The 70,101-nt window shown below is 45.4% G+C and overlaps 5 protein-coding genes and 1 long non-coding RNA gene across 12 annotated transcripts in view; 5 read left to right on the top strand and 1 right to left on the bottom strand.

Moving 5' to 3' along the window:
- Positions 1-5,404, top strand: part of Iru (E3 ubiquitin-protein ligase Iruka) — a 5,416-nt gene extending 12 nt beyond the window's left edge. Inside the window, exons 1-9 of one of the 4 annotated variants that reach the window (XM_012285180.2) lie at positions 1-338; positions 535-739; positions 1,314-1,442; positions 1,503-1,666; positions 1,910-2,020; positions 3,168-3,340; positions 3,448-3,563; positions 3,660-3,757; positions 3,910-5,404. In XM_012285180.2, coding sequence (XP_012140570.2) covers positions 656-739; positions 1,314-1,442; positions 1,503-1,666; positions 1,910-2,020; positions 3,168-3,340; positions 3,448-3,563; positions 3,660-3,757; positions 3,910-4,000 — 966 coding nt within the window. In that variant the 5' untranslated portion in view covers positions 1-338; positions 535-655 and the 3' untranslated portion in view covers positions 4,001-5,404. Of the gene's footprint in view, positions 740-1,313; positions 1,443-1,502; positions 1,667-1,909; positions 2,021-3,167; positions 3,341-3,447; positions 3,564-3,659; positions 3,842-3,909 lie in introns of all 4 variants that reach the window. The other 3 variants (XM_012285181.2, XR_001096010.2, XM_012285182.2) reach the window with 3 other exon arrangements.
- A 308-nt stretch (positions 5,405-5,712) lies between these two features.
- On the top strand, positions 5,713-8,767 carry abo (de-etiolated protein 1 abo). 2 transcript variants are annotated; one of them, XM_012285184.2, is made up of 8 exons: positions 5,713-6,601; positions 6,676-6,813; positions 6,876-7,020; positions 7,113-7,239; positions 7,319-7,511; positions 7,775-8,058; positions 8,147-8,353; positions 8,490-8,767. In XM_012285184.2, the coding sequence occupies exons 1-8, from the start codon at positions 6,194-6,196 to the stop codon at positions 8,671-8,673; spliced, it is 1,686 nt and encodes a 561-aa protein (XP_012140574.1). In that variant the 5' UTR covers positions 5,713-6,193; the 3' UTR covers positions 8,674-8,767. The 2 variants fall into 2 exon arrangements, with proteins under 2 accessions (XP_012140574.1, XP_003703420.1); XM_003703372.3 differs by having other exon boundaries at positions 5,715-6,601; positions 7,113-7,221.
- A 724-nt stretch (positions 8,768-9,491) lies between these two features.
- On the top strand, positions 9,492-15,084 carry LOC100877396 (uncharacterized). 3 transcript variants are annotated; one of them, XM_003703296.3, is made up of 3 exons: positions 9,492-10,019; positions 10,838-11,930; positions 12,018-15,084. In XM_003703296.3, exons 2-3 carry the CDS (start codon positions 11,046-11,048, stop codon positions 13,944-13,946), a joined length of 2,814 nt encoding a protein of 937 aa, XP_003703344.2. In that variant the 5' UTR covers positions 9,492-10,019; positions 10,838-11,045; the 3' UTR covers positions 13,947-15,084. The 3 variants fall into 3 exon arrangements, with proteins under 3 accessions (XP_003703344.2, XP_076387598.1, XP_012140573.2); XM_076531483.1 differs by lacking the exon at positions 9,492-10,019 and adding an exon at positions 10,104-10,446; XM_012285183.2 differs by lacking the exon at positions 9,492-10,019 and adding an exon at positions 10,104-10,470.
- Positions 15,085-16,468: 1,384 nt separating this feature from the next.
- RIOK2 (RIO kinase 2) lies at positions 16,469-18,561 on the top strand. The gene is given in 6 exon segments (XM_012285186.2): positions 16,469-16,668; positions 16,885-17,026; positions 17,096-17,474; positions 17,547-17,831; positions 17,913-18,202; positions 18,205-18,561. Coding segments are annotated over 6 exon segments (1,455 nt in total). The 5' UTR covers positions 16,469-16,602; the 3' UTR covers positions 18,498-18,561.
- A 1,172-nt stretch (positions 18,562-19,733) lies between these two features.
- On the top strand, positions 19,734-23,373 carry LOC100876801 (sorbitol dehydrogenase). The gene is made up of 8 exons (XM_003703373.3): positions 19,734-19,934; positions 20,921-20,954; positions 21,156-21,316; positions 21,402-21,565; positions 21,644-21,828; positions 21,900-22,081; positions 22,187-22,308; positions 22,379-23,373. Exons 1-8 carry the CDS (start codon positions 19,881-19,883, stop codon positions 22,527-22,529), a joined length of 1,053 nt encoding a protein of 350 aa, XP_003703421.1. The 5' UTR covers positions 19,734-19,880; the 3' UTR covers positions 22,530-23,373.
- Positions 23,374-37,014: 13,641 nt separating this feature from the next.
- Positions 37,015-69,744, bottom strand: LOC105662488 (uncharacterized). The gene is made up of 3 exons (XR_001096011.2): positions 63,547-69,744; positions 39,707-39,943; positions 37,015-39,640 (listed from the first exon to the last, which is right to left on the bottom strand). It is a non-coding gene; the product is annotated as an uncharacterized LOC105662488 (long non-coding RNA).
- Between the last annotated feature and the right edge of the window lie 357 nt (positions 69,745-70,101).

The raw sequence follows: 70,101 nt of genomic DNA, 5'->3' as shown, positions 1-70,101 counted from the left end.
AAGAAATACAAATGGTTTCTAATGATTCTAAGGCATCCATATGAAGTACGTGCACGCCGCACGCGTATGCGCTTGTTAACCTAACCTATAGAACGTATCTTTTTGGGGAGATATATTTGGAGTTTGCGAACGATACGCGCACGTTTTACGATCGATAAGTAATCGGTTTCGTAGATTCAATATTTTTCGTACTACGAAAAATAATAAACGTTGAAGTTGGATGTGAACAAGTGTTACTCGCTTATATCGCTTTAAAGTTGATAATTCAAAGTTCTTTATTTGGAAGACCTTACATACATACTTCGAATGGAAGTATGTACAAAAATAAAATCACAAAGGTAATGTATGATTGATTGCTGTGAAACAAAATCAAAGTACATACATATTAATAAAAGGAAAATATGGAAAAATGAGATTAAAATTAAAGACCGTAACCTCTTCTAACTAAATGCAACGATGATACATTGATACGCAATCGCTAATATAATCGGACGCCATCTCGTGCTATGCAAAGGTATCAACTAAAATCAGTAGTTTTCCAGTTCTGATTCGGCATTCGCTTAAAACGCAATCAACTAGACCAAGAATTGTGACGGATTACGATCCATTACGGCAGTCAGAAATAAGTAAGAGGAGCAAAGAGGACACGTAAAAGATGGCGGATGCCGTTGTAGACGGGACTCCAATGTCCCGATTTTTTTGTCATAAATGCAGTATTGAAATTGAACGCTTATTACCTGTAAGTATATTTATTACCCTTTTTCTACACTAACAAGTGTAAATTAATTACAATTCTTTTTTCTAAGTCTAAAATTTCTTGTTTTGATCTGTCATCCGATATCGCGCGTGAAAACTCCTTTCCCCTTACGTTTCATTTCATGCATCATAATTACTCTCGTACACTACTTTCAAATTATTTTGTTAACAACTGCTGTGTCGTTCTATTATTAAATTCAATTTATAGTATGCATTATGTAAATTACGCAGTTTTCAAATTTATACGATATGTCGCAAACATAAAATTTTTACTTTACATTTTTTAATTACATTATTTTTAGATTTTTTTTTTTATCGTGTTTCCAATTTATGATTAATTTCAGTCACATTGTATCATATTATTATCGTTCAAAATTAATGACACATAACGAGTACTATTTATTGAAATATTCCATGAACTTTTAAGCACTTATTATTAAGAACTAATATAAAATTATATTATGCATTTAAGAAAAAACAAGTAATATGCGATGATACCTGATTATTTGTAATGTTAATTATGGTTTAATATATTGCTTAACTATTGTATTTTCTAGGATTATACGTGTCCAAGATGTGCCAGTGGCTTTATCGAAGAATTAGAAAGTAGTAGCAATGACAGTGGTTCTGGAATAGATATTAGTAGTGAAGACTTAAGTGACATCAATGATGATCCGCCATATGATGTAAGTAATGGTTTTAGATGTATGTTATGTTCAAATTTTAATTAAATACTTTCTATACAGTTCTCACAAGGTTATGATGCAGAGCGTGATTTCATAGAGATGGTATTAGGGATTTCAAATCGAGGACAAAGATCTACTACTTCAAACAGGAATACTGGTCCTACTAATAGGAGAACATGGGTTCATTGGCCACGTAACGTTCATGACAGACGTCGTTCAAACAGGTATGTCATTCATGTCTATAATATCTGCAGTTTATATAGTTCGATTCAATTTGTCTATGAATATAAGTTTTATTTTTATCATTCTGTCAGATAATCTAAACTAATTCATTTTGTAGTTTATTTTTATTAATTAATTTTTATTTGTTATATACATTTTATTATATATTTATCATACAATATACAATATTTAATATAATTTTGGATTTGATAATAAAATATATTTATTTTTATATTTACTAATAGTTTTGGAAGACAAGAACCTGTGTCTGTAGAGAACTTCATACAAGAATTTATACTTAATCTCTCAGGAGTAGGTGTAGCTCAAACTGTAACGCAACCTGGACAGCTACCTGTGTATGTAAAACATTAATTTTTATTGTATGTTTATTGTTGCCTGTGAAAATCTGTATGTATATTTGAGTGAGTATAAATGTATGTTTGTATGAATGTGAGAATACACTTATTGTAAACAATACTAACATCCCAGCTTTGTCTTATATAATTCTCTTTGCTTTGTGCATATTATTTGTATACAATATTATCCTGAGTGAATTTAAGAATAATTTTCCATTTTTATTTTATTTGTACATGTAACTTTTATGTTCGACATACAAAACAGGATTTTGTGTTATTCATTTTATGAAATCTATACATGTAGAAAATGACTTCAATTAGATTATTATTGTTGTCTAATAGTTTTGTACCTCTTTAGGTTGATTATTTTGTTTCATAAAAAATTAATGTCATATATACATTGATGTATATAGACGAATTTATTTTTTGACATTATCGCAGAAAAGTTTTGTGCGAAATTTACAATTAGAATTTCTGTATATATACAATATTTTTAAAGTGGCATGTGAATAGAAATAACTATTAAGTCCTATATAGAAGGATGCTTGCGCGTGCGTGTGTGTGTCTACGTGTTTATGATGCATATAAATGGTTGTGTGCATGTGTATATTCATTTACTTATTTAAGAAAATATAGAATATAATTGATTATATATAAATATATTTACTGTTGTAGAGATTGAAAATAACTAAAGTTGTTTGATATGTTCAATATGTAGTAATGTTCTTTTTTATGTAAGTATTGCAAGTAAAAAAACAAGTATAAAGTAATCCTGGTTTGTTCTTGGTCGATTTTTCACTAAATTATAGTGAAGTCAAGTTATATGTCTACCAAGCTTTCAATTTGTTTTTTTTTTTTTTTTGCTTGATAGCTTGATAATTAACTAGACCTCACTAAATTTAGGTTTTATAAATTTTTAAGTACATAAAATATTTATTATATGAATATATAAATAAATTACAAATAATCTTAGAAACATAAGATCAACAATTACTGTTTTGTTTGCATTCTATTAATGTGGATGCATGTACAAAATGTAAAGCATATTAAAAGCAAAATGATTCAAAGGAACTTATTCACCCAGGATAAAAGTTGTTACTATTTTGCTTGATACTTAGTATTACTAAAATAAAGCACAATAATGTAGATTCAATATTAGACTGTTCTTGGGAAATCCCGGAGATTATGTTTGGGGTCAGGATGGTTTGGATGCAATCGTAACGCAGTTGTTAAACCAGCTGGATGGAACAGGACCACCCCCTTTACCGCGAAAGCAAATAGATGAAATACCAACAACAACGGTGACTCAGTCTCATGTCGGTAAGTGCAACCTATAAATTATAAATTGCAACACATACAATTATATCATATATTAAATTATAAATGTAAGCAATAAATTACTATGTAAATTGTATTGTATTTTATAGACAGCAAACTTCAGTGTTCTGTCTGTTGGGAGGACTTTAAATTATCTGAATCAGTGAAACAACTATCGTGTCAACATTTATATCATGGTCCATGCATTATACCATGGTTAGAATTGGTGAGTTACGGAAATCCTAGAAGAAGTCTGTATAATTGATATAGCTATATTTACTATGATCTTTCTCTTTCTGTGTTTTTCCCTTTTTTGTTTCAGCATGGTACTTGCCCTATTTGTAGGCAGAATTTGGGAGACCAAAATTCGGGGGAAGTTAATCAAGATACTGTAGGACCTAGCTTAGCGGCTCTTTTTAGGTATGTTATACAATGTGGGTGATATATTCGTATCTGAAGATAAAAATGACAAGAACATACATTGATGTTCTAGTTTTCAGGGATGTAAGTATTCCCTTTACGGAAAGCAGAAGAATCATATTAATTTATTTTTTTTTTTTCTTCTTTTTTAGGGCAGCCAATGTATCAAACAGTACTAGAACATCGTCGACATCATCTTCGGGTGGAAATAACTCCAGTAGTAATTCAACGAGTGAGATTTGAGATTGATTGTCCTGCATTTACACTTTCTCTACTTAGCAGGATACACAAATATACAAACAATATACATTTATTTTTCACATCTTCAGATTTATTTTTCGGCACTGTTCACTCGAGCAAGGCTTATATACTTCGTAAATATTGTATTCCGATGCTAACATAAATTTCAGCTTTATATTTTAATCAACAATGTAATGTAAATCATAAAAAATAATGCAATATCAAAGTTAAACATGCATATTTTGCTTCACGTGAATGATAATGAAGTACAGTCATAACAAGTCGAAAAAAAACATACGTATTTGAAGTTGAAGTAATCCTTGTTGCTATATATATACGCTGTCTCATAGTTTCTAAAAAAGCGCAGTTTATTAAGTTTCTTAAACAAATGTGTCTAAAATTAAAAAAAAAATGTACGTTTCTTTATAAAAGTTTAAATTTTGATGTTTAATAAATTTAATGTAGCAGAATAATATTTACAAAAGAAAAGATTGTAATATAACGCAAAGAGTGTATTGCATAGACAAATAACGCTACAAACGTTAATAATTTTAAGTAAGAGGTTTGTAAATCTCCTCACCAATTATGTGTGATAAATTAAACAGTTTTTCTTAATACTATTTGACTATATCATATATTTTTTCAAGTTTCAGCATTATTCAAAATCGAGTCTTAATTAGAATCATTAGTATTCTTTTGTCAATTATCGATAAATCTTATTTTCAATGTTATCATGTATGAATGAATATTAATTTCAATAACGAAAAATATGTAAAATGAAAGAGTACTAAAAATATGAAACATTTGTATCATCGTTTGAAATGATATTTTATATTTATTTAAATGTAATCGTACATTATTTTACACTAAATATGATTAATATCATTGTTCATTATCTGGGTTCATAAAGTGATGTAGAGATACATACATCGTTTAAAAAGGGATCGTGATATAGAATGAAAACGACTCCATTTTTAAATTATTATAAACATAGTATGTACAAATACAAATCCTTTTGTTTCGTAAGTCACAGTTAGTAATAAATTTAAACATCCTAATAGGTATATACATATATATAATTATAGTAGAGAACGTGAATAAGAGATGATTACATGCTATATGTTTATAGTTTCCAATGTATTGGTATTATGTTACCGAAGTTGCTATTTACAATACTAATAGAGGACACTTCCTTAATTTGCCATATTATATCAAACATGATAAGATGTAATATTATAATTTTAAGTTAATAAAATTTAATTTATTTTCAATTAGCTATACTGAATTGGGAAGGATGAGATTGTAATCAAAGGAGTTGGAATATCAGTTCTTATATGAGCATGTATCATTTACTTATCAGAAAATTGTAAACAATTTTAAAAATGAATAAATGGTTTTTGTTTAGAAGATCTGGGTTTAATATTAATTAAAAATGTATAAAAACATATTGTTTTTATTATTTGTTGGTAATGGCATTTTAATAAATACTTATCTATACAAATATTACCGCCTAAAATGAGCTATAGAGTTCTGTTTCATAATTACTGCGTCACAGTTTCTATCAATTTCTATTTTTGTGACAAAAATTTTGTCTAATATTTAATCTGAAACAGAACTAAAATTCCCTCGACTTTTACTAATTGCTATCTGCCCAATGGCCCAATCTAACTGCATTTTGCCGTCTTCTCCCACTATACCTCTGATTTCAGGTAGAGATCAGTGATATACATACATATATAAGTACATGAAAAATTTTTATTTTTAAATTACGTAGTTAAAAAATGAAAAAAAGTGATAGATGTAAAAATATAGCTAAATTGGAACAATATGTCATTTTGTATATATAAAAGAAAGAAAGAAGGATAGCATATATCCATGTATTTGTATTTACGTAGGCATTTAAAGATTTATTTACATTAATTGTTGAGTTTTTAATTAATGGAATGATATTGTTCTATTTCTGAATAATTGTGTTTAATTAGTAATATACATTAAGCAATGTATAGTTAACATAGATTTTTATATTAAGGAGAATTGTGTAGTGCATCAAACCTAACCAATGAAATGGCGTTTCAAGAAATTTATATAATTAAATTTCATTGATAAGAATAATACCGAGCACATTGTATCATTCAAGTGTACATACAAATTAAGTGAAATGCATATTCTGGTATATATTCTAAACATTCATAAAGAATGGCAGAGAAAGAGGCAAAAATTGAATACGTGACAGAACCATGTCCTATCAAGCCACGTAAAATAGGACCACAAAACATAGTGATACGTCTAAAGCGCCGGGAAACATTTGGTTGTCCTTATCCAGGAACACACGTTCATAATGCTAGACAGTTTTATCAAAATATTTTTCCAAATTTCACTGTCATGAACGTAGAGAAACCTCCATGTTTCCTCAGAAAGTTTAGTCCTGATGGTCGTTACTTAATTGCCTTTAGTGCAGATCAAACTTCCATAGAAGTTTATGAATATCGTGGTGCATCTGCAGCTGCTGATTTATTAGCAAATTGTGAAGGAGAATACATTGGTCATAAAAATGATGAATATAGTTTTCAAATTAGAAGTAACATTTTCAGTCGTTTTTTTAAAGTATGCAATTAATGCTTTTGAACTTTCATTTGTATGAAAAACAGGAAACAATGAATATCTAATATCATTTATAGGCCAAATGGATTGTGAATGTAGTTCAAAGTAATGAGCAGTTAAACAGAGAATGTAGTCTATTTACCGATGATGGTAGATATGTAATCGTTGGTTCAGCTGCCCATATTCCAGATGAATTGAGACCACATTTTTATCAGGTGTGTATCATTAATCAATCAATTTATTAATTATTTGATAACATTACATTCTATTTTTAAAGATTTATACCAACAACGAAGCATTGACTCCAAATCCTAGATCACCACTTGAAGATTATAGTTTACATCTTGTTGATTTACGTGGGGGCAAATTATGCGATACTAGACATTTTAAAGTGGACAAAATATATTTATCACACAATCAAGGTGCATGTTTGTAATTATATTTTATTTCAAGTTTAAAATTATTTTAATTATTTAATACAAAAACTGATCAGTGGATATTTCTATGTACATAGGTCTCTATTTGTACAAAGATATACTGGCAGTATTATCTGTACAACATCAAACTATTCATATATTTCAAATTCTTGATGGAATGTTTATCAATGTTAGGACAATAGGAAGGTACCATATATGTACTCAGTAAAATATATTTTCTCATTTCAAAATAATATTATTGGCTTTATTTCATAACAATAACTCTGATTTTACTTTGTAATAGGTTCTGTTTAGAGGATGATGCCTATTTAGTTACAAGTGCTTACCCAGGAGTAAATTGCCGCCCATTTAGGGATGTTACAATAAATAGTCTGAAGCACAAATTATTAGTATACCTATATAAAAGAGCAGCGTATATTAGTGATACAACAAAGGATCCATACGAATTAAGACGTTTCTATCAATATTTTGACCAAGTATGCCATAAAACTTCAATACGTATATAGTGAAACCTCTACCACTTTGGAAGAGATCTACTGAATTAAATGATAAATGGGGGAAAATCATGGATGAGAGAACGTAATCGAAATTAATTTTTCGGAATTAGATGAAGTAGACGACGCATATAAAAAAGAGATTACTTTGGAAGCGATCAATTGGGTTTCACTGTATTATAATAACCTTGAAAGTAATAATATGTATTTTGAACTTATGTAACTTTAACAAACTAATATTTCAGTTGAACGCATTACGAATGTGGAAGATGCAATTATTAGATACAAACCACATACTTGTAAGATATGCAAGTGAAGAAGTGGCAACGCTTCAAGCAAATGAACCTAATGCGCAACCCGCGCTTTTAGTAGTATATGACATGGTTACTGCCAAAATATTGGCTGCATACGATAATGCGTCTACACAATTATTAACACAATTTGAAAATTTCAGCGATTTCTTCAGAAATGCGAGAATGAGTACCGACTGTCAGTATATGTGTTCTCCGTCTAATAACATATATGCAAGGTATAGTATTAATGGAAAATGTAATATATAAATATGGAGATGCAGAATAGTAAATAGTTATAAAACGTTCATTGTATTGTTATCGCAGATTGTTACAACAAAGATTCAAACAAACAATTGTAAGTGCTAGATATGGAGGGGTTACAGAGGCTACAAAAAGATTACTTGCTCAATTGCCAATATGTGCGCAATCCTACTCTAGTTCTCCGTATCTAGATTTATCTCTATTTTGTTACGACGACAAATGGGTATCGATGATGGAGCGTCCCAAAGCATGCGGTGAACATCCTATACGGTATAATTTTAATCCTTAACGTTTATAACAAGTACCTGCTATGAAATTTGATTTTCACGTAACATACTTATTATGAATAATAATTGATTATTCAAGTATCCGATAATTGTACAATCTCCTGGTATGATTTTTATAGGTTTTATGCCCGAGATTCTGGTCTTTTAAAGTTTCGAATGTATGCGGGGATGTTAGGTCGTACGACACCTACAGCTGCGAGACGATTAGTCGCATTTACTTTCCATCCGACAGACCCATTTGCTATTTCAGTTCAACGAACCAATGCAGAATATATTGTCAGTTTTCACGTTAGACACGTTTAAACTTTCGTCGAAATGTCTTAAGAGTCATATTATTTTTATACTTTCCTTTTTAATAAAATTGATCTCATAATAAATTTTTAATATCAATAACTGACATTTTGGAAAATTTTTTAAGAAACATATTTACTATCATTTTTTAAAAGAATCATAATTGGTTTTCACAATTCATTACTATCTTTACAAGTTTCAATTCAAAACTGTTAACTGATCAAAAATATTATGACTAATTAGGTGCCAGAAATAAATGGTGTAAGAAATTAGTAAAAAAACATTTGTTACAGAGCTATTTTTAGCTCATAATGCCTTTCTAGTTAAACCATTCATTTGAATATCCTGCTTTAAAGTCCTGATATAAATTTCGATTATCATAATCACTGTAAGAAGAAAAAGAGAATAGACAGGGTGGTACATATGAACATTTAAGAAAAGGTGTAAAAACCTTAATTATATGTACAATATTTCACTTGATACCAAAATTTGAAACAAAATCTTTCTTTTGTATAACAAAATGTATATTTTTTGTATATTAATTATTCTGTGAATTCTTTTTAATGTTCTGTACATATCTATAAAATTGTTAAATAAAGTAATTTTGTAAAAAAAAAGAACAGTTTTGCACAAGTACTACAAAATTTCTTTATATGTAAATAATATTTTGAGTTAACTGAAATGATTATAATATATATTCATTTAGCTTTGACAAGTTTAATGCTCATAAATTATAATTATTATCATGCTATAGAAAATTATAGTTGTGATGTAACTTAGTTTATTTAGCGCATATTAACTCGACTATTTTGTAATAATGCCATTGACTACAGTTAACTCAGTCGCTGGTAACACCATAGACGGCTATAGGTAACATAGGTACATGTATATTATATATACATAGAGCTGATTGCTAATTACTATGGGAAAAGCCTTAGAAGTGGGTTTATATTGGCCAACTAGTCTAAGCCGGAAAGTGATACTCCTTTCGCTGTCTCTCTTACTCTTGAGTATTATGTACTAGTATTCTCTTTTTAATTTTAGCTATTCTCTTTTTAATTTTACTAATGTAAACGTGGTTTAAAGCGAGTTCGGCCATCTTTAATATATCCATGTATCATGTCGATTCGAAGAAGCGTGGTGTGAAACGCCTATGTATACATATACCAAAAGACGCGTGGACGTGTGGAGACATGCTATGTCGCGTGTTGAATTATAGTGCGTGATATTTGGAGTTAACAATTTTATTATAATACAAATGAAATTTGTTACTTTCTCGTTTATAAGTTAGTGCATGGACGAAAAGAGGGCGTGATAAAAGAGTTAAATTTTACATTTCAGTGTTATGTATGTCGACGGTAAGTTTATATCATTTTTAAAAGATAAATTACTCAGAACTAAAAGAAAATAATATTACAATTTATTTATTTCGTACTTTGTAGCATGCATTAAACAGAACATATACTTATTAAATAAAAAATTACGTGTTCGAAAGCATCTCTTGCTTGCATTGTATTGCTTCCTAAATACATGTTGCATTAGTAGATGAACGACATACTTAGGCACGTACTACATGCAACAAGCATGTATACGAAATACAGATAGGTGGAAATTATAAATTATTAAAAATAAATAAATCAATTAATTATGTTTATTTAAGCGCAACTCAAGCGACAGTACAAATGTATGTAATGTTTAATCGAATTTTACAAATTGTTGTCACGATAATCGAAGTATATACACAAATGTATACGTATAGTATATAGTACATGGTATATGTATAATGTACGTATATAAATGAAGTCATAAGTGAGTTCGTCCTATTTTTGAAATACGTATATAATTTCTATTAACTGTACTTATTCATATTATTTTATTACAATTGATTTTGTACCGTTTTTATGTATACTACAATATTTTTAGTTTAAAGTTGTTCTTACATATTTAGCTGTGCACTCGGTTAGGTTATGAATGTATTACAGTATTTTTTCACGTTTTTATTTACAGTAAGATAATATTTTTTAGAAATAGAAATTATTGTGGAGTCAATATTTTGAGCTATAATATTGTACAGATGTTATTCTATTAGGTTATGATATATGTTGCGTGTTGTGAGATATAGTGCTATCCATTACAATAATCATATTTTAATGTTTGTCTTCTTCTTTTGTTACAGTTATGGTACAGATACCAGATACATGCCAAAAGAACATTGTGATTAAGTATTAAGAAGCCTTATTATTACGCCAAAAATGCGTTGATAATTTGTGATTAATTTACTACTTTTACTTTCTTGCAAAGTTACATTTACGATTGTGTGGAATTATAAATGAAAAAGGATTGTATACATCCATCTAAATATTAATTCTTATGTTTAAAACATAATGAATAAAACTATATTTGATACTTGTACAGTACCTGCAAAAATGAATGATGATAAGTTAAAAGAGGATTATGCTAGTCGTAATAGAGAGCTGGATCAGAAATGTTTTATCGCTTGGAGTCCTCTAGAAGAAAATAAATATTTATTCAGACAAAAATATGTATCATGTAGCAATTCAGTTCCACGTAGAAACAAACGTTTCATTCGGTACAAGATAAGTCGATCATTGAATTTTGATACAAATATTCACAGCTCTAGCTCAGAGAGTAGTTCTTTCGAAGAAGACAAGCATCTATCTAGATCTGCTAAAATAATGAGAGCTTTAAATTTCAATAGCAGTCCCTCATATTATGGGAAAACAAAAATAAAGAAGTCGCTGAATTTTAACTTAACTCCTAGCCCAAAAAGATTTATGCCTTCAAAAAAGAGTATACGAAAGGCATTGAGTTTAAATTTTAATTCTCCATTGTCTGTGTCAAACAAATTTTTGAATTTTGATGACAATCCAAACCAATCTGTAAATAGCAGTTTAGTATATTCATCTTCTGAATCAATAGATGAAAATCAAAATGAAACACCATTGCAACAAAATACAAAAGAACGAGGAATATTACATTATTCTACACCTAATACAAAACTGAACAAAAAATCTGCATCATCTTTACGTAGTCAACTGAAGGAGACCATTGATAATATTATTTGCATTACTGCAACACCTAACTCACAATCTATGAAACGTATTAAAAACAGATTAGATGAAGCAAGTACTTCCAGAAATTTGTTTTATGAATTATATGATAATAGCAATGATAGACCAAGTACACCTGTAAATGTAATCAGTATAATTCCAGAAAGTACTAGTGCTATTAAAAGGAGTCATAAAAAGGTAAGTAAATGTAGTTTCAGATGCTTTATGTTAATTTTGGTACCATCATAGTATATTATATTATATTATATTCAATATGTTCTATAGGAAAGATTTTCAAGACGGAGCGAACGTGGTACGAAATTTTTAAATAATTTTTCAAACGACGTAAACATAGTTGAAAGTGATTCTAAATCTGCATTAAATCGATACTCAAAACACATAGATCCATTAGAAGAGTCTTTAGATCCATATTCCAGTGAAATTTTTGATTCGAAGGACGCATCATTGAATAATTCTGGAAATCAGTCAGATACAGGTTCAATTTTTGATTACGCAGAAGAAGAGAAAACTAGTTTTAAAGAACTTGTGGGTGCGAGTCCTGACAATGTTCTATCCGAAGTGCGGAAATTCGGTGGTGACAAAGTAAAATTAGAAGGAAATACAGAAGATTCTTTGGAAATAGAACATATAAATGAAAACGAATTGCCAGAAGAACACACTGATATTCCTCAAGATAATTTATCGGATCAGGATCCTGGTAATAAGACTGATGTTAGGTCGGTAACTCCAGAACCAGTGGCAGAAACGTTATCAGTTACACCCGAGAATCGTATAAATTTCTTACAAAATATTCTTAAAGACTCCATTAAAAAGTCTCATAAAAAGATTAAGGATGATAATAAGAAGAAATTGTTTACTCCAAAAGTTTTACGATGTAGGCCCGAAACCGTGGAACAGAAAAAAGATGCAACTTGTTGGCGAAGTTCCGAACAGAACGAAAATGTTGACGAGAACAAGGAAGCATCGACAGAAGACAAAAATTCTGACTCGTCTAAGGAAGAACGGGCATGCACCCCCGAGAGGGTGAATTCGAGTCGACTTTTATTGTCGCAATTCAGTTCTGTTAAAAAATCTCATAGAAAAGATAAACATAATAAAATATTGTCAGGGTTTTTGAAACGTCAGGAATATTTTAACAAAGAAATGGATCTTTGTCAAAGTAACGCGAATGATACATCCGATTGTAAAGACAGCGCGGAAAAAGTTTCCTCGAGTTTTGATACTACCGAAAATATTAAAGATCTTGATTCTTCAACGACGCAGATGGATGATACACCTTCGCTTAAATTATCCCCAAGTAAAAGAAGAAGATCGTTAAACATATCATTGGAGCACGAAGCAAACACGTCGTATGATTCCGAATTACAAGATACCGATACATCGAAAGAGGAATTTAAAATTTTCACCCCACTTAAAAGAAAGAGACCGTTAATTACCCCAAATGTTAAAGGATATTTGCATTTTTACGATTTACCGTCTGGTCAAGACGAAATTTCAGAAGATGTTATCGCAAATGTTGCTTCGTCAAGGTGCTTAACACCCATTCCAAATTTTCGGGACAATTATACAAGGGCGGAAGAAAACGATATCATGGCAATAAAATACGATAACGATGTTAGCGATGAGAATTGCAGCGAAGTAAACAAAAGTAATTCTAGCGATATTAATGGTAGGTCGACGCCCAGAGATATGCCCACTACAGAACTATATTTTAACGTAGATTCCATCAAAAGATCACATAAGAAAAATAAACGTGGAAATAGTTCATGGAAGAGTTTTAATTCGCACAAAAATGGGAGTTACACGGAAGCAAAAGAACAACCGTCGGTAAACAGTATCGAAGACGAAGCATCCGAACGTTCGCCCGGTTCGAACGAGTGCATCGCGGTATACGATCCAAATCAATCGGTCGATAGTGATTACCGCGTCGAAGCATCGAGTGATCACGAGCTTAACGATGAACCTGCGAACGTTACTGCAGAAAATGTTCCGTCGAACATCACGCCGCCCAATTGCTTGAAAATGAAAAATTATATGAGACTGATACAGGAGACTTCTATTAAGCGTTCGCATAAAAAAGTTCGGGATAAAAAGAAGACGGAAGGTTTAATCAACACAAGCGAATTATCCGATGACGGATCTATTTTCGGTGACGAAGAAAAGTTAACTTGTAACGAAGATCAGTCGATTTAACATTGATAATAATAGTAGTTGTCATATAAAAAATATTTTTGAGAAACTTTTAATACAGCAGCGTATTCGAAAATCACGGATTTCCACAGTAATTGACTGGTCTACGTTCGCGAAACATTCCATCGTTTCAACCGTACAAAGTATTCAAACACTTTCGTTATGTAACATGTTCTTTTACATTACGTACAGTTGGTTTTGTAATTCTTAAATTTGCGTGAGAAATACGATTTATCCGTACAATTTTGTAACAGCTATGTCGCGCAACATATAATATATAGAACTGAATGCTGTTACGTATGTATATTAAAGGCGATAATATTAGTTTTTTATTCAGTAAAGGAAAGAACTTGCAAAAGGATATTAAAAGATTTACGAATAAATGTGTTCGATGCATATTCCTCGATGAAATCTATATTTGAAGTGTACTAACAAACACGTGTTAAGTTTATAACCGTGCAGCAAATATTGCTTGCTTGCATAAAATAATAGAACAAAAAAAGAAAATAGAATCGTTTTTCTATAATATTTTTGTTAATCTTAGTTTCATTAAATAGTATTTTAGCGCGAGTTTATATCGATGCAAATAAGAGCAGGGCGTTATTTTGTATATCATACGAATCGAAAGATTTCGTTAAGAATTTAACATAGATTAAGTTAAGTATAATGGCTTTGATAACAATGTGTATCGGAATTAACCTTGATAGTATTTTTCTTCATTTAATATTTCCTCCGATTTCCTTTTTCTTGGCGTTTCAGTTATTTTAAGTACATTATCGCTAAATATAAGATTATTAATGTAGAAGCAATGAAATATGGCAATGCTTTGGAGCAGATAGCACTTAGAAGAGATTGAACATAGAGAGAACAATAATTACGTAAGTTTCAAGGATATCGCTATTTGAGTCTTAAAAAGTGTAGGAGGATATTTCTCAATGGTTTAAATGGTTCAACAGAAGATTGTTCTCTCTACGATAAAAAAGAAGAAATAGATCTTTGTGGCAATACGCGTGTGCATTATGACAATATCGTATGTAATATGCAACTGATGAACGGTACAGAAATTTACTAATAGGCGAAACTCTGTATAGTTTAGACGCATCCACTTTTCGTATTAAACGCAATCCTTCGATGCTATGTACTTCCAGTGTCTTCCTTTTACGTATCTAACGTTGACCGACTTGTTAGAATGATCGCTAAACGCGTTAACTCTCCAATGAATTGATTGCACATGCGACTTGTGTACGATAAAAGGTACATAAATGACGGCGTTTAACTTATTCGTACGAGGAAGTGTACGCGCATCGAATATGTGGTCAGTTTTGATTAACGCTATGTCGTATAAAATTCACGCGATCGAATAAAACTATTATTTTATCAACGATCGCGTTGTCAACTATCGTAAATAATTTGATCAAAATAAATACGTATATTATCAGATATAGAATTAACTTTCCAATGTGAAAATCTGCATGCAAGTCAATTTCGTGCGTACAAATCACAAACAACCGACGAACAAATTGTTAATTTATTTCTATGTTCGAATATTCTTTCGAGAGCATTCGAGATTTCTATAGTTTTTACAGTTACGTTTAATTTCTTTTATAATTGTAAGCTTTAATGATAGAGAAATATTTCTAGTGCAAAGATGAAAATCTCGCGAGTTGCGATTTTAACGTTATTCGTTTGGAATCGACTGTTTTTGATACATGCTTTACTGTAGACGAATGAATTAAAATAATTTTACATTTCTTCATGTATTTGTTCGTTATACTCGTTATGTTTAATATTCTTGGGAGTTCGGTTTACTATAGTTGAATATTAATCAAGTTATTTTCTGTAGTCATTTCTTACTTTTGGAACTTCGATTTGTTCATCGTTAAAAGATCGCTTAACATTCATAGACCCCTAAACGAATTACTACTTTTTTGTGTAAGATTAAGGTAGTCCCGTACGTTGCTTTTCTTCCTTTTATTTAGAAATTATTGCTAGAATTTTCCTGCGCTTTTGGGTGAAAATATTATTTATGTGATAGTTATGTGAATGTATTATAAGAATGCAAATCGTGATCGAGCATTTTGAAACAATTAATATGACATTTTTCGTTAATTAATTTATTAAACCATTAGTAACTTGTAACTAATAAATTAGGTTTTTAAAATAAGATTAGCTTTACGTTTATGTTATTCGAAGTTCAAATGCGTTGATATAATTTCCTATGCTTATTTGTTTCCTATATGCGTAACATATCTCATGTCATAAATACTTGAAATGAATTGTTTCGTTGCAGTAACGATAGTGGACAAATCGTACACTTTAAATAATTTGTTTGATAATCGGCGTATTATTGTTAGAAAAATTATACGTAATATGTTTTTTTAAAGACTCATAGATAATAACTACAAAATTGCATATTTCATACAATCAGTAATATGTATATATGGAATAAAAGTAATTGTTGGTTTAATAATAAATATTTTAAATTAGTTTCATATGTACGAACTTGTAAATTTAATTTGAATTAAATCTTCTGCACGCGTACGCATGCGTATGTCAGTAACAAAACATGTGTTTGATAATTTCATTTAAAAATATCACTATATGCATAGGAATGTCAAATGATGCATGTATAGTATATGTAATATAACCTGTAGCAAGCATGGGGAAATTAAATGTGACAATTTTGCGCTATTTATCACGGGATGATTTTCGTGTTTTAACAGCGGTAAGTGTCACCATTTTGTTACGTATATAAAATTAATATGACGTGCTTCATCAGACATATATTTTTCCTTCAAATACATTGTTTTGTACTGTTTGAGGTTATGTCAAAGTTTGATGCCATGCATCATTTTCATTATAATGTATCTCATAATGTATGCAACATAATATATAGTTAACGCTGTTAATTTTACGAAATAATTTCATGTTGTTATTGTAGATTGAGATGGGAATGAAAAATCATGAACTTGTTCCTGCTTCGCTTGCTGCCCAGATAGCAAACTTACGTTATGGTGGTGTTCACAAGCTAATGAAGGAATTATGCAAACATAGACTTCTCAGTTATGAACGAGGAAAACACTGTTAGTTGACATAAAAAGACTTCAGTCAGTAATGACAGAAGTGACAAAACATTTCTTGTATTCTTTTAGATGATGGTTATCGCTTGACGAATGCTGGATACGATTACTTAGCATTAAAGGTATTAGCTCAAAGAGGTACTGTCACTTCCTTTGGAAATCAAATTGGAGTGGGCAAGGAATCTAACATTTATATAGTTGCCGACGAAGAAGGAAATCCAGTATGCTTAAAATTGCACAGGCTAGGTAGGACATGCTTTAGAAATATCAAAGAGAAAAGAGATTATCATAAACACAGAAAATCGGCATCGTGGCTATACCTATCACGAATATCTGCAACCAGAGAATTTGCATACATGAAAGCTCTTTACGACAGAGGATTTCCAATACCGAAACCAATTGATCTCAATAGACATTGTGTCGTGATGGAGCTGGTTGAAGGTGGACCTCTGTGAGTAAAGTCGTTTTCTTTACCACATCATTTTGTAGGACAATAAAGTTGATATATATAAATTTGTTCCAGTTGCGGTGTGTACGAAATGGACGATGTCGAATCGCTTTACGATGAATTAATGAATTTGATCGTAAAGCTTGGTAATCACGGAGTTATCCATGGAGATTTCAATGAATTTAACATCATGATGACGACTGACGGAAAACCAATCCTTATCGATTTTCCGCAGATGGTTTCTACCGAACACGTGGATGCTAAAATATATTTCGAAAGAGACGTGAATTGTGTTCGCGACTTTTTCAAAAGACGTTTCGGTTACGAAAGCGAATTGTATCCAACGTTTGATAATATTTCGTAAGCGATGAAAATAAAAACATGAATGTTGTCGATATTGCATGTTTTTCGTTATATTTATAGAAGTTAATTTATCTTTAGGAGAGAAGATTGCATTGATGTGGAAATTAAAGCCAGTGGGCTTACAAAGCAGATGGAAAGAGATCTTTTAAAAGAAATGGGTATGGCCGAATTCGAAGATGAGGAGGTCGAAGAAGAATGCGAAGAAATTATTGACGAGGGAAAGGAAAGTATGGATAAAAATGAAATAGATTATTTGCAACTTCAAGTCGAAAACTCTGTAAGGTATGAATTCCCATGCACGTCAGAGGAAGTATCGGTTAACGCAGAGACACACGAAGGTAGGAATATAGTATCCGCACCTTGCCCACACCGATTTGTTCGATTCTGAGAATTGCTTTTATTGCAGCAACGTTCGGTTCGGAAGATGATCATGACCAAGCAGAAGAATTTGTTGATTCAAGAAGCGTGTACAGTACTACTACAGCAGCTACTATTGCTCCAGAAGTTATTAAGGAGAAGGTGAAGCAATCGTTGCAAAAACGAGAAAAGAGAGAAAAATCCAAAAGAGTTCTTGTCAAAGGAGAAGCAAATGCAGTAACCAGAGTAAGGAGAGAGAACAGAGACACGATTAAACAATCGACAGGATTATGGGGTTGGGAATGAACCGCGAGAGTACTTATAAATTATTTATAATAAAAAAAAAATAAATAAAAATAATAATATTTGATTCATCGTTGTATTAAATTCGTAGTTTTTCCAAGTATGTTTTTTCAGGTATTGTAAACAATCTCTTTTTTTAACAGTTTTAATTATCATGTAAGTAAAATATAGCTCGGATTTATGACTGTCGCATACGTAAATGTTAAAGGAACGAAACGTTAAAGTAACAGGTCGTGCATTTATTCGCTTGAATAATTCCACCAGAGGTGATAAACTTACGAAACTGTTTATGTCGCGCACGACTCGGTTATGTTAGCGGTTATCAATCGTCTTTACAAACGAGTTTAAATAAAATACTGGAAACGAAGAGAGAATGACAAAGGAGGGAAAGAAAATTAATCTAATCTTTGTTATCTGACAACCAAAAATATGCTTCTGTTTTCAACTTTCCTCGACCTGTACCGTAAATAAGTTGTAATTTTATAGGCTCATAACGATACGATAGCGATTACAGTGAAACGGTGGTAAATAGGTTTCGTTCCTTTATGTTACTGCAACGTAAAATATTTAATTACGATATGGAATGATAATCGACGATAATAATCTATTCCACATTCGCTTCTAAGTATCGTACTTTAAGAGCAAAGAAATTAGTATTAACCAGATAAGATAATATTCACATTGAAACTAGATACGAAGATTGAAAGTCACTTACGCGAAGGTAAATATGGATGTCATTTATGTCTGAAAATTGCAGCTTATTATTATTCGTACATCCGAGATATTTCGTTTAGTTGATGTATCGCTAAAAATGTCTGCGAACGTGTAGATCGGCCGATATAACGAGTCTCGTGATATAAGAAAGACGAAGTAAACGCGTGAGAACGCGAAATCGTGAAGACGTTATCAGGAAGAAGAGGTTGTTATTATGTCAAACCAGTATATCGTGTTTGAACAGCGAATTGTTTAGTTTCCATGAAAATAATGTTTCGCAACGGATCAATGGTCCTGAACTCTGAACCGAAATCGACATTGACGGAAAGTGATTGGAGATTTCGGTGCGAGCGGAACGTTCGACTCGAATGGTATCAAGAGCTTTATGTTCGACGATTAGCGGCTAAAGAAAGAAAACGGGGGAAGATCGCGCGAAGGAGAAGGGATGTTTTCCAGAGGAGAAAACGATTCCATAGGGTACGAATGATAAGGTAACTCGTTGTGGTGATCGCGAGAACTAAGCACACGACTGTTTATATATAGACGCGGTCTGCTCGTTCTTCTTTCCTAGTTCGAGTTTCGTTCCGTCGCTATTCTTTCATTAAACATTCAAGATACACCGGAGCATCGTGTCATTTTTACTTGCATTACTTACTTACGTTCTCGTTGATCATGGCCAAGGACAATCTTACCGCTATCCTCTACGGTATCAACGATATTCGACTGGTTAGTACAAATAGTCGCGATCACGACCAATCGTTTTGCGTACGAGCAACAAATCTTGTTTCTTTAAAACCATATTTTCAACGCGTTATTCGAAGTATCGCTATTAGAAGTCTCTCCGCGTTCCTGTCTTCGGTCATTCCACAATTTCGCGTTTTCTTCTTTTTTCTTTCTCGCGCGTCTGTGCATCTATAGTCTGTGCCTGCACTGTTTCTTTTTCTCGCCGAAGTGTCTCTTATTTCTACACTATTTTAATAAGAATTACAATATAGCATACCTTTCAGCATTCGAGCATAGTTTTTCAAGCGTACAAGGGATGATTGTTCGATCTCGAACTCGACGATCGTTCTTACGTTTAAAGGGATTGTCTCGAGTCGATTTAATTTCTTTGGCTGCTCTATTATTAATTGAAACTGTCTAGTCGGGGCCGTTCGAAACGGTCAATGTCAAAGACGAGACGAATCGTTTGCTCGCGTGCAAGGACAAGTTTCGCTAGTTTCATCATTACAACTTCGTTATTTGTAATCATCCGCGCGTTCAATTCCTTCCGCGTTTTACGAGCGTAGAACAGATTACGAGAGCGCGACATCGTTTCCGCGTTCGAAGCGCTTGATCAATTTAGATTTCAGATAAGATCGTCGACTTTTTTCAACTTTTTTACGTGTCTTCTTTGTATAAAAGCACGATGCGCTATTTCGATCGAATCAAACGATGCTTCTATCAACGCACCTATGTATACTTTACAAGTTCGCTGTCAGCGTTCGTTATCATTATCGATATCGAATCCTGTTCGATTCGTATCGCCTGACATTCATTTATATGTATATTCTGTTCCACTTCGGTGACCGCGTAAGGCTACGATTGTCGCATCAATGTCTCGCTAATTACGTATTTCGTGTTGCACTCGAGAGTATTAGTTCAGGATGTTTGAACGTCGAACAAATTTTTCGAAGTCGAAATTTACGTTGAACTTTTTTCTTCTATTTCAGGAACAAACTCCGATCGAAGAACCCGATCACGATGGTAAGAATTTTGATTTTATCAAGCAGTTTCGTTCGAATCGAATGTAATTTTCTGGTTTGGAAAGTACTACATTCGTCGAAACATAAAAGCAATAACTGAACAATCTGTTGTTTCAATCGTAACAATAGTGTACTAGTTTTTGTTTTTGAAGAGAACGAAGATACCTGTTACAGTTACGAATCGAGTAAATTGTTTTGTTAGAGGTACTCCTACAGATGGGTTGCGTTGGAATTTGTGGGTCCGACGTCCACTATTTGGTAAATGGAAGAATCGGTGACTTCGTGGTGAGCAAACCTATGATAATAGGCCACGAAGCTGCCGGCGTGGTCGTCAAGCTAGGAAAGAACGTGAAAAATTTGAAGGTTTGTAGAGCTTGAACTTTTTGTTGTTAAAACCATTTCTGTTACGACGTAGTCACGGTCTGTAAAATATAAACGTTTCTAACAGCTCGGTGATCGAGTGGCTATCGAGCCTGGTGTATCCTGTAGAACTTGTGCATTCTGTAAAACGGGCCGTTACAATTTGTGTAAGGAAATGGTGTTTTGCGCAACCCCACCTGTACACGGCAATTTGAGGCGTTTCTACAAACATGCGGCTGACTTTTGTTTCAAGTAAGCTACTACCGCGGACGTACGTACGAGTATATTTATCAGCTATACAAACATTACGATTTACGGTTTCGTTTTCAGATTACCAGAACACGTGAGTTTGGCCGAAGGAGCAATGTTGGAGCCTCTATCGGTGGGCGTTCATGCTTGTAAGCGCGCGGATATCGGCATCAGTTCGAAAGTTTTGATTCTGGGCGCTGGTCCGATCGGTTTGGTGACGATGCTGGCAGCCAAAGCTATGGGTGCAAATAAGATCGTCATTACCGGTACGTTTCTGTTAAAAAATTTCTATATATTCGCTCGAAAAGGCACGATTAAAATGCGACCATTCGCTTAGATTTGACGCAAAGCAAATTGGATGTCGCGAAGAAGCTAGGCGCTGACGCCACGCTTTTGGTGAAAAATAATATGACGGAGACTGAACTCGTAAAAAAGATTCATGAACTTTTCGACGGCGAAGAGCCCGACAAAACGATCGACGCGTGCGGAGCACAATCCACGATCCGTTTGGCAATTCTCGTAAGTTGTCTTTTTGTATTTTTTTATAATTTAACGGTATATCATTTTCGATTCGTTTTATCGGAATCGAACGAAAGAAGTTTAAGGAATCGGCGTATGTTTTAGGTAACGAAATCCGGCGGAGTTGCAGTGTTCGTAGGAATGGGTGCAGCGGAGGTTAAAATTCCATTGATCCACGCGCTCGTGAGGGAAGTCGATATCAGAGGCGTATTCCGATACGCGAACGAGTATGTATTTCAAGTCTTAAACGATACTTAATCCGAATTCGTATAATTATCCATTTCTTCGTTTCTGTAGTTACGCCGACGCGCTGGAACTCTTGGCGACCGGAAAAATAGACGTGAAACCGCTGATAACTCACAATTATAAAATAGAGGATACCGTAGAAGCGTTCGAAACTGCGAAATCGGGACAAGGTGTTATTAAGGTCATGATATATTGTAACTAGAGCATCGACGAACGAAAGTAATCTTCCATTCCTGTTTGGAACGCCGTGGACGAGATTCGGTAGCCATGTCGATCGTCGCTAAAATTTACGCTAACATCTCGATATGATCGATGTTACGTTTCACGCAGGTACTCATCTTGGACGAGACGAACGCACATTTTACACGAAATTTTTACTAGACTTACGTTCGAAACGGCGCGTTAAAACGTAAGGAAAATCCACGCTTTTAAATCTATTATGCTGTTTTAACACGTACAGTTCCTTTTAGAATATTTCCTATAGTTTATTTTATATTAAACGATAATGTTATACGCGTCCGGCACGCGTAGTGGAATTATGTATGCGTAATTTATACGTAGATGTATTTAAATAAGTTAGAAAGAGACAAAATACTCGTCGATCTTGCATGTAAATATATACGTATTCATATTGTGTAGGTACATATGTAAAGTACACCTTTTTTTTCTTGTACCGGTTAATACTCGTAAACCCCGATAACCGACTCATATTGGTAGTAACTCTACGCGATAAATGTTACGACGGAAAATTTTCGCTATATTGCAGTTATTCTTTTTATTCAACGAACGCTGTGTGGTTGCACTACAAGAATGTTACATAACGTCGATATCATAATCTTGTTGTCCTCGAGTTTTCGATTCGCCACGAAACGCAGATTATTTTTACTATTATCAAATTAAAGTTGAAGCGTTCGACTTGACGACAGAATCGTTCGATCTTTTAAGCCGCGATTTTATAACAAATGCCATAGAAAGACGATCGGGTATGTTACACTCGTATTCTCGAATTTTTCTTTCAATAAACGTTTTCATATACTTCAACCATACTTAGAAACTCGTTTCTTAGATACGAACAGTCCGACGGTTTAGACGAAGCATCCCATATCGTTTATGATTTCCGTTGAAATAAAGCGATTCGGAGATAGAGAACGAAAGGTGTATGGAGTGGTGCTTTTGAACGATTCAAAACGGATCGAGAGTATTCACGGGAAGAGACTTAACCATCTGCGATATTGTCTACTAACAATGACACCGCATGACTTCTTCTATTAGCCTTCTACGTTACTCGAGAGGTTGGTACTCGAAACGCACAGTCTGTTTTCGAGTCACTCTTGTGCTCGAGTTTTGTTCTTTTTATCAAGATTCGCCGATCGATCAACCTGAAATTGGTATTCGTGTTTTTTTCCACGTGGAATTTCATTTTGTAAAACGGAAACGATAATTACAACAGATTGTCTGTAGTCGGCATAAATAAATTTATAGATAATCTTGCTTGTATATTGTTTACGCGCGTTTGCCCGACGGCTATTGCGAGCGAAATGAATGATAATTTGTATCGCGAAAATGGATTACGAAAAGGGAAATAGCGTGGTTCGATGTCCGTTTGAAAGAGAATTTCGATTCGAAAGGAGAGAGTAAGAGAGAGGCGCTAGGTACTAGGCAGGTTTGAAAAGCATCGAGCGGTGCATTATCGGGGACGGTGGATAATTAATTAGAGTGGCAACGGTAATGTAAACAGAGATTCGGTCGAACGAGGCAGAGTGGTAAATTCGGTTCGGCCGACTGGAAGATTTCGGTGTATATACGGTTTGGTCTTTGGGGCAAACATAATCGACGTCGATGCGTTTCCCTCGAGAATCGACGTCGATTCGTCGCCGTCGTCGTCGTCAGTGTCGTTGACGTATTTGCGAATACCGACCGAGCGGATGCGAGATGAAACTTTCCTTATTCGTGCATCAACGGAATTGTCGTTGCTGTTTCGAAATGGTCTTTCCACTGATTTCTGAACTAGTATTTATGTATCGCTGACCATTTTCGAACGTACGCGTGACGCGCAATCGACGATGGAGAATAGTCCACAGAGAATTTTACGCAAACCGTAATTCATGAAAGGCAACGTGTTCGATACAAGATAGGAACAGTTCTATTAGGCGTATAGTACCTAATTCGATTCTCGACGTACATTTATCGACGCAATGTTTGTGTCGATCAAAATTTTCTTTCCGTGTTCTTTCAATGACGGTTCGAGCGATAACGTTACGGAACGGGAAGCGAATGAAATTTTATTTTCGACCATTTCATTCGATCGAATATTTAAACGAGCGCGGTAGCGTTACGTTTCATCTAATAGGAGTATCGTTGCTCGTACGAAACGAAACTGGACGATACACGTGCACGCGGATCGCGTGTAACTCGGTAAACCGCAAGTAGATTCGCTTTCGTCTTGCGGTTTTCCCGCGCGTGCTCCACCGCGCGAGACCACGATGTTTCATGGTAAGATACACCTACCTTGGTAGCGGAAGGATACGCAAGGGGCGAGTGGATGTCACGGAAGTGACGTGGAACGTCTTTCCGTTTCTGGTTTGCGGTCTTTCGATCGGTGACGCGAGTTTAAACAGTTTTCGAAGAACCACGAACACTTTTCAGAAAAAAAACGCACCTAATTCATATTTCCGAGGTCTCGGTACGACTTGGTCGACAATTTAATATCGCTGCACGTCGTATCGATAGATTCGCGGATATTCTCGGGGTTCGAATGGAGGTAAAGGACAGGGGGGATAGGGCGGGGATATAATTACGAACGAACGAGTTACGAAGAGGAAGTTACGGCAGAAGATAATCGTTTCGGCGATTCGTTCGATCGAGTCGCGGTACATCGAAATCACGTTAATGGAATCAGTTGGAAGGTAATCCATTTTCCCGCGACAAGAAGCAGGCCGCAGCGAGATGCTCGTAATCGCGTTAGAGTAATTACGTTATGCGCGTACAAATAGCACTTTCCCAAATAATAACAGCAAGTGGTACGGGGTAGAACCGCCAGTGTTGCGTCGGCTAAAATGTACGTAACCGATTTAATTTCGCATCTACATTTTTTTCACGAGACCTATGCGTAGGCGTAGATAACATCGAGTATCGTTTCCAGCATACTTTTACCGAAGAAACGAAAGAGAAGGTAGGTCGATCTTTGGACGACGCAGAGTGGATGACGAGAGAAATTCGGGAGGTGATTCGCGACGATACGAGGTGGTGCGACGAACGGATAGAGAGAAGGACGAGCGGGTAGTGGGGAGCGGGGAGCGAAATCGGAAAAGGTGGAAGGGTGGTAGTTATCTCGCGAGTTCGCGTGGGAGGTCACGTCGGATAGAGGGTAGGTGAGGCGACCCACGACCTTCGACCAATCACGATTCTAGCTTGAAACTGGGCTGCCAATGGGGACGCCGTCGGGGTGACCTCGTGCGCGATTCTCCTTGCACTTTATCACCGAGAAACCACCCCCACGATGTTAAAAGGTGAAACCTCACCTTTTCTCGGTCGCACGCGCACCGACCGTTTCGATACCAGCGGTTAAACGTCAACGTTTCTTTCTCTTTTTCTTTCTCCTCTTCGTTCGTAACAAGTTTTTTTTCACCAGATCGCTACCGAAGCTCTCGTGAAATTGCCAGCACAGTTTCGCTAGTTTCCGACATTTTTATTCAAGAAGAAAGAAGTAAGGTGCGATACGCATTCGACTTTCTTTACCATTCGATCAAATAGGAAGATGTTTCAAATTTAATTTTTTCCAGGTATTTTTTGTACCCGTTAGATTTTCTTCCTTCGTTCCTCTAATTTTCCGGATTACCTCGCGTACCATTCGCTTAAGGTTCGATTACACGGGTTACGAAACGAAAAAGAGCGTTGGACGTTGTAAGGTTTTTGAACCTCCTCTCAAAGACCCTCTCTCTTTCTTCCTCTCTCTCTCTCTCCCGGTTTTTCGAAAGGGTCTCTCGCACGATCCGACGTTTCATTAGTCCTCTAATGCGTCTGGTATCCTGCAGGTCGTTGTGGCGTTCGAAAAGGATCACCGTCTTTTTTCTTTGGAACGGTAAGGATGCGCCAGGGATAGGGATAAGGGCGCTACGTGCCCGAGTGACTGATGAACCACCGGCTAATTACCTCCTCTCTGTGCCTCATAATACGGACGTATTAATAACCCGCATTTATATATCCGTGAAAAATGGCCGCTTATCTCGCTTCACGAACGCGGAACGGTTGCTCGGCCTTAGAATACGAGAATCGAGTCGAATCTCTTTCATCCTGTTCGAGCAAACCGTCAGGTTTTTTTCAACGTCTCGTGAACCGCGTTCGTTCGATCGTTGGTCGACTTTTACTACTTATCGCGAACACCTTATACCGATATCGGTTCACGAACAGTGTATTTAACAACGATTCGTTTCCTTTCGTAACAAGATCAAATACCCGATTGATCGGCAAAGAAGCGCAGGGTAAGAGTAATCTCGATTAAAAGATTTCTGCGGCTCGTACACGATTACGCGCGAATCGTAATTTGAAAACGTTGAACGCGCGGTGCTACGCGTACGAGACGATTCAACGATATATTTCGAAAGATCAAAGCGTTCCGAAAGGGCGTTCGTTCCGTTTCAGCTTCGACCAAATAAAAAGCGAGCTTCGCGTTTTTTACGAATGACTGCGTTTAGAAAGTGACGAGAGGTAGAAAGTTGAACGACCACCTTGGTCTTAACCGTAATCTCGAAGAGTGACGAGCGTCGAGCTACGCGGGGATTCTTCGACGTCGTTCTCTTGCTCCAAGCTCTCCTCGTCTCTGCATCTACCGCGCTCTATTTTCCCTTCAATCGCGATTCACGGTTTATCTTTCGAAGTCGTCGTCGGCGAACCGAACGAGATCGAACGAGATCGACGAATACCGCGATCGATCGCGAAAGCTTTCATCGACGAGATCGGCCGTAGAGGAGAGTTCAAAGTGCCTAGCAGCGTTTCGCGAAACGCGATTCGTAATTTGGTCGAGTTTCGTCGAAGTACTTTGAAAATATGAAAAGCAACGGTAGCGAGACGGCAGGGGCGCAAAGGATATCGCGACAAAGCCACGGCGGCAGCTTCAAAGCGCTTCCCGCTCCGTCCGCCCGTTTTTCTGCTCGTCCCTGCAGCTCCGCGTTGCACCGTTTCCTTCGTCGTTTCACCCTCGGCTCGTTCGTTTCGAATCTGGTTCGTTTGGTCGATCGCGCACAAAACTCGACCCGCCGCGCGTTTTCGCGATGTTTTTCGCGATTCCGCGCGGTTTTTCTCCTCGATTCGAACGTCAAACGTTCGAACGGAAGAAAAGGAGACGAGAAGGATCGTTGGACGGTGAGAGGGAAAAAGTGTGGGGGTGTGGCTGGGGGTGGAAGGGGTTTCGAACGAGCAGCTGTCGCATCGATGCGCCAGAGCGTTCTCGCGCGGATCGGAGCTACGCGTTCGTAATACCCCGGATATGCGTGTATTGAGCGGCGCGAACGTCCGACCGGAAGTAATTAGATCCGCATTCAAAGCTTCCCCCGGAAGCGTCGAGGTCCGCATCGGGCAGCGTTCCCCGAGTTCCGAGAGGCGAGACGGGAGGCAAGACGAACCGTCGTTGATCGTTAACCAGTCAGGGGTAAATCGTCGCGGGGACCAACACTTTTTTCCATATTTTTGCAACGATCGAGAAGGCGCAACTTTTTTTATTTGGCGGATAAATTCCGATAAAGGACAAAGAAGAACGATCGTTGTCGGTATCCGAGGACGAAGAGGGTTTAAACGTTTAACGAGTTCGCGTTCGAAATTGCCGCGGAACGGTCTGGCGTTTCTGCTCGTTCTCCTCTCGATCTCCTCTTTTTTTTTCACCTCGTCGCTTGTCCCAGCTTCCTCGTTTCGTCGATGCCAAGTGCCGCGAGGATGATAATTTCCCCGTCGCAAACTTTTTACCGCCGCGTGATTTTCGCGCAAGAAATATGAATTGTTAATCGGAGGTAAAAGCAATTTTATGTTACTCCGCGTAACAGCACGGCGCGGTGCATCGATACGTCCTTAGGAGCGGTCTTTCTCGTTGTTCGCCTCGCGACGAAGTCCACGCGGACTATGCAAATCCAGCCGATATCCCACCTACCCCCGACGTTCGCATACATTACTTTTTATTTCGTTTTTTTCTTTTCGTCGTTTTCGTAAGGGGCCCCGCTACTTTGTCTGTCCGTGTTCCGCTAACTTTCTTTCCCCGGAACGCGGTGACGCGCGTCGTTTAATTTCGATGTTGCGGTTGTCGCGTGGAAAAATTATCGGGATAATCGTTGGAAAGGCGCGCGCGCGACGATGCGGCGGTTTTACGACTAGGAAGAATTTAATAGAATCTGTCGGATGATCGATGCAAGATAGTTGACACGGAATAGCGAAGATTACGAGGAGGGTGTTGGTTGAGTGGTTGGTTGGCCCGATCGCATCGGGCGTACCGTGAACAAACGCTGTTTCGAGATGAGCGATCGTTCCCTGGAGAGGATGCGAGAGCAGGCCAGGCCAGAACAGACGAGACGAGACGAGGCTAGACCAGACGAGAGGAGACGCGACCGCTTTGCCACCCCGTTCAAAGTCGCTCGCCTTATCTCTCCGTGGGTCCATCGTCGACCAAACTAATGGAACGATATCCACCGAGTCTCGGGGAGATTCTCCGAGATAGTTTCGCGAGAACACCGTTACGATCGTTTCTCTTCTCTCTTCTCTTTCAGTTACTCGAAGAGTAGTCGAGCCACGAAAGTACCACGAAGAGCAAACTTTCCTTCCTATCCGACCTTTTCGAGGGAAAGAACGTCGACGAAACGCGAATGACCGTTCGGCGGATATACGAGCGAACGTACGCTCGGAACGGGCCGAGCGACAATCGCGCGTGTCCGCCACGAAGGAGAAACGAAAAATCGGAAATCGCGAACCGACGCGACGAGCCGATCGAACGGATCTAGAATGGCATCTGCGAGGGCTACGAATCCCCGGTGTGACAATCGCGTCGCGTCGAGTTGTGTCGCGTCGCGTCCGTCAACGAGAAGGGAATAAAAAGAAGCGGGTGGGTTCGACTCGGTGGGAGGGGACCAGGACCAGTATAGAGACCGACGAATCGACACACGGTGTTTTAAAACGAGTGCTATCGATAATCGAAATCGCTCGGGGGTTGCGGTTACCCGGGGCTCTAGGGTAAATCTCGCCCTTCCCCCTCCGTTATACCGACGGGAGATGGCCACCCGTACACTCGTACGCTCGCACAATCGTGTGCGCGCGTGTTTCCACGGGAAAAAGAGAGTCCGATTCGCTCCGTTACTACCTAATTCTTCCGTTTACGCGAATTTTCGCTTACCCGCTTCGAATATTTCCTAACCGATTCCAGTTCCGTCGTTTTTCTCGCCCGAATCGACCGATCTTAACGATCGAATCGCTGTACGCGGATTCGCGGTGACGATCGCGCAAACAGGTGGCACGATCGGTCGCTCGTTCACCGCGAATCGTCGCGTGTGAAAGCATCGTGATTTTACCCCGAACATCTGTCTCGATGTTTATCGCGACATTACGACCGACCAGCAACCGATCGTTTCGGTTCCACCTACGGTTCAAAAGTTGACGAGCATTCGCGACTCCTGCTCGCTTTTGTTTCGCCTTTCGAATCGACGCTTATCGGACTTCCTGTCGAAGCGTTCTTTCTCGTACGCGGAAACTAGGATCGTTACTCGTTTCCGATTCGAACGCGAAGCCGGAAATCAAAACTGGCCACGGTGGTTCGGTGCGACGATGGAAACGAACGCCGAAATCGTTTATTTGAACGATGTCGTATCGCGAGTTAAATTAGCGAAACGTTCACGAATCGCGATCGTCGCCGGTTTACGAGGAAAATATCAGGACCCAGCGAGAGAGGAACGATCGAAGGGTATTATGTCCCCTTCTGAAAGTTTCGGTCGGCGAAAATTCTCCTACTTGGAAATCGTTTCTCTCGTATTGTCCTCGACGACGTAACGGTGCGGGTTAAATGTACCGAACTTCAGATAATAAACAACGATAATACGTTCCAGAAATAAATAATGGTCGACGGATACCGCGGGAATACGGAACTTTTGTCCTGGAGCGGCACGCGCGGTCGTTCGTCATTCCAAGAGTCGGCTCGCGCTGAAATCGATAGTCCGCGAAAGAATACGAGCGTCTCCGCTTTTCTATCTTTGGTCTCTCTACTTTTTCCGAGTAATATTCCGGTTGCCTCGTAAAAAACGTTACGTTACGAGTCCGTTTGCGAACCTACTCACGGCAAAAAAGCGGAAAGAGAAGAAGCGGGAAGGTGAAGTTTCGGTGAGTCCTGGATAGAAGGGTTCGACTCGAAATCGTGTAGGTAATTTCGCGCGATACGACTCGGGTGAAAGGTGTATTTAGAAGGAGAACGGTGGAAGGAAGAGCAGCGGGTGGAACGGGCTGGAAGATGTTTCGCGACATAGACAGAGATCGAGCAAGGAAACGAGGTAAACCGGGAAAGAGAAACAGCGAGGTACGGTTTGACGAGCCGTAGGCAAACAAGGGAGATCCGCGAAGTTTGTTTGGATAGAAGCAACGACGCGACGTGCTTTAATTTACGGTTTGTCGTCGTTCTCGTCATCGTTCTCGTCGTCGACGTCTTCGTGTTCGTCGTCTATATCGATGTTCGTCGCGTAACGTCGCGAACCTTTGCGAACACGGTCGCGCTTTTTACTCGCGGCAAAACGGTATCGCCTTCGATCGCCTCTCCCTGTCCCCCTCGAAAATTCGCGCAAACAGAAGGGGTGACCATCTGCAAATACTTATCGTTTGACGAACCGTTTCGTTTCACGCTTCGCTCGTCCGTGGACAAGCCCTCGTTAACGACAACTTTTTTCCACCGCCTTCGTTCGATGACTCGTACAAGAATCGCAAACATAGACCTATTTATCAAATTTTTCGGAGGGTCACGTCACGAGCGAGCTTCGAGGCTCGATCAGGTGAGGGAATCTGACTTTACCGTCGTCGCGATAAAATCCTCTCTATAATCGAAAAAGCTCAGCGTCGCTATTCTTCGAAAGGCCAAAAGATTTCGTCTCGGACGGAACGACGAAGAAGCGAAAATAGAGAAAAGAAACGACTCGAAACGGAAAACTTGCGAGAGCCAGATACACGGAGAGATAAAAACGCGGCGAGACGCGAAGGAGCGAAGAAAGGAGGGAAGAAAGGACGGAAGGAAGAAAAAGAGCAGCGCGAGCGAGCGCGCGTACGCGCGCGTATCTTACATTCAAAATAGCAGGGATAAGACTAAGCTCGGGGTTGCGAGGAAGGCGGGCAAACGCGAGAGTCCAAGTCGAAAGTCTACCGTGGGGGAAAATCCGGAAGGTGGGGTAGGTGGGTTGTAACATGCAAATTTGAACCTTAAGGGTTTTATGTCGAGCGATATCTTTGAATCATCTCCCCTTCTCGTTGGACGCGTCGATGGTGGCCCTTGGAGGATTTCAACCGATTTTATCCGAAGTAGAATTGTCTGTCGCTTTCGAAGAAGGAAGGGGATCGTTTTCGTCGGTCTCTTCCTCTTTCGGGGATCCGCTCGATCGGTCGTCCGCGTGCGACGCGTCGTTAGCGCGACGCTATCCGAACCATCTTTAGTCGTCGCTTTAACGATTCACGGTTAGGTTCGTGCTCCTCTTTCCACTCGTTTCGAAGATCGTTCGTCGCCGCCGACAGATCGAAACGTCATTCGGGGAAGATTTACCGTAGGCCGTAAGAAATCGGGCCGATCAGAGCTTTCCTAGCTTCGTTCGGTTTTCGAGCCTCTTCTCTCTCCGAGTTTCGCGACTCGTCGGAAACGCGTCGCATTGTCGGTTGATTTCCAGGGCCGAAAACGACCGCGGCGTAAAAACGTTGTTGTCCGATCGGTCTGGGTGTGCGCCGTGTTTATGAAAACGCGGCACGCCGCGCGGTATTCTCGTATCCGATTCAATTTAGATTACGATCTCGATCAGCGCGTGCCAATAAAAATACGCGCGGTTCGAGCGTCGCATGAATTACGAGGCGTCGCGCCGCACCGCACCTAGCCGTATTAAAATCGTTCGCGATTCCGTATCTGATCCGATGTCCGGTGGACCGTATAAGCGGCTCGTTCTTTTCGATGGAATGATTTTTTCGTCGAATCGTTTTCTCGATTTTCTCGAAAACGGGTCGACCCGGCGACAGATCGCGCGACGATAATCCGAATTGGGTCGATTTTAAGGAATCGTCGCGCACGATCGTGTCGACGATACGAGTTTATTCCTGCCCTCGTGAAACCGTGCGACGTAGATCGATCACGCGGATTTTAATATCTTGGAGCGCATTGGTCGAGCATTCGGTAGTCACGAGGCACTTTGGCCATTCATCATGGTAACGTAGTAGGTTACCGCACGAAGGGCGCGCGATTAGAATCAGTTACCCTTTACTTGCGCGCGTTTGCCGTCCCCGCGATGATGGGTAACCCTTGATATCCTGGACAAGGATATCCCCGAGGGTGCCATCTGCCAAGGCCCGCTCCTTCTATCTCCCACCGTTGTTTCGACCTTCTATTCCGCCATCGTCGTCGTCGTCGTCGTCGTCGTCGTTACGCTTCGAAGGGTCGCGCTTTCGAAAAATTAATAAGTCACCGTTCTGCGAGGTCGTACCGCGTCTTTTGTCACGGCAAGACCATTCGACGACGATCGTTTTACGGTAACCTGAAAAGTTTCTCCGTCGACTCTCGCAGCCAATTCTTTCGTGCGACGAATCGAAGTCGACTCGCGAGATGGATCTGAAAAGTAGAGAAACGTTTCGATAGAAACCGGTAGCGCGCAGTCGCGTTCTTGTTTCTCGCAAACTGCTCTTTTGTTCCTTATTTATTGCGACATGAATAAAACACGGAGGAGCCGGCAGGCGAAAGGGAGGCAGAGGAGGAGGGTAACGTATTAAATGCGGTATAATTTTCAAATTTTGGGAAATAAATAACGGGTAAACGATAGGCTGGCTCGCGAGCGGCCCCCTGCTCTTTGGCGTTTCCGTTCCCCTCGAAAACGCGCATAAATCCTCGAGGACCGCTCGGGACTCGGATTCGTCGAGAAAATTCTCTCAGGGAGCAAGGGGATCGCTTCGGAAAGCATCCCATTATGTTCGCGTTGTTGCAACGAATCGACCAACAAGTGTTTTCTTTCCCTTCGACCGCGAACACCGTCTATCTATCCTGTCGCGAGACTACGTCATTCTTGAACATTCGAGGAACGCACGGCGCGGCTCCGCGCGCCGGTCAAAGGCTGGAAAGGCAAGAAAGAAAGAAAGGAAAAGGATAATTAACGAATCGAGTGGAGCATCGACGAGTTCGAGAGCACGCGGTACGAACGTTTCTGCCGCGTTTCTTTAATTGGCGGCATTAATCACGCGTAATTACCGAGCATCTTGTAACGGTGCTAACGGCTGGTTCGTAAGCGTCTCCTCGGTCTCCTCTGCCGCAACTCTTTGACCGCAAAGGCGTAACGATCCCCGAAAACTGTATACCCGCGTCGCGAGGATACTCCCGTTTCCCGTCCTTACGCCGCTGAGGATTAACCCCGACGAGCAGTAACCGACATCCGTGGCTGCAATTAGTACGATACCGCACGGAACGGTCACCGACGCTCTCCGTTCGGCACCCGACGCGGGGCAAACACCGTCGCGACGAAGGGTTCCTCTAACCAGATGCCCGCTTCTTCCGGACGCGACATTTCTCTCATCGGACCTAACGAACGGTTAACCGTCCTCCCTTTTATTCTATACTTCGCTCGTTCGCCGCTATTACGCGATACGTCAAAAGCTTAGCACCTTTTAGAAGGTGTTCGTTCGATCGAAATTTTCTGCTCGGTTTTCGTTGAATCGAGCGAGTTTCAACGTCGGAACAAGGGCGGAGAGGAGACGCGTTGCAACGAGATCGAGTCTGCGACCGAAACGAGAGGGTTGCGGCATTAACGAGACCGGCGCGCATTAGCTAGCGTCCTGCAATATTAAGCAGAGCACCGAGCGAGCGTTTTGCGCCCAACTTGGTCGCTCGGCCATGCTACGTATCGATTTTAACGGACAAAAGAGACGAGGGGTCATCGGTTCGTAATCGCTTCTCTCGATTATTCGAATCGTTACGAGCTTCTCTTTCCCGCGATCGGCAAACGTTTCGAACGAGAGGAAACGTCGCCAACTTCGGAAGCTACGATTTCGGTGTCCCTCTGCCGCGATTCGATCGACGAACGAAACACCTCGTTTCGCGGCTAGAAGCGGCGTATAAAACCGTGTTCGTCGCTAAATTTTCGCTCGGTCGCGAGTCGCGTCGAATCGAACGGTCCGTGCGAGGACTCGAGTCGCCACGGGAAAGAGCCGAATAAAATATTCAAGCGCTTTCCATTAACGGACCGGTTTATACTTATCGAGGATAAAGTCAAAGGGGTGGTTTCGACGACGAGTCACGCTTCGGCTACGAAATAAAGGGTAGCTGCCTTTACGCGAGGCTCGACCATGATTCTGCGTCGATCCGTTTGGTTCGGATCGAGGAAAGAAAAAAGAGTGGAAAAAAGTGGATCGAGTCCGGTATCGGTATCGGTGTCGGTGTCGGTCTCCGGCTCGGCGGTGATAGATCGTGGGTAACGGGCCGGAGAACAGGTCGAGAGGAATAGCAGGGTAGCGGTAGCAGAGCGGTTTAGCACGCCGACTGCCGTATGGGGCGTAATAGTTTAATTCATATGTAAATGGAGTGGCGAACCACGGGAGAAAAGTCACGGGACTGCGTGCGTGGAAAGGGCGCGCGAGTGATCCGTACACGTGTACGGGAGACCTCGTAAATCTGTAACGGGATACTTTGCGTAATTAGAATTACGCCCCCGACCTATCTAACCGCGCACTTTTATTTCCTCGAAACTTGTCGCGTTTTTCTCTTCGAACAACTTCGATTCTTTCTGCGAACAAATACTTCAAGTTGCACGTGTAACTAAAAGATTTATTTATTTATTGTGATAATCGGGACAAAATCAAGAACAGTTCCATGTGCATTGAAACAAAAAGATTCACGTAAAATAAATAAATTCTAAACTCCTCTGAAGTGGTTGTAGGACTTTATAGAGAATAAAAAATTTTCCCTCGATCTGAGAAATAAAATAGAGAGAAATAGGAGCGAGCAGGAATCGAATTCGCGATGTTCCAGCAGCTAACCATCCAACCAGCAATTAGTTTAACCGAACCGCGTCGCGTCGGCCGGATCATCGTCGACGGAGAGTTTCGCGTAGCTATGTCGTCCGTCTGTCCCGTATTCCGTGATTTATGTTTGCCATACATTACCCACCGAATAATCCCACGAAAGGGTATATACGGTGCTCGAGACACCCCTTCGACCTCGACGCCTAGTCGAACGGACGTTCCCTCGAAGGGGACTGCTGCCTCCACCTCCGTCGCCACCCACCGTTTAACCGCTACTCGCTGATCGCTCTATCCGCTTCGATTAAAACTATGATCGCCACCGCAATCCACTCTCGCGTCGGATCGATCCTCTTCGAGTCGCGCGTTGACGTCTGTTCGCTTGTGTTTGCGTCGGCCTTGCAGAGATCGGGAGCAAAGCACGCGATCGGTGTAACGAGTAGACGAGTAGTTTGGTCTAGCGACTCGTTAGACGCGAGAATTCGTTTGCGAGTCGCGTAATCGATAGGGTTGTGTCGGTCGCTTTGGATGCTGACTAGGGTCGGAACTCGGTAACGGGATATCGAGAAACGAGGAACGCGGATAACGACGCGTATCGTCGCGGGCGGAAAAGGTGGGCCGCGGATCGTAGGCATACGCGGTGCTTCGATTATCTCGGAAGAAGCGGACGAGCTCTCGAAGTTTAGACTAGACGCGAAGAATAGTCGAGAGGATAGGAAGATTCGGCGGCGCGTTATCGAGCCAGCACGAAACGCTTTTGTTCCCAAAGGAAGACCGGCCGCCGTCTTTGTTCGGTCGCTCGGTTGTGCCGCGGCGGTAAGCCATTATCGTCTGGATTAGGTACTCGCCTTGCGATCGCCGCGCGAAGCGCAACGCCGTTACGCTCTCTAAATGGCTCGCTACTCGACGGAAGCAGTCATTTGCGATAAGGGCTCGTTCGCGCGTCGGGCGTCGCGCGAGTGTCTCTCTTTTTCGTTCGGGGTGGCAGCGTCGGAGCCAACGGATCACGAGAGGGAGACGCGTCGCGATGGAAGGGTGAAAATTGCGAGAAATCCGCAACGAGACGTTCGCGATTACGAGCGGGATCGCGGTCGCGTCTCTGACTTTTGTCCGATACCAAACGAATCGAGATTCGCGTGCCGGTTCGCCCCGAAGATGCCAATTTCCTGACCAACGGTGCATTCGGATAACGTCGAACCTCCTCTCGCGAAATCACGTTTTCTCGCTCCTCTCGAGCGAGTCGGTTTCAGCGATCGAAAAAGCGTGGAAAAATCGATCGCGAGGCGAGTTTGAGACGATGACGAGGTCGAGAAACGATTTTTTCCCCCGAAGCGGGGCGAGAGAGTCGATTCGCGGTAAGGCGCTGGGGAGCAATTCCCTTAAATGCCCTGTCGTCCGCAAAAAGCCACTCCGCCTAAAAAACAGTCTAGTGCGCTGCGTCCCCCGAAAACGCGTGCCCGTCAACACCCGTCGACACCCGTCGCTCGGTCTATCGCGTTTCGCTCGCTCTTTTTCCTTCTCGGATTATATTAGTCTTTATGGCACCGATAAAGTGCACCGTCGATTTCTCTACCCTCCGCACCGACACCCTTCTTCGGCCTTCCTCTGCCCGATCGAGCGCCTCTTTTACTCGAGTGCCTGAATGTGACGTCTCGCTTCTGCTTTCGTAGCCGCGCGATCAGTTTACCGCTCGTGCTCGTCCTGATTTTTTCCACGGATTCGTCCGTACGGGTAAGAACGAAATTAATAAGCGTTGCGAATTCCAAAATCTTCGAACACCTGTAACGCTGAAATCATTCCCTGTTCGGTCGATGAGATACGACCGAGTAATTTTGTCCAGCGTGAAAAGGTTAAAAGGATTATGCCTGTAAGCTTTCGTGTTGAACGCCGCGAAGCGAGAATTTCGTTTGGCGCCTTAGCATCGACTACACGGCGCGCATCGCAGTGTACGCGACGCTCGAGCGTCTTCGAAAGGCGTGTGGCTAAAATCCTAACGTGAAAGTTCGAGCTACGCTCGTATCGCGATGATCGAGAGAAAATCACGATTAATCGCCATCGTCGTGGTTTTTTTGCTTTCGTCTCGCTTGGCTTGGACGTTAAATGAAAAACATCTTGTTTCGTTCGAACGGAAACGGTGTCTTCGATAAACGCCTCGGGTCATCGCTGGAACGCGTTACGTCACGACCGATACGAATCGATAACGGAGGAAAAAGAGGAGATACTCGAAACGACGACGAAACTCGATTCGAACGGAGTCGATCGGGCGAGCCGACGAGGATAGCCGAATCGTGATTTTTCCAGCCCCGCGAAATCGGATCGAATCGGATTCGCGTTAAATTGAACGGCGCTAGATATTTCCAATATTTGAAGCAACGCCGGAAATCACGGTCGCTTCAGGAAATGAAACGTATGTCTAATTTTCAATGCCCGTTCTCCGTGCGCGCACGTTCGCGATCGGCCTCCCTTCCTTCGACCCTCTTTTCCTATCGTTGTTCACCGCGACGCGTACAACGCGATAAAATAGCCCAAAACTGAACAAAATCTGTTTCACTTTTCTTATCGTGAAACCTTTCTCTACTTCGAAACGTGTCACTGACTTGAAAAATTCTATTTTTGTATTACAATAGGCAAGATAGCTACGTGTTCGAGAAGAGAAATTTTTACAAAATATCGTAATTATTTAATCAAGTAGAAAATAACACACTTCTCATCGAGTCATTTCATTTTTGGACTTGGAACTTTAACCGTATAAAATTAAAATTCTCCAGCGAAGTCCAAGTTAGAAGTTTTTAATTCAGTATCTCTAGGATGCAACTCTATCAGTCTTGTTTTCTCCCATTCGTCTTATCTAGAAATATTTAAGTTCGTATATAGAGATTCGTGTTTATCTCGTTTCCTAATGCGCGTTGATAACAAGAATGCAATAACAACTAATGTTCAAGGTGTCTTCGCTTTTACATTTTTACATATTTTGAACATGTGTACTATACATTTCAAATTATATAAGCGTGAAGTTGCAACGAAGAACTAGACTTATTTTGCTGTAAGATCTCCAGATTTCTTGTCTCGCAGACAAACGTTATTAACGTTACTGATAAAAATGCAGCTTCGATTTGATCGTTCTCCTTCGCTCGGTTGTAAAAGCAGGAAGAATGACAGGAACGAATGGCAAGGAACGGTGGAAAAATGAAGAAAGAACCTCGGACTCGCGGTGATATTCGGGGATCGTATTCGTCGTAGGTTCTTTTTCCCGTTCCAGTTCGGTCCTGGCGTAACGCACGCGGAACGAAGGTGGCTGATCCGTCGTCGGGAACGTATTATCGTCTATCGAAAAAATATGAATAAGCTTTCCAATTTCCGACGTTCCGTGACATTTCTCCTCCAGGAGGGTGGATGGTTCTCGATGAAACATGAACGATACAACGGAGCGCCGTTCGATGTTTCGACGCGTTCGTTTCGCGTACAGAATCGGCTTTTTTCTCCGCGCTTTCGAATCGCGACGAGACGAATACGCCGCGACGGTATCCATTCCGTACGGATTTTCCGTGCCGCGATGAAATCGATCCAATCACCGGGATCGAATTTCTCGTTCGGTGGACGAGTAACGGTTCGAGCGCGAAAAAATTCGAAAGCGAGGGGAAGCGTTTCGTTAAAAGCTCGCGATCGCTTCAGGAAGGAATGTTTAAGGGTGATTTTATAGTGTCCGGCGCAGAGGTCAACCTATCCACGGATACATCACCCCAAACCCTCGCGTCTCCTTGATGGATCGCGGTTCTCGTCCTCTCGTCTTTCCCCACACCCGAACACTCTCTCTTCTTCCTCCTACTCCTCCGCCGCTTCTTCCTCCTCCTCTTTCTCATCCTTCCTTTCGGTTCCTCGTCCGAACCGTCCGCACCCTACGCCGCGTTCGCCTTCGATTTCTCGACCCGTCCGATGGATTATGCATCGCGTTCTCGTCTCTGTTCGTTCTGCAAGAAGGTTCGCGGTGATTTTCTTGCGTTTAACGCGACCGATCGAGCGTTTCGCGGCCGAAAAAGAGGAACTCGTCCTTCCTAACGAGATATTTCGACGAAACGAACTGCTGGAAAAACGTTGGAGAACCCGGACCACCTAAGGGAGCGAAAAGGCCGTATTTGGTGGCGTTTCCGCGAAACCGGAGCGGTGGTAACTTCTTACTTTGAAATTCCGTCGATACATCACGCCTCTGAAACTTGGCTCGCCCCGCCTTCGCCACCTCCATGCTCCGCCTCACCGCCTCACCGCCTCACCGCCGCAACCAATCTTTCCTTCTTCTTCTTTCTCCTTCTTCACCCTTCCTTTCCGACTCTTTTCCTTTCCCGTTTTCCCTCTATTTATCCACCTTCACCCTTTTCGTTCGTTCCTACGCTCGGTGCACCTCGAACAATCGTCGTCCTGGAAAACGAGTATAACCGATTCTTACCGTTGCGTCGGATAAGTAAACTCGAAAATGGTTGGACGTAAAGCGCGTAACTTAAGTCGAACGTCGCAAAGGGAGAAGAAAAAATAAAACTGGGACGATGGTTTGAAACGAGCTGCGAAAAGCAACGGAGGCAGCGTTTATCGTGTTTACGTTTAAAACCGTATAAAAGACTCGTTCGTAGGAACGACGCGTTTAACGCGAACGAGAAACCTCTTTAACGATCCTTCGTTGCGCTTTTTCGGCGAGCGCTTCGAGTTTCGATTCGTCGAGGAGAAAAATGTTAAACGACTCGAGTTCGAGGGTGAGCACCGTTTGCTCCGAAACACTCGAATCTAACTTTCGGTAAATCGTGGAACGTAATTTTATTTCGTTTCACGAGAGATCGCGTTACGCTTCGAATCGGAACAGCGAGAACGAGAAGTTTGTGTCGGAGCATCGAAATTCGGCCAGAGACGACCAACTGAAATTCCTCGGTAAAACTGTCATTTCACCGGGCTAGATAAGATTCGAAACGAATCTGACAGTTTATAAGTGACAAGCGGTCCACGGACGAAGACGGTTCCCAAAGAGAAACGGTGGCGAAGTAGAACTTGGTGTAACTTGGCGTCGACGTCGGAACATAACTTTAATTACAGAAGTTCGCGCATTGTCTAGGAACGTAGGCACGGCAAGAAACCGTGCTCTTTCTCTTCCCGAGCCAAAGTTTTCCGCGTGTTTCGAAACAAAGCGGCCAGGACCTACCGACGAGGAGAATCGCGGGAGATCAGAGAGAGATGGTCTATCCTTTCTAACGTCATTTATTCCTCCTTCTTTTCTTCCTCTATCGTACCGGATAGATAACGTCGGCGGAAAATGATCTTCGTTCCTCCGATGTATGTCGCGATTCGCCGCGAAGATCGTACTCGAAACGCAGCGTGAAGGAACGAATCGTTTGTCGTAACCGTCGACTTTTGTCGAACGGTTTTAATCGTTCGGCGACGTTGAACGTATACGCGACGGTTCGCGCCGATGTATCGCGATACGAGCGTATTTTTCAACGGATAGCAACAGGGTCTGCGTATTCGAACATAAACCCTCGCGTTATTAAACGATTGACTCAATTCAACGGCAAATTAACGGACAAAGAACTTAAGTCGACTGCTTGCTAACATGCGAACGGTCCCATCCAATTGAGGACCACCCAAACTGTTCCTTTCATTTACAGACGATTCGTATATCTCGCTTCTATTCATCGATCGTTTCGAAGCGGACGTTCGCGTTTACGAGTCGACAAACTTTCGCTTCGAAGCGATTCGTCTTTTTTCTAATCAGAACTCCGCTTCGAACGGTATACCGTTTCGATTCGAAACGGATCGTTTTCCCGAGATGCGTCATATACGTACTTGTATACGCGGAGTCGTGCACGGGGACGTTAAAGGATCGATTACGATTGCCGTCTGTTCGAATTCGAGTAGACGGACGAAATCGGTACGTTTTACGGAACCCTTTGACGCAAGGTAATTCGAAACGGAGCGCGTATGCTGGTAAGAAAACGAAGCGGCGAGAGCAATTGGCGCCGCATCGCTGCATACGGGTGTTTAACGCGTTCGTTTCGGTCAAATTCTTCTCACGAGGTCGATAAACCTACGCCGCGAGTATTTTGTTCAATTAAACGGCCGCGCATGCGGGATCGACCTAAAAAAGTTATCGGATTTTCTCGACGACGAATAAACGCGAGGCAACGCGACGCTAAATCGACGAAATCTGCTTTGATCCGAATTTCGAACGCGAAAGCTTCGAATCGCGAGCGACGAACACCGTTGAAAACAACGTTCGTGCTTCGAAGGCAACAGATCGAAGACGGTTTTAGGAGTATTCCCGTGTAACCTGCCACTTCGAATCCGACTCTACTTCGCTAGCTCCCCAGAGCCCGTTCTTCTTTTACTTTTCCCAAATAAACCGACAGCTAATCGATAGCCCGTCAACTTCTCGTTTCTTCCTTCTATTCCGGCCAATGATTCCTTTTTTTTCAGACCGTTCGGGGACACTGATTCCCGTGTTCCGTTTCTTTTTTCTTCTTCCTTTTGTTTTTCTTCTCAGCGATCGTTCCAAATCGTCTTCCGACGCGACGACAAGTTCACGAGCGTGCTTTCGTTTGCCGTCGAATCGTCGCTATTCGAACAAAAACCACGAACAGAAGGAAAGAACATGGAGCAGAAGTACTAACGAAGGCGGAAGGCGATAGGAAGAAGCGAAACGTAGAGGTAGGCGGGAGTTATACAGTCCGGGGTAGGTTAGGCGCGCACGGATAAGCTGTGTATGGAACGAGCGAACGCGTTCGTTGACTAGATGCGATCGGACAGATGCGATATTGCTTTCGTAGCTGGTGCCGGTCCTTCGCGATCTTGACGTTTCCTGTGGCGCGCTTACGCTCGCGTATCGTCCGTTTCCCTGCTCGCGTACTAAACGCGTTTCCGTCGCTCCCGCTTCGTCCGCTACTTATCTCTATCTGTCCTTTTGTCCGTCTTCGATCCCTAGCCGCTCGTCCTCCGATTCCCCGAGGATTCGTGGAAACTCGCGTCGCACCCTGTCACCCGTGCCTCGATCATCGTCGATTCCTGTTTCCATCCGACTGTTTCTCGTTCCTCGATGATCGTTTCGACCAGCGTCTCTCGAGCTTCGTCGGACGAGATTTAAAGCGCGCGTTGGTCGGATTCGAAGACGAGTCGAGCTACGGAGAGGGAACGGATCGCGATCGATCGGTGAGGGACGATAGCGGATCGTGTTCAAACGGTGAAAAAAGAAAAATCGACAGCTGGATCGCGGTCGGACAAGGTGGCTAGTTGGCCTAGTGGGCGTGTACCTCGTATTCGGGCAAAGTGGGCGCGTACCGCGGGTAACGAGGGTCGAACGGCTTCCAAATAAAGCGGAACAATACCGAACAACCGGCGTCCAGCCAGCGAGGACAATAAAGTGGACGCAACGCGCGATGGTCGGTGGCGAGATCTAAGAGCCAGGAACGTTGCGTGACGGACGGCACGCTTGCACGCATTCGAGTCGACTTTTGCCACGATTTTCCACCGGTCCGCTTTCAACGTCTCACTTTGCTCGAGTCACGCCCCGTTGCAACGAACCGCTTAATCGTTCTTTTCACCGGAACAACGCTTTCGCTTTTTCGGTAGCGTCCCTTCCGATTCTCGCGTTGTTACGCGCTGCCTTCGAATCGTTCGCGACACGATTGTCCGTTTAAAGTCGATGTCTCGTGTCATCGCCTCCGCGCGTTGCGTCCGTGCATTCGCTTCTTTACCCGCTTCTTTTATCCCTGTTATCGAAACGCGGCGAGATACGCGCGACGGATCGATTATGTTTTCAACGCGAGATCGTTCGCGTTGGTCGCCGCGAACGCGTCGTTCGTAAGTTAATTGGATCGTTTACGGAGCGACGCGAAAAAGTAGGCGACGACGCGGATCGTTGGAAGAAGAAGGAACGGATGGAGGCGCACACGCGCGCGTATAATCAAGAAACGTATCGCACCGGTTGGTGGAACGAACAATCCTCGCCATAAAACACGGAGGATCCGGAGCTTTATTTTATTTCATTCAATTCTTCACGGGCGACAGCCGCCACGGGAATATGGAATCGAGTTGTTACGCGGCAGCCGCGGTGGATGACGAGATAGAGGAGGGTAGGTGGATATCGGTAGTTTCGCTAGCAGGGGACGATCGTGGACGACGCACGCCGCATAAGCAAGCACGGCCACGCTTTCCTTCTTACTTCCGACGTATTTGTTTTCGATCGAGCGGGCATCTTTGTTAATATCTATCCGTTTTAAGGTTTGTCTTATCCGCAAGGGATGTGATTCGCGCAATAACCACGAGTAACAGCTGTGCGATGGAGAAGCTAGGAGTAATAAGGCTCTTCTTACTTGTTACACGGAATAATCGATGTTGCGGTGCCAACATCGCGTGGATTCGGAAAGTCCACTACGTCTCTCGAGAGAGTTTCGAGGCGTACGTATAGGATTTTGGTTACGGTAGTCGAAGCGTAGGTTGCTCGTAGGCTTTTGTTTTTTCTCGCGTGACAAACGAAACGATATAGAAAGAAAAAACTTGGATCGGTAGAGGGGAGGAAGAGAGGGTAGTTTACGCCGAAACGAGGTTGAGAAAAGGGCGAAAGAGCAGTCGGTCTCGCGATAGCGCGCAAGAGGGTCGGTAAAAGGAAAGGAAAAAAGAGAAGGAGAAGGAGTGGGCGCAGGAAAAAAGCGATGCCGTAAAGCACTCAGCGGGGAGCGTGATCCGCTTACGAAAGTCAGGTGGGCCTGCGTTACCGCGTTACCAAGTTATCGCTTTACCTAGCTGTCCGGAGCACATCCATATACGCGTTACGGTATGGGACCGCGACGATGTTTTACTTTTACCCCGGAGGGTGAAGAAATTCCGAGTTTTGGCAGAGTTTTACGATTCAACGCGGGCGGACGAAACGTCGCGTTCGATCGTTAATCGAGAATTAAGCGAGCCAGATAATTCGACGACGGCAGAGGACGATAGCGATCCGAGGAACCGGTAGACGAAACGCGGAGTAAGAAGGAACACGAGAATATTCGAAGAGAGAGAAGGTACGTAAAGCGCGTTCCTCCAGGACGCGTACGCGCACCCAGTTTTTATATCGCGACCGTCCATCTAGGCCCGTGTCCTGTCCTGCTCGTAAAACTGGTACGCCGCCGCGTTTCGTACCTACCGAAAGATTTCTCGGAACACTGGCTTTCCATCGTAAGATTTTTTCGCGGAAAACCAAAGCGGTCGCCTACGTTTCTAATCTTTCGTTGTCACGATTCTTCGGGACTGTGTAAGCGACGCAATTATACGAACCTAAAATGTGCGTATAATTGCGGCACGCGTGATGCGGAGAAGTCGAGTGGCGGCGGCAGCAGAACCGAGTGAAATAATTATGGGATCAGTGGGGATGTTCGCGAAAGCGGCTGTAATAGCGTCGCGCGTAATGGCCAACGCGCGGCGCTTTTCGGGGCCGTTCCTTCGAGACGACCGCGTCGTTTAATAAGTTAAGCGACGACGACGCAGCTGCTCGTCTTAATGAAACATTAGCTCGCATCGGGCTGGATCTTGACGCGACATCGGCACCCGTAGCGAAAGCTTCGATATCTTCTACTTCGTCTCGCGAAAATTCTCTTCGCACCTTGTCGTTTCGATCCGATAAACGTTCAGTCGCGTTTGTTCGGTGAAACGAGGGGAACGAGCGCGAGTCTCTTTCGAAACGTAATCGATGCCGCGACGACACGGTTACGTAAAAAGAGACAACGTGTAAACGTTATTGCTAAAGACGCGTCCAATTGCCGTTCTAGGACACGCCGATTCTCGTTCGATCTGACCCGTGATCAACGTCGCGACGCGAGCAACGTCGGTCCCGTTCCCCGGATTCCCTCCATCCTCCGCTCGAGGTCAACGCGAGCGTTTAACTGCATTTACGCTCGCGACCAGCAACGATCCGTTTTGTTCGCTTCCGTCCTCTAGCGGAGAAAACGGTCATCTTGATCGAACGAAATCGCGGTTTGTCGTCGGTGGACCGATCCGAACGGAAAGTCCGACGCCACCGAGATACCTAAACGCATTGGATCTGCACGCGCGGCCAAACGGACAACGGTCGACGAGTTTCTGCGTGAAAGATCGAAAAGTTGAATAGAGCATGGAAAAACAGAGATTGGTCGCGTGTCGAGAAGGACGAGGACGCGAGAACGCGAAGAGCGCTGAATGGCGTGATATTTTCGCGCAACGGATACAGCCAATGGTTACCGGCTTGTCTCGCGTCGAGGCGCAACTTTTTTGCGTTCGCCGGTGAAGCCGCATTATTACGGGCGCGCGTTGTATCGCGAGCTCTCGTTCATCGTGACTCGTATAAAGGCGCGAACGCGAGACTGGTCTATTCAGAACGTAATTAAAAGCTGCATTCATACGAGTTGGCTCGCCGGCTGGTTGACCGGCCGTTCTCCGCGCGAGCCTTTCCTTCTCGACGGACTTCTGGAAGTCAGCCGGCACAATGCGTCTCTTCGTGGCCTATTGTTTCTTTCCGTGACATCTCTGGCTTTTTTACAGCCACTCGAGTGAGCGTCGCCGTTTATCGTTTCGACTCTGTTCGCGTTCGAAGAAAAGAACAACCGGACGTTCGGACGTACCTATTCTCCTCGAATCCTCGATTCGCACTTCGAATCGCGAAGCGTCGATGGACGAGGAAACGAACGGGAAGAAGAACCGGCAAGAAAGGACGACGTTCCGACAATTTTACTAGGCGTGGGGAAGAGGTCCGTCACTACCTTCGTCGCTTTTCCGAGTGGATCGATGGCGAAAAAATCAAGCGTCTTCTCTCGGAATCAACGTAACAAATTCAATCGTACGAGCTGCCGGTTGACCAGTGGTCTCCGCGCCAGCCACTACCGTCGATGTCCCTGGCAAATATATGGGTGACATCAGCATATGCATGAAAGAAGGGTAGACGCTGTCGATGCGGGTGCTCCCTATCGATTGCCTTTCGACTCCCGCGCGTCCCGCGTTACGATCCTTGCGACCGCACCGACACTCCGCCCCCTCCCTTGCCCTCTTCTCTCTGCTTTCCGAACAGACACCGAAAAGATCGAAAGACGACGGATAAATCGACTAGGTATCTCGCCGACGAATCATTTTCCTTTTTCTTTCGTTCGCCGTTGTTTACGTCCGTTGCGCTTGGCATATTCTTACTCGTTGCTCGTCGGTTAATTAGAAAAAGTCGATTTATATTTATGAGGAAGAACGCCGCGAGAAGAAACCGGAATACTCGACGGTCAACGAGTTTACGATTGCTCGAAAGTTTCGCGCGCTCTCGAGAAAGAAAGGATGTACCGTCGATCGAAGAAAATTCGAAACGGAGGGTTACCGTCTCTGTAGTTCGTCGCGAATTCGCTAGATCGAGTCGCGCGTGCGAGAAAAACCGGCTACGAGAACAGAGGGTGGAAACCGCGGGGAGAATCGTCTTGTTTCGAAATTTGTTCGTTTTTTCATCGGGAAGAAGGAAAAGGCAACGTTCGAGTTTGGTCGTGGTTCGTTAGCGACTCCAGGGAGTTAATTAGTGAAAAAGTTAATTTCTTGTTCGCTCATAATCGGACGCCCCTGATGAAATACGAGCTTGATAAAGACGGTTGAAACTGGAGTTTTTGGAACGTGGGGAAAAGGAGGGTACGTCAGCCAGTAAATAGATTAACGTCGTTTTGCGAAACGCGTGTCTGGACCGGTGTCGCGGCTCGAGTACCCGCGCGGTTGCTTTACTAACGACGCGACGCGGACGAGCGCGGAACGCGTCCTCGTTACGACGTTTCCTCGCGATCTTCTTTCCTGACGGGACAGAATCGGTTTTCAACCGTTGTCGCGAAACGAATAGTTGACCGCGCGAAAGAGGAAGAAACGGTCGTTAAAGAAAAGACGGATAGCGGCGAGCGACGCAACCGAGGTCCTCGAAAGAAAAATATTTTTGTTTCGTTTCGTCCCGTGCGGATCGCCCGTTGGCGATGAACTTTCTGAATAATTACCGCCCGGTATGAGCTTGATTCATCACCGAAGTTCGCCTACCTAAGATGCTTTATCTGCGCGTCGCAGTCTCTGCGAAATTAATATGCTAATACCCGTGTGGCTCCCTCTGCTCCAACCCCGTACACCCCGAAGCGGTAGCTCTCAACGGCAACCACCACCACCACCCCCTGCACCTCCTCGCTACTCTTCGTCTACTCGACGCTTTCGGTCGTCGACGTCGAATCCCTAAACCCGACCGAACATCGCCAAACACGAGTACGATCTGTCGTCTGGTCCGTGAATTCGGTATTCCTGCGCATCAATTTGGAATTTTGCTCCGCGAGTCGTCCCGGTTCTTTTTCGCGATAGACCAACGGTTACGAATTCCTGCGGCACCGATCAACGGATCTTGTTCACGCGCTCGACGCGTTGGCGTGATTGCGCGCGACCAACACGGTATCGTTTACGCCCAACTACTCGCCGACCAGATATTAACGCAGTCGGTGTAACGCGCCAATTATCGCTCGTTCGCTTCAATTAACGGTTAACGGCTTCTCCGGAACGACGATACCGCTAGCGGCTACGATTAAAAGATCGAATCGTATTCTCGCGCGAACTGCCGAAGAAACTTTCGTACTCGACGTTGAATCGAAATCGATCGCGTCACGATCGCGATTGAACGGAAGACGAGATCGTGCTCGAACGGATCGGAGTAGATCGTAGGTTCCGGCGCCGCGGTTAACCACGAATCGTGGTCGTGGTAATCGAACGAGGCTTCGGTGAAACGAGGAAAAAAATTGATCGAGCGACGGCTGGGCCGTCGTGTAATTTAGTAATGAAGTCTGTGCGCCGTTCGAGCGCGCGCCACTAAATCACAGGACGTAGATTGGGGCGCGCTCGGCCAGCTGTGACCCAGTGCTTTCCGCTAATTTGCCGTAACTCTCGTCGCCCGTGGCGCTTTCCGTCGTTACCCTACCGACAAAAAACCCGCCAACCCTGCTGCCGTGCTTTGCGAACGCTTTCGCGAAATGCTCGCGGAACCTTTGCTGTTTCGCCTCTCGCTTTCGTCTTCTTCGTTCGAGATCCGCGGACGAAAATTAGCGATCCAACGCTTCGAGAGCATCGCGATAGAACCGAGACCATTAAAGCATTAGTATGGAGAATAGAGGGTTGAGAGGGAGAAGGAAAGAACTGGCAGCGACACGTTCACGTACGCTACGTGGCCCGTGGTATGCCGAATATGCTCGCTATGTCGGCTCGTGTTCCGGTTTTGATGCGTGCGCGAGATAAGATTGCCCTTTGTTACCGCGACTCGTGTCTTCGAGACCCAGGAACCACTACCCTTGCTTTTTACCTACCATCTTTTTTCTTCCTACCGTCCTTTGTCCTCTTCTCTTTTTCTCGATCCGAGAATTATCCTTCTCTTTCTCGAGGTATCCTCTTCTCGGGGTCCAGGCTAGATTCCGTCGAATCGTGCACCTCCCGTGGCGCGGCATAATATCGTACTTTCGGATCGAGTATCGTCGTAAACTTTTGTCGGATTCGAGTTTTGCTCGCGTTTATAAATCTGCTCGATGCGAACGAAATCGTTGGCTTCGATCGATGAAAGCGCGCGATCCCGACTCGTGTCCCGTTAGGTCGACGTCGACGCCGAATTAACGCGGCTCGATAAACGCGGAACCACGCTCGGTCAATTCGTAAAACACGCGATTACGTGGACGTTCCATCACGGTCCGGTTCAATTTTCTGGAATATCGATGCGGAACTCGCTGCGCCGGGAAGCCGCGAAATTCGGACAGCTTCGATGAAAGCGAAAACGATCGCGGGCAGAGTTCCGCGTACGAATCTCGGTCGATTCGAAATTGACGATGCGACGCCGAGCGTCGAAGGCAGGGCGTATCGAGCAATAGCTGTTCGCCGAAGAAGAAGAAGGGTAGGTGGGCATCGCGAGGCAAGGCGAGAGGAAAGTAGATACGTACAGAGAGAAGGAGCAGGCTGTTGGCGAGGCGAGACGAAACGTGCAACGGCACAGGATACGGCGTGGAATGGAACGAGCATAAGGGAATAGAAAGGAAAGGAAAGGAAAGGGAAGGAAAGGAAAGGACGGGACGGCGCGGCGCGGTGCGGATAGGAGTACGGGTAGAGGTACGTGTACGAGGACGGTTACGGGTACGAGCTCGAACACGAACACGGGTACGGTACTCGAAGAGAGGCGAGCTAGGGCATCGTCGAGATATGCCCTGCCTACGGGTGCAACGACCCCGATGACCTTTGTCCGGTCCGTGCTCCGGCCTGGCCCCGCCGGTACCACCGAGCCGCTCGATTCGCCGTCTCCTACCTCCGAACTGAAACTTCAGGGACGACGAACACGATGCACCGCGGTACCGAACCACTGGACGATCCTCGACCTACCACCGATGAATCTCGATCTCTTCTACCTGTATTCGCCAACCAACACTCCCGCGATCTTCCTTACCGTACGTTCAATTTCCTGATAGTCGGACGGACTCGTCGTTTCCGATCGGCTCGTTCCTGGACTAAGCGTTCTAGCTTTACGAAACGTTTGCGCGCTCTCGAATCGAGGCGGTTGCTTTCGTGGTAGTCTCTCTCGTAACGGTAAGGAGCTACGAAAACGCTCCAAACCGGAGGGATCTAGTTCTCACGCGAGATCTCCGCGCGTAAAAAACTGTCGCGTTAACCGGTGAAAAATATTCAACGAAAGGACGGGTCATATCTCGAGGCAAGGTTTAATGACGCTATAAAGATCTGGAGATGGTTGGGTCTGGGCAAGAAAACGAGCAAGAGGAAGAGTAAGGTTCACGTTTTTTTCGAGTGCGATGACCGCGTTGCTCGCGATCGTGACGAGATCACGCGACGCGCGACGTTTCGTTGAAAAATCTGTGTCGTCGTCGCTACCGTCGGAACGATCCTGAATCGTAGCCGAATTTATTAGCGGTTTCCTCCGATAAGCGCTCGAACTAATTATCGCGAACGAGGAAACGTCCCTGATATTTCTCGATCGGCGGAAAGAAGGTCGAGCCAGAGGATGAGATCTCGGGAAGAAACGAGGCTATTTCGCCGATGGCGCGTCGACGTCGATACCCGTGCCGCGTAAAGCCAACGATCTGTAACGATAACGTTACATCGCGATCGCGCGTTTCGCTTTACGGTCGCGCATTGACCGGCAGATGAATACCGGCTCGGCACTTGTTCACCTAGAACGCTGAATTCGCATCGACGATGTTACGGAAACGAGCACGGCTCGCTAATGAGCACGCTCGAAAAGCACGTTCCGCGTTATTTAGAACAAATTCAACGGTACCTTTTGTTCCTCGACCATTACCCGATAGCTCGCTTTTCGTCGTCGTTTCGTTTTTCGCCACGGAATCGGCTTCGGAAATTTCTTTGCTCGATTCGCGATAACGAGCTTGTTCCCTGTACGAGGTTTAGATGGACGGCAACCGCGGAATCCAGGAAACGTCGGTTAACTTTGGCCCTAACCGCGCGGGAGAGTCGTTTGGTCGGGAAAGGGGACGATCCCTTTTTGGCGTTACCTCGAAACCGTCACCGCAATCCTGCTACTTTGTGGTCGGCCGATTCATCGGTCGTTTCATTGTATGCACCTATGTAAGGAGGTTGTCGAGCGATAAAGACGGCGAGGCAGGTATCGGAAGCGGAAGAGACAACGTTTCCTCTTCGGTTCGAGCTGCATTCGTCCAGGGAATATCTACTTATCCATGTGATAGGAAAGAAGACGCATTATCATATTCGAATTAACGACCGAACGGTCACTCGCGGTAAAATAAAGCTATTCATCACGGACGATCGATGGTCCCACCGGGGACAAGCATGGAAAATTACCGGCGCGAAAAAAAAAACAGGGAGCTATTCTCGTCGCTCGTGATTTTCCTGTTGAAAAGCGTTAGACTATTAGTAAGAGTGAAAAACCGCGAACGTTCGACGTCGACTTTGTCCCTGATTTCGACGACGAGGAAAGGCAAGAATCGTATGGCGTTCCCGCGAATGCGTGGCCGCGGTCGCGGTGGCATCGTTGCTCGCGCGTACCGAACAAGAGGAGAAAAGGCAGCCGCTAGAAAATTATATCACACCGCATCTCTCGGTCCGACTCGCTACGTAACGCGCATACGTAACGACCAGCTTGAACGGGAGAACACATACCGCGTCCCTCCCGTTCCTTTTCCTTTTCCACCCCGCGTCGCGCTCTCGTCCTCGTTCGCCGCTGCTCCTTTAACCGCCTGTTCTGTCCGTCACCGTCTTTGCCTCCGATTCCGTCTTCGTTTTCGCCTCCTTCTCCCGCTCTTAACGACTCGTGGCCTGTGTAAAACATGATCAAGCGAATACGCCTTGGTGAGCGTTCGTTTTCGAATATTTCGTTTTTCGTTCGAGTGGCGCTTGGAAAACGGTAGGAACTCGCTATTTTCGCTTCGAACGAGGTCGCGACGAAGCAACCGAGGATAAAGTCGCGACGATCGCGCAATCTATCAGGCTATAAATCACAGTCGACCACGGTAGACTACGAAGAATCTCGCAATCGCGTAATTATCGTTATTAGAGCGAAGCTTCGCCGAGCAGCTCCTGCTTCGCGAGTTGCCTCCGGTGCCGAGCGCGGTGATTTCGTTGCGCGTCGATCTCGAGTGCTGCACGATTTTATGCCGGCTCGGTTCGTAACGAGAAATCGATCTCCTCTCGATTGCGCGATTCGAAAGATTTGTACGAATTGTGACAAGGCACGTGCACTGGGTAGTTTAATGTCTCGTCCGTAGCGTCGTATAGAAAGCAGATTCGTGAATGCTCGACGAAACTGATAATCGTTTGACCGAACGGTTAGGGGACGTACGATATCAAGGGAATTAACGAAGAATATCGGTGGAATTCCGGTTCGCGCGGATTCGCCGTAACTCGAACGTCGAACAAAGAATATCGAAGGAATGCGCGTAGAGAGGTCCGGATAGCCGTCGACGATGGACCGTCGAGAGTCAAGAGGTTCGCGGCAGCCCCTCTTTTACATACACGGTGGTGAGCCGTACGTTCGCGATAGATGCGATGCCGCGATATCGCGGCGCCAACCACTTGGTCCACCTATCGCACCCGCATTTTCTCATTCCCTGAAGCTCGTTGGCTAACGGAAAAGGGGAGAAGCAGACTTCGTGGACGAAAGGGGAGGGCAAAGACGAAGAAGAAAGAGGAGGAGACGGTGGTAAAGATTGCAAGGGCAGATGGTGCAAAGATCGTACCATTGTTTGCTTTCTGACAGCGATAAGTTCACAATAAAGTTACATTCGTTTCCAAGTAAGCGTCTGTCCTTTCGCTCGCGTCTTCTCCGTCCTTGTTAGTTTCGGCTTGGCGCTGCGCAGCGCGTATCCCGCTTCGGTCGCATTCTCGTGCTCCCCCGGTACCACGACCGCGTCGAAACACCCCTGGATTCGACGATAACCATAACTCTCTCCGCAGCCGCGCGCCTTCACTTTCCTGCGCTTTTTTACTCCTTTACTTTCTTACTTTCTTTATTTCTTCGCTTCGTGGCCGTCGTCGCTCGTTCTTCGCCAGCGTTCCTCGCTCGATGCCGATTCTTCTCGCGATCTCGAGCTTTTCTCGACCTCCTCCCCGACGAGACGACGATCGAGGAAATTGAAGAGCGAGAGGAGACGCGCGTGCACGAGTTTCAGGAGTAAACGATAGGAGGGTAAAGCGGGAACAAGAAACGAAGCTCGTGCCGATGTTTGGAAGGAATCGTCGCTGGTAACACCCGTACGTAACGCGTACGCTTAATGTCGCTCGATTAGTCTCAATTAAACGGACAGTTAAATACGCATTCCGCGCATAGCGGAGTGTCCGCGAAGGCACGAGCGGCCAGGCCCGTGCCCCTCGCGTCCCGCTTCGATACTCGCCCATTCTCCGTCTCGTTTTTATTCCTTTATTCGTTCGATCGCGGCACGCTTACGCGCTCGTGCGACGTCAAAAGCTGTTACGAGATCGTTAAGAAACGGGACGAACGTTCGCCGCGTCGAACAGATCGGGGCCGTTCGGTTTTCGCGTAAACTTCATCCGCAGGTCGTAACTAGGAACGTGACTCGAACGCGGTAAGAATAACGCGAGAAAGGTGTTGTCCTGGTTGGCAAGGAGAGTAGGGGTGAACGCAGAGAAAGAGAGGGAAGCGAATCCTACCGCGTACGAGGCAGTAGTCAGGTAATCGGGTAGGTAAGGTGGTCGCGTAGCGGTTGGAAGCCAGTTTCGTGGCGATCGACGCATTCCGAGAAACCAACGATCGTTCGTGGGAATAATTTAAGAGGGACTCGCATCTGCGCCAGTTATGACAGACCCGGCCATTAAGTGGTCGTGTTTATTTTTAGAGGGAGCCGAGCTAGCGCAAAGTGGAACTCCTAATTGTTCTCGTTAACGCTGTGCTCGCATCTGTCTGAACTCGTGAACTCGAGACGAGAAGCGAACGGTTTCGTAGCAGCGACGACGTCGCGACGAGTCGCGGCCGATCACGAGGCGTCGCTCGAACGAAGGGTGCAGCCGCGACCGCGAGATTCATCTTGCGTCAGCCAACGCTCCGAGTCCCGTATAATTTTCGAATCGTCGGCTACCGTATTCGGGCCGACACGGATTTTGAATTCGGGGAAACGTCGTAAATAGCGGTAACGCGTCGGTGAGCCGTGTCCTCGTTCTCAGGGGTCGATCGTCGCTACCCCAACACCGGAGCCCTGCGGCCCAACAGGGAAAGCGCGTCGACTCCGAGTCGTACGAATAAACTCGCTCGCATTTCGCACGCGTAGCCGAGGAAAAAACGGATTTTCTATTTACGATGACCATTTGGATTTCCTGCCGGCGTCGTGGGGAGGGGTTCGCACGAGAAGGGAAAGCCGCAGCCTGTGATTTCGTCAGCTTTATACTAAAATTCCTGCATAAAGGGCCGACCGACTAAAGGACACCCCTCAGGTTTATGCCATTATTACGCATGCAAGTGCGGCTCGATTCCTACCCTACGGCGACGGTATAAATATCCATCCGACCCGATGCTTTTTCGACGTCGTTGCTTGACCATACGTAACGGGCACTCGAGTTACGCCTCGCACTGTCCTCCGGTTTGTTCTCGTTCGGAATTAAACACCGTTCGAATCGGAATCGCGTGGACAAGCGAGGCGTTTTGCTCGATGAACGCGTCACGCCCAAAATAAAAAGACGAGTTGGCTGGGACATCGTGACAGGAGGTCGGGTCGGTCTTGTTCCCGGGTCGCTCGACCGGTGCGAACAACTGTCCGATACAAAGCGTTGGTCGTGCGGAATATTCGATGGGTCGGAAGAAATTGGGGCAAGGGTCGGGGACGAACGTTCGAACTTAATTCTCGAGCTCGCGAAGGAGACGCCTCGACCTCGCCGGAATCGAATCGAGTCTGGTCGACTAGACAATTTTCTCGTCCGGCAAAGGAAACAAGAACCTTTCTTCTTCGAGTTTTCCCTCTACTCGCGCTTATTTATACCAATAGATAGTCGAAAGTCGGATTCGAGGGAATACCGACACGAAAACGAGGGAGCGGGTTCGCCTTAAGCGAGCAGGTAAGGAAGATTTTCATCTAGGATTCGAAAAACGGAGGGTGATCGCGGACAGGACGATTTCGAGCGAACGATAAAAATTGGATTTTACGATGGCCTCGAAAGCGCGCGTCGGGAGGTGGCGATCGTTTAACCGAACGCGCGAGTATTTCCGGTATAAATATGCATGATCGTACGCGCAAAAGGAATCGGGCCTTGACGCGTACGGTTTAACTGTCGCGGGTCTCGACGAATCGTGCGACTGCCGTCACGGTGGTTATAGGTTCGACAAATGTTTCGGGGAGACTCGCGAAAGATCGTGAAGAGGAAAAGTTTGGTAAGAAAGACCGAGGAGAGTCCCCGTCTATTATTCGAGATTTCGGACTGGTCTACGGAGATATCGTGAATTATGCATGGTCAGGGCTCCGGCACACCGGTCTTCTCGACCGTTCCCATGCATGCCATGCATACGTCGAATGATAGATGGACGCGTCAATTTCATCGGGATCCGCTATCGACGCGGGCTATCTTCGTCGAGTCGGTGCGAGATTACGATACGGCTACGGATCGACGCGTACCGATCATCTTCCTTTCGTCGATAAATCCGCGCTTCGCTAAGAGCTGTCCGACTTGTCGGTTCGAACTGGAAGCGGACGGCCGAAAAGCTCGGCACGAGCAACGTCAGAATTGGCCGATCGGAGAAACTCGTTAGGACGAAAACGCGTTTCGCTTCGGTCGATCGAGCGGTTCGTTTAGCCTTAGCCGTGGCCGGTGCAGCTCGGCCGATCGTACGACGCGGTCGAGCCCGCCGCGAGGATCGAACGGCCGTCGCGCAACCCAAGGATCCTTCTTTGGGCGCAGACACGCAATTAACCGCGGGCTATATTCCTCCGGCGAATAGGAGGAGAGAAGAAGACGCGAGAAGCCGGAGAAGCAGCGATTCTCAGTCGAAACGGTTCGACCGATTCGAACGGTTCGATCCCGGTCGATCGGTTCGCCGGAGAAAGGAGAGGCACGGCCAGGCCCGACAGCTCGAGAGTCCACAGATACCACCCATCCCCCATAAAAGCTTCCATGCGTGTCAAGCGTTATACGACCACGTTACTATTAAATACGTCAAAGCTCCGTATGTTTATTGCATATTGGATGCCGAGCACTTTGCCTTCTCGGCCGGTCGCTGTAACCCGTAACCCGAAACGATCGTCGTTGTCGCGTTTGAATTTATTCGCAGGTAGCGCTCCAACTGTACGAATCGCGATTCGTCGCAACAAACTTTCAACATTTTCGGCGAATCGTTCGTTCGGTCTACTCGTGTAAATGGGAAAAACGCGGTGCGTTGCGGCGACGTCCCGATCGAAACGAAACGGAACGAAAAAGCGAGGAAAACTGTGTCGTCGACGTCGTCGTCGAGCTACGATCGCCACAATGTCGCGTAACGTATCTCTTTATTCGCGAGATGATTGCGTCGCGAACGCGAACGAACGAGCACGGGATATTCGAAACGACGGCGGAAGGAAAAGAGCGGGAGAGAAAGGGAGAGGAAAGGAAACGAAGCGAAACGAAACGAAGCGAAACGAAGGAAAGAACGAGCGAACGCGTTACCGAACGGTGTTTCAATCTCCATAATGACCGTTCTGTTCTCTTTCGGTCCAAGTGTGCGCCACACGGATACGAACACAAGGAGAAACCGAGTAGATGCTAATAACGGAGAAGCTCCATACTGTCCGTAGGCATCGCTCATTCAGAGACTTCTTTTGCATCTGCGTTTGTTCATGCTGAAAGAGAAAGCAGGAATACGCGCACGCGCGCCTTCTCACCCCCTCGTATTCTTCTTTACCTCTTCCGTTTCGATGCGGTCGCGACCGGCTCGTGCTTTTCCGTTGAATCGCGAATACACCGCCGCGTATGCGCTCCACGAACTCTAGGTAACGTCATACAGTCAACGCCGGATCTGACTTTCCTAGAGAAAATACGCTAACCGACCCACGCGGTTCAACGTTTCAAAATAGGGCTCTGCAAATTCTAACTATTGGGAGATCTCGAATTTTTGATTACAGAGACTTAAGTATTTAATTTATTCCAGTAAAGTTCGGATAGTAGCTATCTTCGGAACACCGGACGATTAATGGGATTCGACGAGTTAAGATCGGTCGTGGTCGAGGATCGGAAAAAGCGAGCAAGAAAAAGAGAGAAAGGCAGGATCGCTATCAAACGAGAACGGGCAAATAGCGTGGTCAGCGGCTCGCTGTTAGCGAGCGACGCGCGTCGGAAGGAAAAGGGAAAAAGATTGGCACGCGCGAAAGGACCGACGTGGAAGGGACGCGGCTGATTAGGAGCGCGTGGAAAACGAACAATGGAACATCGCGACACGATGCAGCTCCGCTCCGAGTGTTACCGCTTTGTTAGCCCCGACGCGACGTTCTCTCTCGATCGCGACTCTGTCCGATTCGTGGCAGCGTTTTCGTTCGGAAAAGCTACGCTCGTGGTCGAAACCGACGGTCACGTTTCTCCTAGACGTCACGAAGATAGAACGGCAGGATGACGCGGTAGAATTAATCGGGGAAATTGTATCGAGACGGACGGTGGATCGAACTAACGCGAGTTTTTCATGTTTTTTTCGAAGCGTGTCCCGGTATCGTCGCGCATAGTGTACGTGTATACGCGCGCGCGCGCGTTCTCGTGGCTCTTCCTTTTCATTGAAACGAGCAATTCTCGAAAAGCGTACACGTAGACGCGGCGGTAAACAGAGGACGACACGGGCCGGTGCGCGCACAATGTGCCGGGGAGGCTGGAAAGACAACGCGAATCCATCATCTCTCTAGGAGGAGAGGCTGAAAGGGCTTTGCGGCACCGCACTCTGTGTAATTGTGGTCCCGGCCCCTGGTGGCCTGGACTACCCCGACCCGCACCCCCTTCGAACCACGCCGCGCGGCTTACCGCGATACCTACACCGCTAGCCAACAACCTCACCCCCTTTAGCCAACTCGATCCCCCATCGTTCACGAGCTACGTCGCTACCGTTCCTCGTTGTTCGTCGTTCGTCGTTACCCGACTAACCGCCTTGACAGATTTACGCGATAGGACGCCGAACGTTTTTAAGAACGCCGTTCGATTTCCGTTCGAGCGTCGCGCGATCGAAACGGCTGCTTACGGAAAAAGCGCGGAGTCAGAAAAAGAAAGAGGTCGGGAAGAAAAAACGCGACAATGTCGATTCGGGGGAAGCGCTCGAGCGAGTTCCTCGACTGCCGATCGTCAACGATGGGACGTATGGTGGGGTGTCGAGGTCAGCCCGTTCGAGATACACCGACGACGCCCGAGAGCAACGGGGGTTAGACCTCCGTGCCCTGTAGAGGTCCGGGTCCCCGATTAAGAGGTTCTTCCTTATAGTTGTACCGTTCGCGTAACCAGAACAGATTCCTCCACTCTTCCTCCCTCTCTCTCGATTCTCTTGCTCTCTAGACAGCGTGGCTGCGAAACTCGAGATAGAATACCCTGTCTGTCCGCGAAACAGACATCCAACTTAGACGCCTCTCTTCTCTTTTATCGTTTCCGATTCGCCTCCTCCCGCTCCGCTGTTTCGCTTTTCGTCGCGTCTTCTTCTTTCTCGTCGCCGTCTCGGCAGACTCGCGACTCTAGAGACGCGTGCAGCGAATTTTTCGATAGAAGAGAAATTAATTAGGAATTGGCGTCGACGATCGGCGAAACGACCGGGAAAATCGAGCGAATGCGATCGTAAAGAGGAAGGAGCGGTTCTGGAGGTCGGTAGGTCGTTAAGGACTGGCCGGAATCGTTTGGACGCGATCCTGTTTCGAAGTCTCGTTCGCCGGTTCTTTCTCTCCGTCGTTTCTCCATTTTCGCCGGTTCTCCGAGGTTCGCTCGGGTGCATGCCGAGACGCGGGGTTGGCCCGACTCCGGAGATAGATGGGAGAGTTTCGCGGTGCGCGCCCACATAGCAGCAATGTAAGTCATGCTTCTTTATGGGCCGGCCCGTGACCCCGCTACTTGTAAACCGACTAAAGATTCAGAAATAGCCGTCGCGCGGCACCGTGCCGCCACGCCACGCCACGGCCTTTACTTACGCGTTACGTCCCTTCCATCTGTCACGAGCACCGATCGTTGCCGTAACTCGTGTATCGCAATACGATCGAAGCGACGGAATTGCAAGGGGAGCATCGTAACGACGATTCTCCGGTCACCGTACACGCCCGTATTCGTACGCGTCGCCTAATCGATCGCGAACCGCGTACGATTTTCGATCGACGCAAAATCCTGAAAACCGAACTTGTCACGATCGTTTATCCGTGAACGGACGTGGAAAGGGAAAGAAGCTCGAACCGTGAATCGAACCGAGTGGAATCACGGCGTCGACATCGATAGAAAGGCGACTCGACGGAGAGTATTGCCGGTCGCTATCTGCGTCGCGCGTCAAACCGATACGCGATCAATGATATCTCCGGCATGGAAATGCCTAACGGATCTCGACTATTCACCGCTCTTATATGCGCGTATATCGGAATCGGAACGTGCCGTTTCTGCCGTCGCGTCGTCCTGGTCGGAAACGCGACGAGAAATTTCTCTCTCGTGGATGGAAAACGGACGAACGTCGAAAAGCGGCAGTGCGAGACGATTCCATTAACGTCGTCGAGCGACGATAAGGTTGCGGACGCGACCGAACCCTTTCGGTCGATCGATTTTTGACTCTGACGAAAAGCGAATCTTTTAACGCGGAGGTCGTGCAAGATCGATGCTTCGTTCGACGACGAGCGTGAAAATTTCGAGGACCGTGATATATGCACGTAAATTTGGAAATTTTGCCAGGCACTCGACTCGTCGAAGAAAAGAGGAGTTTAAAGCCTTTCGCGTCCCGCAGGAACAGGAACTGCCGATCGACTTTGGCGCGAGCGACAGAACTCGAGGGGCGAGCGATGTCACGAGCGACGTTCGCTGCTCTCGTCGAGAAAGCCAGGTGAGCATCGAAAACTCATTGTCGTAATCCGCGTCATCAGCAAGCTCGAGTGGAACTCTCTTCGGGGCTACGTGTCACCGAACGAAAGATCTTGAACGAGATCGAACATGCGGGTAACGCTCTCGACGACCGCGAACCCACTGCTCGGACGTGCTCTTTTCGAAAAACGGAAGGAAGCGTGTTATTCGTTCGATACAGTATTCGGGAAACCTATCATTGTCATTTTATGGACATTCGTCCAACAGAATATAGTAATAATTCACATCTACAAAACGTGTACAATGGTGATTGTATTCAATTACGATTGGATACCGATTCTATCTTCTTAAATTTGTTCTGAAATTTGTATTATGTAAAAATTTCGTACGATAAATACCGCGTCGAGATATTCTGATGGCCGTCTTAAAAGCGACAACCTATAGAATAAAAATGGGAGTCGGCGAAAAATTTGAAAGGTCGTGTCGGCGTGACGGAAGGAGTCGGAAGGAGAACAGAGGAGAAGAAGCGTGAGCAGAGGGGCCGAGGGCGGAGAGTCGGCAGAGATATCTCGGCGATTCGGTAATATCGCGCGGTCGACAAATTAGCGTTAATCCTAGGTCGTTAGCAAGATTGATGCCAGGATTTCACTTAAGGGCGCAGTCGAAGGGAAAGTTTCGGGGGAATAGTGGTCGTAGACGTAGTCGCAGCGTTCTCGTTGTCATCGTCGTTCTCGTCGGGATGCCGTAATGAAGTGGGTGGACCGGTGGTTGGTCGGTACATGGAACGGGAGCCGAAGGAGCTAGAGTGGTTCGAAGCGCGTATACGCGGCGTACTCTGCGAGACGGAAGGTCCGTGGCCGGAGGGTCACGAGGCCGTAGGGTGGCGGAGAAAAATGAGAGAAAGGGAGCTCGAGAGCGAGGGTAAGAATACGAGAGAGAAGAAGAAACTGAGTCGAGAGAGTATCGAGAGAATCGTAGGATGACCACGGATCAATCTACCCTTGGTCGACCACCCTTGCTTCGAGATTGGCGTCCGCTCCCCTGACCGAAAAGGACCGTCGCGAAAATTTCGGTCGCATCGAGCAGGCGACTGCTAGTTCGAAATGTCGAAACTCGTTTTCGCGATCTGTTCGCGAAGCGTCTTTTCGATCTTCTCGTCGGAGAATCGTCGGGATGTCGAAGCGTCAAAAAATGTCGAAGTCGACGCGATCGGTCAGGCTCGGATGCGATCTCGATTGGTTCGAAACAGGAGAAGGGGGAAAGAGGGGTTGCGTGGAAGTCTCGCGTCCGTGAATTCGGCACGGTTCAGCCGAGTGAAGACGAGAAGAGCGAACCGATGACACGCCGCCTCGGGCCAAAATCTCCGAGAGGCCTCGATCGGTCTCGCCTTTATCGTGCCTGTCTCTTTTGCCTTTTCCCTTGCTCTCTCGACTCTCTTCTATTCTCGTCCCATCTCGTCTCGTCTCGTCTCATCCAGTCTCGGCTTTCTTCTCTTCCTAAAGACCTCCTCTCGTTCGTTCGTTCGCTCTAACTTTTACGAGCATCTTCTACCGAGGAGTCTCGTAATTGCCTCTTTAGCGGTAACCCCCCGGCCGACTCTTCCTCCCGGTACCGACCGCGTTTCGACCGAGCCGTCGAGAGTGCTTCTTTCCTTCCTTTCCTTTCCTTTCTTTTCTTTCTTTCTTCTCTCCTCTTTGCTCGTCCATTTCTCCGCGCACCTTTTTCTTTCGTGTCCCCCACCCTCTCGATACCGCGGCTATCGATTCTTTTAAATTGCTTCGAGATATCGTTATCCTCGCGATCTCGCTTTCGACGGAAAGTGTGGCACCACGGTGCGGTTTAGCGGCTTCGAATTAAAAAGAAGAAGGCGAAAATTTGCGGGGTAACTCGGTGGTCGCGAATAGTCTATCGACGCCAATTAACGAGGCGAAACGTTTCGAGGGTGGCAACGAGCGAGACAACTGCGACGACGACGGCGAAGCGCGTTCGCGTACCGGATCCGTGCTAGAACGTGCCAGTTGCTCCGTATCTGTCACGAGCGCTTCGCGAGTCACGTTTACAGCCAGTCGTAACGGTTGTACGTGCTCGCAGCGTAATTGATTCGTCTTGGCGTCCAACCTCCGAGTCGCGCCGAGTTCTCTTAGAATAACGACGATACTCTCTCGACGACCGGATAGATCCTGCTCCGTCGAATCGAGTCCCGTTCTCGAACATCCTTCGAGTCGTTCCGTACGATTCGACTCGACTCCCGAGATTCCGCTGAAACCGTCGCGGAACAAAGTTAACCGGTCGTCGACGACGGAGGCGCCGGTTTCCGAGAATCAGCGATCAGGCGAAAAAACGCGAGGAGCAACGTCCCGTGGCGGTCTTTGAGGAGCGACGGTTTCGCGGAGTTTGCCGTATTTTCGCGACGAGTACCCTCCGTTCGCGGAAGCGGTAAAAAATGCGACGTTAATATCTGGACGAGAAAAGTTACGGGGTGGAACGGAAAGTAGAAGCCGCGTCCCTTCGGGGAAAAGCCGTTTTGGGGAATAAAAGTGCGAGAGGGCTCGGTGAACGAGTCACGCGTCAAAGTCGCGACGCGCTTTCGAAGCTTAAGAGCGCGAACGTCGACGGAAAGGTTGGACGATCCAGCCGGTGCGACGCGACGTTTAGGCTTTCGAAGGCTTAATCACTTCGAAGATATTAGGCGGCGGGGTGAATATGCAAAGTACGTTTTTCCTCGAACGGCTTACTCTCGGCGAGTCGGAGGGTGTGTTTGGCCGGGGAGGACGACGGGCCGCGGAGAGAGGCGAGAGATTCTCGACTCGCTCTCGGAATCGGTTTACGAGGCTCGTTAAAATATTAGTCGGGCGTAAGTTCTCGGTGACACGCGGTGCGATTCGCGCTTCCAGCCCGAAGCACGCTCTCGTCTATGCAAAATAATCGTTTCTTAATTGCGGAGTAATTGCAAATTCGAGAGGGAACCGAGTTCCTTCTTCTTCGACGAGGCTCTCTTAAACCGGCGCCGTCTGTCGCTTCCATTATTCTCGCGAACTTCGACTTAACCCCTCGAACACCGGACAAATTACCCTCGAATTACCCTGCCGGTTCGCGTTTTCGCTTCCGAAGCGAACGTTCGAATCGCTTCGGATTTTCCCTCCAGATTCCTCGAACGGAGCGTCGCGAAAAGGGTAACGAAAAATTTCCGCTCATCCCCCGCGATCCGGTAGGAGCCCCCTGCGAGGAGCAGCGACTCCCTCGCACTCTGTTCTCCTCTCTTTTCCTGGCACGGATAACGCGTTGCAGTCCTTCATGCCGGTCGGCAGGAACCCCGTGAACAAACGGGCCGCCAGCCAGCCTTATCTCAAGACGCTTTAATGTGTTTAACCCAGCGAAGATAGTGGACAATTTATTGCTCCCTATTTTAGGCGTGCTCTGTCTCTCCCCTTTCTCTTCTTCCCTCCTTTCCTCTTTACGCTCTTCTGCCAGTTTCTCTCCCTTCGCCTCTCTTTCTCTCGCCCTTTTCGACCCGTTCGACCCGTTCGCTTGGCCTACCGTCTTACCTTCCGCTCCGTTCGTCGTTCGCGATTCCAAGCTCGTTCCGTGCCGTTTCGTCCGAATCGCGAAGCCGGTCGAACGTATAGCTGCTCTTTTTTTACGCGAGGACGAACGGCTCTCGGCGCACCAGCGGCGACAGATGTTTTTCATCGAGTCACGCGGGTCAAGGGGATTCTAAGCTGTCTCGGCACAATTTACTAGCCGATGATAACGCTAGAAACACGTGCGCCGCGACCGTTTCCCGAACTGGAAACTCGAGATTTTTCTCGTCGAACCTCCTGCTCCTCGGGCCCTTTCCACTTTTCACCGCCACCTACACCGACGGACTTGCCGGTTCTCCCCTCGCGACAAATATTCCAGCGAAACGACGTTACGGAACCGAAAACGCGTGACGCTTACGCAACGAGCTGCCTCGATTTTGCGAAGCGAGTCGATTCGGTCGAGATCGAGCGTTCGCCACCGAGAAAACCGTGACCGTTTACTCCGGTCGACAAGAAAAATAAGAACGATTCGAGTGACTCGACCGCGTTCGGTAAACAAATTTCGGCAAAAGCTAATCGGCAAGGACGAGCGGCGAAGAGAAAGGAAGATAACGCGTACGGGTCAAGCGGATAACGAGCGAGACGAGGTCGAGAATGCGAGCCGACGAAATATCGCGTAATCGTACGTATGTTTTCGCGCTAATCTCGCGTTCATTTACGACGCGTCGCGTACGCTCGACCTTTTCTCCTCCGTTGCGCAACGGCTCGCACTCTCCGCGAACGAAGGCTCGATTTCTTTCTCGCGCGACGATTAAACTCGCTCGGCGAGCGTCAAAGTTCGTCGTCGCACGACTCGTTTTCAGCTTCCAAGTTTCCTAACGAGGGGATCGATGATCGTAGAGAGAGCGAGAGAGGGGGACAAGTTTGGGCGTACGAGATCGGCTGGCAACGGCAGGTAAAGGAGGCAGGTCGCGCTTTGACCTCCCTCGTAAAAAAGTCGAAATTACCGGTCGGCTGCAGCTGCGACCGATGCAAATATCTCCGTGGCGGATGCGTCGATCGCGATCCGACAAACGACCTTCTTCGAGCCGCGAGCCAACGAGCGAACGCGAGAACGGCTGTTAAGAGGCTCGTATCGACGCGATGCTCGGCAGATGGCATCGAAGATTATCGTTCCACGTTTCGTCGCAAAAGTTGGAACGAACGCGTTCGAGGAACGCGTCGAAAAGAGAGGGAAGCAGCTGGCGCGTTAATGATCCTCGCGAATACGAAATTACGCGCCACTCCATTAAGCGCGGCGACGGCTCTCGATTCCGAGGGACGCGCTGGCGCCGATTTACGAATCGGTTCGCGAGGCGATCGGGTTTTTCCGTCGACGGATTTATGGCGAACGGTTATTTCCCGCGATTAGATATTTTGTCGTCGCGTCGTCGCAGCGATCATTACGGTTAGATACACAAAACGCGCGGCACGTGACTCGGCTCTGATGAAAATGTTAATCAGCGCTTCCCCTCTTCTCCTTTCGTCGCTCGCTCGTTCTCCCGTTCTCCGTTTCTCCGTTGATACCCTTTCAATGACTCGGTCCAGAGTTTCGTCGATGAATGAGCCGGCCCCGTGGGTCCCGGTGCGCCCATACGCGTCTCCGGTTACCTCCGCGGATTAATTATGGGGTAGATCAAAAGAACACGACGACCACGAAGCGGATAATGCAACGGGTGGTTCGTTTTTGAACGGTCGTATTCGCGCGCGTGCCCCGCACGCTTCGTTCAAGCAAAACCACAGGGAAGACCGCGCGCTTCTTCGGGTTTTCAAATTTCAAAAACTCTCTTGATTATTCTTTCGTGCAGCGTCGCGGCGCGCTCGATCGTCTCGTTTTCTCTCAGCCGGCGTCTGCCCTCTCCGTTGCCGAAGATTATCGAAGCCTCGGGACTTTGGCGCGAACGAGTACCCTTGACTTTTAGGTTATCGAAACGGGTCGTAAGGTCTTCCGATACGCTGGAAGAGTGGAACGAAAAATCGGTAACGGCGCTTTTATTCCACACGCTCGTACAGCGTATTTATGTTCGTATCGGGCGCGATGCAACCGGTATCTATTTCTGCGTCGTCCTTAACGTTCTTCGCGCCTTTTCTGCGTCGTTATCGATTCCCCTGCATATTTCGATTTCCTTATTTGTCCGGTTGTCGCTATGTTAAAAAGCCATCGTAAAAATAACCGGGACATTTTCGTTACCGTACCGCGCGAAATTTCTAGCCGAGAATAAAAGTAGGAGGAGAGATCGAAACGCGTTCCGTTTCGAATTTTCGGAGCGCCAGCGTGGTTGTCGGGACTCTATTTTCGTGTTCGTACCGTTTGGATTCGTTTCGTAAGGGCTTTTTTTTCTCTCTCCCTACGAAGTCGAGTCTCGCTACATGGAACTCGGTTTCGCCGCGCGAATCGGATTCCCGCTTTCGGGATTAGAACGCGGCATTATTTTCGCTCGACGTCTCTGCGAAAACGGAAAAGTTCTACGCCGGTATGTCGAAACGCTTTCTTTTTTTTCCTCCCTCCCTGCCGCATCGTTTCGTCGCGGCGATACGTCGCGGCTTTCGAGTTTTCGTAGGGGATTTACGAGGCACCGACCACAGACAAACTCTCGCGCTCGGACGATCGACGTTGCCATTCTCCGACTCCGCTTCGTGTTCTTTTCCACGCGAACGCCGGAAAAAGATGCTAACTTCGCGTAACTTTAACGCCATCATTTTTTTTTGCGCGAGAAACAGATAACGACTCGGATGAAAATTTCCTCTTGCGCACGGTCCGTTACGCTCGTTTTCGTTATTTACGCGCGTCACGAATCGTTTTCGAGAATCTTTGAAGCAGCGCCATAGACGAACCAAAGTCTATCGCAAGGTACAAGCGAAACGTTAAGGTCTTTATCGTGGCTATAAATAGCGCGACTATCGTACATGCTTATTAGAGTAACTCGGTATCTTGTCATATTGGGGAATATACTACATTTCAGTAATTGTATAATCGATTCAAAGATGGCGATACTTGCGTATTTATTTTGTTTATTTTAACGCAATTATTAACGCGACGATAGATAGGTAAATATCTTAAGAAAAGATGAAGCGGAGAAGTTCGCGATCAGCAGCGAGTCGATATCGGTATCGACGTTTCGACGGTGGATTCGATGGGGCGAGAACAGCCACGATTCCCGTGGAAATCTCTCGATGGATATTCACCGGGGAGCAAAGGCGAACGCCTCGAGGCGTATTTACGAATTCATACCGCAGATGCGCATAATGGCGCTGATTCGTGACATTTGATTAGAGCATTGTCGCGGCTCACCCCACGCGCTAACCACCCGTCCTTTTCTACCTCTTCCGTAACCGATGGCGCGGTGGCGTACCGCAATGGCAACCCTTGTACCCGCTCCCTCTTCCACGGTCATTGAATAGAGCAGTCGCTCGCACCGGTCATTATTTTCCGATCCAACGATCGTGACGATTTCTCGCGGTGACCTTTCTCCCTGAAATCACGCACCGCCCACGGTGTCGGTCGCGTTCGCCTACCTCGACAATGACGGGACGATGCTACGATTCCAATGCCGAGAATGGGGTGCGAAGCACGCGCACCCGTATCCGTGCCCGCTCGACCGCGAACCGCTAACGAACGCCCCTCGAAAAACGCATGAGCCTCTGCCAACGAGCAAACATTTCCGCTGTTCGCGTTTACGCGTCTACTTTCCCTCCGACCGAACAGAGTCGTGGAGCAACCGGTTATTACGTAATTCGATCGCGTATTTCGATCCCAAAGGGTCGTGCAAGTTCGCGGGGGACGAATCTCTCGACTATCCACGCGCCTATCCGTTCGTCCCTCTTTGTGCGTTCGTTCGTTCGCCTTGACGCGTTCGTCTCGCGCTACTTTATGGTTCCGAGGATAGCGTTATAGTTGGGGTAGTCGCCCACGGGTCGGTAACGAGGTTACGGTCTCATCTCCTACTCGACCGTCGCGACGGCTCGAGCCCTCGGCTCATCAGGCCACAATATTACTAATCAGCGCGAGAATTGGCCCGGGTGGTAAGTGCCCTTCGAATTGCCAATTCGCGTCGCTGCTCTTCGTCTTCCGGGCTCTCCTCGGACCGAAACGAACGAGAAATCGAAAATCGCTAGACGCGTGGTTGCGATCGCGGTACGAAGCGAACAACGACGTTGCGAGGTAGCTTCGTGACGCGCGACGTCTTAATGCATTGTCACCAAGGGGATCGTTAGGCGTAACTAGACGTATATCAATTCTATTCGACGATCTGATTACGCACCGCCTAATTATGCCGCGTCACGTACCCTAATTAATAGTCGACCGGTCGTTCCGAGGGAAACGCGTTGCCTTCCAACTTGCCGGAGCGGACGAATTCGAAGGAGAACTCGCGGCCGCGAAAAAAAGAAGAATCCTTCGAAAGCCGCTCTTCGGTGATTTACGACGATCGTTCTCCTTGCGCCGGAGAACGCTTCCGCGCCACCCCCGTACCTATTGTCCGTGTTCTCGAGTCCGTATCTTTCTTTTAATGCACGCTTTATTAATAATAGTCGACCACTCCTACCGAACACCTTCGACGGCCACGCATTTACAGCCGGACCCGTTCTTCTCCGAGGGTTCGTCGTTTCTTTGTCGCGCTTCGACCGTCTGCTTTCGAGCGTTTTTAAGTTAATTTTCGTACGAGCATAAAACCGAAACGGATCCGTGTGGTAATCTGGACAGAGCTCCGAAGCGGCTGCCAGTTCGGTTTTTACTCGCATACGAGCTTCGTATCTCGCTGTCTGGAACTTTATCGACACCCCGTACTTACCGGCGTTCGTAGTGGCGCGGCTGCGTCGAGATAAGCAACTGAATTATGACATCGATAAAATTGATATCGCTCGTGTTTCTAAACTGGTAGTCGGACTTTACCGTCTTTAAGTTTACCGCGATGGTCGTTGATAGTCTCGGAAAAGTAGGGAGTGGAAGAGCGAAGCGAGAAGAGGGAACCGAAGGAGAAAAAAAAAACGAGAAGAAGAACGGTCCGGGTGGACGCGTTTCAGATTTTTCTCTAGTCAGCGTGACTCGTTATCCGAATCGAAAAAAAGAACTCGGGTCGATAAGAGTTCTTTCAACGAGTAAATTATTCCATCGAGCGGCAAGCTCGAAACCGAACGGCGAACGCGAACGGGAAGACCGGCAACGAAACACGATCGAATTCGAGTCACTTGTATATCGGTAAGGAAGAAAGTTGTCAGCGGGAAAATCGAGTCTCGATCGCGTGCGAAACAAACGTTCTGCGGTGAAACGCGATGAAACGCAGCGGGGTGCACGGTGGCGTATTAAATTTCGGATAATCCAGAAGGATAGTCTTCGAGCGGGGTAATTAATGTGCGTTGGGGATCCGTCGAGGAAACGGAACGAGAAAGAGGGAACACGGCTCGAAGAAGGAAGGAGGGTGAACGAAGACAAAGAAAAGAGGCAACGAAAGAAGGGAGCCGAGAACCGAGGATTGGTTTTCTCACAGTGAGTCGTCGTCCCGTGGCCGAAAACCGGACATCTGGACATGGGACAGCTGCGCGACCACAGGCTCCTCCGTCCCTCCAAACCGAGGGAGGCTTTCACGGGGGTGACCGTTCTTTCGTTCTATACCACCCATTCTCCGTGTTTATGCCTGCGTTTACGCGTTCGCTTATGCATATTACGCGATCGCCGTTCAAAAAGTCGTCGATTAATTTCCCTCGTTCCGAGGCAACGACTCGCGTTCGACTTCGAACTCGTTCTTTTTCCTTTTAGTTCCCTTTAGTACGGTCCAGTTTTTTTTCGAGCCTTCGGTTTCGATAATTGTGAGAAAAAACGGACGGTCGTAGCTTCGTCGGTAACGGAGTAGACGTTCGCGGGGTCGTTTTTCCTCGGGGACCGTGATCCTACGGCTAATATCGTGATTTATATTCTCGACTTTTCGAACTCGAGACGGGTCGACGAGAGGGGGGAGACGGCCAAATACCCGTGAGACCGCATCTTTCCAGTCTCGGGGAACGTTCGAAGCGTCACTCGCGTAGATCGATCTAGCGTTCGATACGGACGAACAAAACTTTCCGCTCGCGGTAACGTTTAAACTTGCTCGTTTCGAAATTTCGCCGTTAGACGAGAAGAAATAGGACGAAGAAGAGCTAACGATTCTCGAGCGCGTTGTTCCACGCGACAAAATCGCGAGCATCGGATTCGATCCGGTACAGTGTACAGAGTAGAGAGGGTCGACGGCCAAAAAGCGTATCGCGTCGACTCGGCCGAAACGGGCGAGGAGAGGAGAGAACGTGAAATCCGAGACAGGAACACATGCTGCTCGGTAAAGTGGTACTCGGACCCATCCACGACACCGGCAGGGTTTCGGTTCCCGCTCGGGGCTGCGTTTGCCACCGCAGCCGGTTTCGCTCGCTTTTAACCACCGGCCGTTTCGCCACTTGTCTCGCCCACGCTTTACCACCGCCGCAAGGTGTTTCGTTACGCCATTCGCCGTTCGTCTTGCTCTCGATCCTTTCGATCGCGAGTCGCATCGTTTCGACGGTTGGAACTACGTA

The sequence above is a fragment of the Megachile rotundata genome, chromosome 5 (genome assembly GCF_050947335.1).
Source record: "Megachile rotundata isolate GNS110a chromosome 5, iyMegRotu1, whole genome shotgun sequence".
Taxonomy (NCBI): Eukaryota; Metazoa; Arthropoda; class Insecta; order Hymenoptera; family Megachilidae; genus Megachile; species Megachile rotundata.
This window is presented reverse-complemented; position numbering and strand designations above follow the sequence as displayed.

What these genes read in the sequence shown, in the direction of transcription:
- abo (XM_012285184.2), top strand. Translation starts at nt 6,194, where the DNA reads ATGGCAGAGAAAGAGGCAAAAATTGAATACGTGACAGAACCATGTCCT. An exon ending in TGAGACCACATTTTTATCAG is followed by an intron (nt 6,814 to 6,875) that starts GTGTGTATCATT and finishes CTATTTTTAAAG; the next exon opens with ATTTATACCAACAACGAAGC. An exon ending in TGCGGTGAACATCCTATACG is followed by an intron (nt 8,354 to 8,489) that starts GTATAATTTTAA and finishes TGATTTTTATAG; the next exon opens with GTTTTATGCCCGAGATTCTG.
- LOC100877396 (XM_003703296.3), top strand. Translation starts at nt 11,046, where the DNA reads ATGAATAAAACTATATTTGATACTTGTACAGTACCTGCAAAAATGAAT. An exon ending in TTAAAAGGAGTCATAAAAAG is followed by an intron (nt 11,931 to 12,017) that starts GTAAGTAAATGT and finishes TATGTTCTATAG; the next exon opens with GAAAGATTTTCAAGACGGAG.
- LOC100876801 (XM_003703373.3), top strand. Translation starts at nt 19,881, where the DNA reads ATGGCCAAGGACAATCTTACCGCTATCCTCTACGGTATCAACGATATT. An exon ending in GTATCAACGATATTCGACTG is followed by an intron (nt 19,935 to 20,920) that starts GTTAGTACAAAT and finishes CTTCTATTTCAG; the next exon opens with GAACAAACTCCGATCGAAGA. An exon ending in GCGGCTGACTTTTGTTTCAA is followed by an intron (nt 21,566 to 21,643) that starts GTAAGCTACTAC and finishes TTTCGTTTTCAG; the next exon opens with ATTACCAGAACACGTGAGTT.